Raw genomic sequence first — 70,899 nt, forward strand, 5'->3', positions numbered from 1 at the left:
ATAGGGGATATTCAACACTTCAGCTGTTTGCAAGATGATTTGGAGTCCAGAAGATTTTAGTTGTTGTTTGGGCAGTAGAGGAACATGTGTATGAGCTGAGAAACATTACACATTTAAACAGTACCTAGGTAATAAAATCAGGGCCAGACTGGTATTGTGGTAAAGGGATACATTATAACATTTTCTTCTTTAACCCTACTTACAGTATAGTGACAAAGTACTACCAGCATGTCCTGGCTTTGGCCTTTGCCATAAAAGAGGTCAATGAAAATATAAAGATCTTGCCCAACATCACTCTTGGGTCCCACATCTATGACAGCTACTATAACATGAGGATGACCTATCGTACCACTCTGGACCTGCTCTTCAAAGCACAAAGATTTGTTCCTAACTACAAATGTGACACCCAGAGAGACTTCATAGCTGTCATCGGGGGACTTGGCTCTGAGACTTCCTTCCATATGGCAGAAATCTTAGGTCTCTACAAAATTCCACAGGTAGGTCATGTGAGTGAGGAATTTGAGGATTTTCACAAATTATACCTTTCTGTTGTTATTCCAGGAGTTATTTCATGGTACAAATGGTTCAAAAGATAGGACTGACCAAATGCTTGCAAAAACTGGATTCTGAAAGTACTAAAATTAGAGCACGTAGAGTCTGCTCACCTCTATACCTGGGTCTAAACTTGCCACAATCCCTCCCAATGTATTTTGATTTTCTGATAATCCCGTGATACAGACACCTATTTACATTGGTTAGACTGAATGCCATTCTATCAGGGGAATTAATAGGTCGTTTAAATAGGATACCGTACTGCGAGAAAGTATGTCAATGTGGTTCTGGCCAAATAGACACTCTTCACCATGCTTTGTTTAGCTGTGACTTGCTCAGCGAGGCTAGAGACAGATGGATAAAGCCTTTTATCTAGGAATCTGTCTCCAAATTGGAAAGTTTGAGGGTTATTTTAGAAGGGGTGGATTTTATTGGCAGTTGCCCAATTTCTTTCCCAGACAATTAAGATTAAATATATATATATTAATTTCTTTATGGGTTAGATAGTTACTTTCCCCCCCTTATTTTGATACCAGTGTGACATTGTTCAGGGCCATATGAACAATATCGTTAAAGTAAGATAGGAGTGACCAAAAATGCAAATTATTGCTCCATGTTTGCACAACCTGAGAAATTTTACCTAGGAGATTAATTGATTCTAACATTACCTGAAATGAGCCACGGGGAGGGACCATGGCTCAGTGGCAGAGCATCTGCTTGGCACGCAGAAGGTCCCGGGTTCAATCCCTGACATCATCTCCAATTAAAAGGACCAAGCACTAGGTGATGGGAAGGACCTCTGCCTGAGACACTGGAGAGCCACTGCCAGTCAAAGTAGACAATACTCACCTTGATGGAACAGAGGTCTGATAAGGCAGCTTCATGTGGATTCCTTCATTGCATAAACAGACACAATAATGTACAGACACTCTACTCAACCAGTTTCTAAAATATCTGTCTGTTTCCTCATAGCTCACTTATGGCTCCTTTGCCCTAGAGGAGAGTGATGAGAAACATCTTTCTTTCTTTTATCGCATGGTTCCCAATGAAGCTCATCAGTACGTGGGGATTATCCAGTTACTACAGCATTTCAAATGGACCTGGGTCGGGATTTTTGCTGTGGATGATGAAAGTGGAGAGCATTTCTTGAAGACCCTAGAGCCACTACTTTCCAGTAAGGGAATCTGTTTGGCTTTTGCTCAAAGCATCCAAAGCAACATAAATTGGAATAATTTAGTAGATTTGAATCATTTAATCTCAAAAGTATACCTTCCTTTCACAGTGAGGAAAACCAATGCCTTTATCCTCTATGGAGAAACTGGGATCCTTGTAAGGATGATTACTCTGTTGTTTTTGGGAAATCCAGGATATAGGGAAGATGCATCAATTAGTAAAGTGTGGATCACAACTGCCCAGATTGATTTTGCTTTATTAGGTGTACAAAGGACAGCGGACTTATACTTGTTCCAAGGTGCCATTTCCTTTGCAATACACTCAAAAGCGATTCAAGAGTTTTGGACATTTCTTCATATGGTAAAACCTCACTGGACACAAAGAGATGGCTTTCTTAAGGACTTCTGGGAGCAAGCATTTGACTGCTCATTGCTAAATCCCCAGGAGCCGATGACCGATGGAGCATGTAATGGGGAGGAGAAGTTGGAGAACCTTCCTGCGACTCTTTTTGAAATGCACATGACTGGGCATAGCTACAGCATTTATAATGCTGTCTATGCTGTGGCACATGCTTTGCATGCCATGTACACATCCAGATCCAATCATAGAACAAAGTTGATTGGTCAAACAGCTGAATATCAAACTCTCTGGCCTTGGCAGGTAATGTATACAAAATAAAATAGCATACTGTCATGGATCAAAATAATACAAGCTGTTATAATATCCAGCTTTCTCTTCCATGAAAAATGGGTGAAAAACTGGTGTATGCTTTATTCACTGAGAAATTGCTATAGTACTCATTTCTTCTTTGAGCTATAAAAAGCCTCAAATTGAATTCTTTTACCATTGCAGGAGAGCAGCTTTTCCAGGGTAGTTATGTATGAAACAGCATGAAAGCATTTTAACAATGAAAATTGTATTAAACTTTCCACATAAAGTCTCCAGCATGCAGTTAGCACCTCATTCCTTTTTTTTCCAACTAGCTCCACTCATTTCTTCAAGGCATTTCATTTAACAACTCAGCCGGAGAAACAGTGTCCTTCAATGAAGATAGGGAAATGGCAGCCGCGTTTGATATAACAAACTTAGTGACATTTCCAAACAAGTCTTTCCAAAGGGTAAACATTGGAAGGATAGATCCTAATGCAGCTGAAGGGAACAGATTTATCATTCACGAGGATATGATTGTGTGGCATCAAACGTTTAACCAGGTATGGATTCTAAGGTTTTCTCAGGCTCATAGAACTGGTTCTATCAAAAATGTCATTAAAGTCCTACAGTCCAAGAGCTGGAAGGAGCTACATAGGTTATACTGTCCAAACCACTTCCCAGGGGAGGAAATCCAAAGCTAGAACATTACTGACAGATGACCGTCCATCCTCTGCTTGGAATCTTCCATTGAGGAAGAACCCCCTGATCAATTCCATCTACTGCATACAACAATAAATTTTGAAAAGAGATGTAATTTTACCTATCCATACATTTATTTCAAGATTCAGTGTGGTGTATTGGTTAAGGTGTAAGACTAGGATGTGGGAAACCCAGGTTCAAATCCCCACTCGAGCCATAGAAGCTTGCTGACTGACCTTGGGTCAGTTACACACTTTCAGCCCTGACCCTGGCTAATGTTTCAGTGGGAGAAATAGCAGATTGTTACTCATTTAATATTTGGCTTTTTCTCCCTGTTTAATTCATATGTATATATATTTAATACACATACACATACCCACATATACATGCACACACCCACACCATAAAATATAATTTCATTCTCTCTTCCTAAACTCCATTCATGTTTCCGGGTAGGTGCTGCCCCTTTCACTTTGCAATGACTACTGCCAGCCTGGTTATCAGAAGGAAAAGAAGGAAGGGGAGCAATTTTGCTGCTATGATTGTGTTCCATGCTCAGAAGGAAAAATTGCAAACCAGAAAGGTTGGTAATGTGCAGTTCAATCAGAAGCAGTCATCCATACGAGTCAATTGATTTAGAAGGGTACACACAGGGGACCCACAAGGACCTACATTGGCATTTAATTCCCCCCTCCCCCACGATTTTCTCTTTCTTCTACCTGAAATGTAAGGAAATGTAAAAGATAATCTTTCCAATGTATAGTGAGAATTTAGAAAACAGTCTAAAATCCCACAGGGAAGACCTTCATAAGCCTCAGCCCTAAGGCTGCCAACCTCCAGGTTCTAGCTGGAGATCTCCTGCTATTACAACTGATCTCCAGCTGAAAGAGATCAGTTCCCCTGGAGAAAATGGCTGCTTTGGCACTTGGACTCTATGGCATTGAAGTCCCTCCCCTCCTAACCCCACCCTTCACAGGTTCCGCCCCAAAAGACTCCCACTAGTGGTGAAGAGGGACCTGGCAACCCTACTTTTAGCCCCAAGTTACATATGAATTGGCACTGAGATGGACCCTCTCACTTTTTTTACCCACAGATATGGATGACTGCATCAACTGCCCAGAAGATCAATATCCAAGCAAGGACCAGGATCACTGTATTCCCAAGACGATAAGCTTTCTGTCTTATGAAGAACCTCTGGGGATCAGTTTAGCCTTTGCTACTGCTTGTTGTTCTCTGACCACAGTCTTGGTGCTTGGGACTTTCATTACACACAAAGATACCCCCATCGTCAAAGCCAACAACCGAGATCTCACCTACCTTCTCCTCATCTCCCTCCTGCTCTGCTTTCTCTGCTCTTTCCTGTTTCTCGGAAAACCCCGGAAAGAGACCTGCTTTCTCCGCCAGTCTGCTTTTGGTGTCATCTTTTCCTTAGCTGTTTCTTGTATGTTGTCCAAAACCATCACTGTCATTGTAGCTTTCATGGCCACCAACCCTGGGTCCAACATGAGGAAGTGGGTGGGGAAAAGACTGACCAACTCTGTTGTTATTTCCTGTGCCTTTATGCAAGTAGGGATTTGTATGGTGTGGCTCAGAACCTCTCCCCCTTTCCCAGATTTTGACATGAAAACACTGAGAAGAGAGATTGTGGCAGAATGTAATGAAGGGTCTGTCATCATGTTCTATATTGTCCTCAGCTACATGGGACTTCTGTCCATCATCAGCTTGACGGTGGCTTTTCTAGCCAGGAAGTTGCCAGACAGTTTCAACGAAGCCAAGTTCATCACCTTCAGCATGTTGATCTTCTGCAGTGTTTGGGTGTTGTTTGTTCCCACCTACCTGAGCACCAAAGGGAAATACATGGTAGCTGTGGAGATCTTCTCTATCTTAGTTTCCAGTGCTGGGTTACTGATTTGCATCTTTTGTCCAAAATGCTATGTTATTCTGTTTAGGCCTGAGCTGAACAAGAGAGAGCAGCTTATAAATAGAAAGCATTAACTGTCCTACCATACGTTTCTTTAGGTTTGTCTATGAAATTGATACTCCATAGATGTAATGCTGGTTGGGGCAAGTCTTGGATTTCACAGATCCCAGTGACTCCTATGTCCTATAATGCCCTTACTATCTATTGGTAATAGAAAACCTTGAGCTTGTATGATGTGTAGGGGTGCCATGTTCCTCTTCGCAATCGGCGGGAAGTTTTTGGGGTGGAGCCTGAGAAGGATGGAGCTTGACTGGGGGAGGGACTTCAGTGCCATTGAGTCCAATTGCCAACAATCAAGATATCACCAACACTCCTCGTTGCCCTCCTGTTCTGCTTCCTCTGTTCCTTGTTGTTTCTTGGGAAACCTAAGAAGGTGACCTGTTTCCTCCACCAATCTGCTTTCAGCATAATTTTCTCAGTGGCTGTTTCTTGTGTCTTGGCCAAAACAGTCACTGAAGTTGTAGCTTTCATGGCCACCAACCCAGGGTCCAGCATGAGGAAGTGGGTGGGGAAAAGACTGACCGCCTCCACTGCCCTTTCCTGTTCCCTCACTCAAGCAACCATTTGTATGGTATGGCTAGGAACCCTTCCCCCTTTCCCAGATTTTGACACACATTCCCTGATGACAGAGATCATTGCAGAATGTAATGAAGGGTCACATTGTTCTGGGCTACATGGGACTTCTGTCTCTCATAAGATTGACTGTGGCTTTCTTTGCCAGGTAGTTGCCAGACAGTTTTAATGAAGCCAAGTTCATCACTTTCAGTATGCTGATCTTTTGCAGCGTTTGGTTGTCTTTTGTTCCAACCTATTTAAGTACCAAAGGGAAATACATGATGGCTGTGGAGATCTTCTCTATCTTGGCCTCCAGTGCTGTGTTGCAGGGTTGTATCTTTTCACCCAAATGTTACATTATTATTCTGAAGCCGGAGTTGAACAAGAAGGAACAACTAATTAGGAGAAAGAGTTAAGGACTTCTGTTGTCTTAGACCAGGGGTGGGAAACCTTTTTTCGGCCAAGGGCCATTTGGATATTTATAACATTATTTGCGGGCCATAAAAAATGATCAACTTAAAAATTAGCTGACCAAGCCCCAAACAGACAGCTGCCCCAGATGACCCCCCCCCCCTGCACGGGCAAGCAGGCAGGCATCCAACCAGTGGCACACTCACCCAATTGGGGCCAAACAGCCGCACACCAGAGTTGCTCCTGTTTCGCATTGTCGGGGCTAGATTCTACAGCCAGCTCCTGTTACTTCCACCTAAGAACTTGCTTCCCCCCCCCACACGCATTCTGGCCCTGCTTCCTTTAACCCCTCTATCGTTGCCACTTCCACACCCAGCCCTCTTGTACTACAGAGGGAATATGTTTCTCCATGGCCCCAGTGGGAAATGGTTAACACAGTTTCTTGGGCAGTCCTATCAGCTCCATAGCTAATGAATCTTCTTCAAGGGGGAAAAAGGTTCCTTTTCTCAGCAAAACAAACTCACATCGGCCTTGAATAGAGGCTATTCCTGTCCGTGGGAGGGGGCAGATCACCAGTCTTAGATCCTTCTGACCTAGAGATCTGCCAGGACCCACGAAGCGCCAGACCAAATGATTTTGCGGACCTTAAATGGCCCCCGGGCCTGACTTTCCCCATCCTTGTTTTAGACTGTGCATTTCTTGTGTGGTGTTTGCAGGATGAGGAGAGAGGACCTATTTTAGTAGTATTTTTGGCCATATATAAAATGTATTTCACTCTTATGTCCAATGCAAGTGGAATAAATATATAACAATCATGTAAATGAAGATTGCTGTGTAAAACTTATGATTGTTCACTCCTTAGCAATTTTTTTAGTCCCAGTGACAAATTTGAAAAATTCAGTCAACTCTGTGTTACCTGCTTCATCTCTGTTCCTATTAAGGGATGGAGTTTTGAACTCTTTCTATTTGTGTGTCTTTCTTCTATTAATTTGGGAGATGAACATGGGGTGGTTGGCTGGGATGAGATCAAAATCTGCTTTCCGTTTATTTCTTGATCCAGAACAAGTCCTTACTTCCTTAGACTATTCTGAGTTGAACTCCATTCCTATCGTCTTCCAAAAACAAGCCCAATCAAGATGATGTCTGAGATGACCAAGGCACTGAAACCCACCTCTAGTTGTCTGGACTGGATTGGTCTCCCATAGTCTAAAGTCTTCTCAGACAATGGGCTAAGAGGGGATGGGAGGGGTAGAACAGTCCCTCTCTCCTCCTAGGGTTAATCTCTGTCTAAGGTTGTCAAGCTCCTTGGATGAGGGCGGGAGAAAAATGAGAAAGGAGACCTCTGGACTGAGTCCCCAGGAATAAACGCTCAAACCCTAAATGAAAGTTAACTGTAGGAGTTCTCTCATACCTTGTACTTTGCCCCTTGAAGGAAGACTTGGGGTTTGGGCAACACTGCTTGTAGTTGTCAGAAAACACCAATTCCCAGAAGATATCAGGCAACCCATTCTTCAGTTCCTTCCCTCACAAATGACAGAAAGTGCTACCTGAAAGGCATCACAGTACATTGACAATGTATCACATTTTACAGTTGACCAAGGAAAGTAGCATGTGTTTACCATTATGAGTTCAAATGCCTTGGTAGTAGAATCAGAGCTATTACCCCTTTTGCCATGATGGAACCATCCAACACATTGGAGTACAACATCACTGTCAAAAACCATCAAAATGCTTTCCAGTTTTTTTGCCCTTTGGCCAGAGGGATATGGCCTTTATTCTGCTATATAGGGTTTATTGGGGATTTAGGTTTGCCTGTTGTTCCAGTATCAGGCACAACTTCTGTGCCTGTCATATGGGTCACATGGACACCACTGTGCTTCATCCATGAAGCTTGAGCCAGGATGGGTTTGACTAGTCCCTGGCACTCGAGAAAGCTACCCTTAAATATGAAATCTAGACTGAAAAGAAGAATGAGGATTGCCTTGTTGCAAATCAACAATAAGGAAGAAAGTTGATTAATTTGACAGGAAGAAAGTTGATTAATTTGACAGGAAGAAAGTTGATTAATTTGAAATGTGGTATTGGAGGAGAGTTTTACAGATACCATGGGCTACCAAAAAAAGAAATAAGTGGGTTCTAGATCTGATACAGCCTGAATCTAAATCAAGCTCTAGAACCAAACATGATCAAACTTTGCTTTGGTCATACCACGAGAAGATACAACTTACTAGAACAGACAATAATGCTAAGAAAAGTTGTAGGCAGGAGGAAAAGAGGAAGACCCAACATGAAATGGATTAAATCAAGGAAGCCACGACCCTCAGCTTGCAATATCTGGACAAGGCTGTTAGTGATAGGACATTTAGGAGGTCATTCGTTCACGGGGTCAACTTAAGTTGAGAGTGACTCGATGGCACTTATCACACACACAGGCTGAACCATCATGCCTTCATTCTGGGGTGTGGGTATGGGTGTAGGGCAATAGCAGGATCAGAATGTTGTAAAAAAAAAATACTGTGGTGATCCTGGGCACGTTTAACAAGAAGTCAATCCCATTGCAAGGCACCTTATCCCCAGTCAAGCTCATGGCTTCACACTGGGCACCCCCATTCCTTTTGTTATGTGCTCTCCCATCGAACCCATCTTTGTTGACTCCCCTAAGAAACAGGACATTTGTGGACATTCTGGGAGGGAGGGGAAGGAAACTATCCTAAGCCAGCATGGTGTAGTGGTTAAGAGGGGTGTATAAGGAATGTAATGTATTGCCTTATGTGTAATGTAGAGTGTACGTTGTCTTTTTTATTTTGTATGTATTGTGTTTGCAAGTTAGAAATAAAAAAAACTTAAAACAGAAGAGCGGTGGACTCTAATCTGGAGAACCGGGTTCGTTTCCCCACTAGGGCTGTTGATTCGGTTCGTCCTGAACCAAAAAACAGCCAAATTTTCCCCGATTCGGCTGTTTTTCAGTTCGGACGAACCAAACTCAAAAAAGACGGGAAACAGGGGAGCCGAATTTGCCAACGTCAGGGGTTCGGTGAATAAATTCGGCAGATTCGGGGTCCCCCCCACTTTCATGAGGCTTCCATGAAGGCACGCGGAAGGCCCTTTAAACAGATCTGTGCCTCCGGGCTGGGAGGCGCACATCTGTTCCACGCCCCCCCCCCCGCACCCCTTCAGGGAGATCCCCTGAAGGCGCACTGGGATGCCCTTTAAACAGATTTGTGCCTCCTAGCCAGGAGGCACATATCTGTTCCATGCCCCACCCGCGTGCCTTCAGGGGGCTCCCCTGAAGGCGCACGGGGGGGGGCTTTAAACAGATCTGCGCCTCCCGGCCGGGACGCCCAAATCTGTTCCACCCCCCCGAGCCTTCAGAGAAGACCCTGAAGGCACGCAGAAGGGCTGAATTTTCTCCCGAACTCCAGATCTCGCCCGAATTTCGGGGATCCGAAGTGAAGGAGTTCGGACTTTGGCACGGCCCGAATCAAAACGAGCCGAATTTTGCCGGATCTGAATTTTACCGAATGTTTTTTTCAACAGCCCTATTCCCCACTCCCCCACATGAAGCCAGCTGGGTGACCTTGAGCTAGTCACAGTTCTCTTCGAGCTCTCTCTGCCTCACCTACCTCATAAAAGGTGTCTGTTGTGGGGAGGGGAAGATTAGTACTGTATGCCAGTGCGATTCTCCTTAAAAGGTAGAGAAAATCGGCAGATAAAAACCAACTCTTCTTCTTCTTGTCATTATAGTGTTGCCGCTTGGGAACACAATCTCTGCGGACAATCAATTATTTTCCCCTGGAAGTGTTCAGATTACTGTAATTGTTTCTTTGGGCCAAAGCTCCCATGGCTTTTCAGAAAGTGCTAGCAAACAATCTGAGATTTGTGATAAAAAAGCCCTTGTGCCAGCGAGAGCTCGGGAAGGGGGAGGTAGAGCTTGTCCGTTCAGTCTTTGACATTGCTTACATGAAACAAACCTGAGATTAGAGTCTGTGTAATCTCAGCTAGCATTCGAGCACGCATTTGTAACAGGCAGTTTATAAGGCACGAACAAGCTCCAGTTGAGGTATCTGATGGACTGTAGATGAGCACAGAGGATCAGCATCTAGGGAGAAGTTCTGCTGCCAATATGGTGAGGCTGACATTGCTGCTTCTATTGCCTCATGTGGCGTGTAAAGTGCGTACTGCAAAGTGCTCTGTGAGCGATCCCCTCCCTGTTCCCCATGAATGGCACCAGTCAGGGGACCTCCTTATTGGTGGGATTACTTCTCAGATCCTTTACACATTTCATGAATTTTCTTTTAAGAACACTCCTTTGCAGGACATGTTGGGGATACCAGAGTAAGGATTTTTATTCTCCTCCCCACATCATGACTGCCTGATACCCATAACTGTCGGTACTCAAAGTGAAAGGAGATACAAAGAAAGAATATGCCAGTGAGGTTATTTTCATGACAATGGCTAGTGATAAAAAAGATGTAGGGCTGAATCTAGCCAACCACTTTTGCTCAATCTTTGGAGCCCCAATTCATCTCTGCAGCTCATCCCCACAAGACTTTTTAACATGCAGTTCCCATCACCCCCAACAGCCATTTTGGGGTAGCTGGAGCCCACTTAGATGGATAATTGTCCAAAGTAAATGACAATAAAGTCCTTCACAGCACATGTTTAGTGTGCTTAATTAAGTGTAGAAGTCTATATACTCCAAAGAGACAAAGAAATAGCTGGGTTTCCTTAACAGAAATAAACTGTAAAGGGCAAACAATGAAATAAATAACAGCATTTGTGTGTCCACACCCAAAAAGCTATTTGTACTTCATTCCAAGATATTATTAGCTCGGAATCCTTTCATCCATAATCAATGAAAGGCTTTGTAAACAGAACAACAGATATAGTGGGACATATCAGAGTGAGAATGGACAGGTTTTATGAAGATACGGCCATGCAGTGTGAAGTTCTCCTATAAAACATTTTTTTTAAAATCTTTGTCTGCAGCATGATGACAAAGTTCTACCAGCATAGCCTTGCCTTGGCTTTTGCTGTTGATGAGATCAACAAGAATCCCAAGATTTTGCCTAATCTCACTCTCGGGTTCCACATCTCGGACAGCTACTACGATGCAAGGATGACTTATTATACCACTCTGGACCTGTTTTTCAGATCACAGAGATTTGTCCCCAATTACACATGTGACACCCAGAAAAAAATAATAGCAATCATCGGGGGACTCAGCTCCGAGATATCCTACCGTGTGGCAGAAATTTTAAGTCTCTACAAAGTTCCACAGGTATGATCAGTACGTGGGGAGTGAAGTTTGCCTTGAGTGATAATGCTGTCATTCTGGGAGTGATTTCAAATTCAAAGGGCATGAATTAGAATAAATAAATACTTGCTGTTTAGAAAAAACGTAGTGAATTGAACTGATTTCAAAAATATTGAAGGAAGGGTCCAGAATGATCCTTCAAGCTGTTCTTTCCAATGAGCTTTTCTCAAGAACGGAATAATATCTAAATAGTATTCTCAGAATTTTGGGTAATCTAGCTAGAACTCTACTTGACTTTCATTACTTTCATCCATTTTTCATTGCATAAAGAGTATACAACACATTAACACTCTTTGTTATCTCCTCTCCTTAACATGTATAAATTTCCTTCTAGCTCCCATATGGCTCATTCTCCCCAGAGGAGAAGGGTGCAACACACTCCCCTTCCTTTTACCGCATGGCCCCAAATGAAGCCCACCAGTATACAGGGATTATTCAGTTGCTTCTCCATTTTGAGTGGACATGGGTTGGGCTCTTAGCTGTGGATGATGACAGTGGAGAACATTTCTTGAAGACCCTGGAGCCATTGCTCTCCAAGAATGGAATCTGCTTGGCCCTCATGGGAAGAATTCCTAACCGATCAGATTGGAATACCTTGGGAGACTTCAATGATTTGCTGTCAAAGATATATCCACCATTCATGGATAGCAAAGCCAGGACATTGATTCTCTATGGAGAATCCAGGACTCTTGTAAGGTTGAGCCTTCTGATGTACCTAGGAGACCCTGGGTATAAAGAAAATGCATCATACAGAAAAGTGTGGATTATTACTGCCCAGGTTGATTTCACATTAACAGGTGTTCAAAGACATTGTGATTTCCAGTTCTTCCATGGTGCCATTTCCATTACAATTCATGCAAATGAGCTTCAAGGGTTCCAGACATTTCTTCAGATTTTAAAACCTTGTTATGCACAAGAAGATACTTTTTTCAAGGAATTCTGGGAGCAAGCTTTTGATTGTTCCTGTCCAAATCCTACAGCATCAGTGGACATCAATGAAGCATGCACTGGGGAAGAGAAGCTAGAGAGCCTCCCAGAGCCTTTTTTTGAAATGCATATCACTGGCCACAGCTATAGCATTTACAATGCCATCTATGCTGTGGCACATGCTTTGCATGCGATGCACCCATCGAGATCCAATCTCCGAGCAACGGGGGATGGTAAACGTTTCAAATGTCAAGATCTCCAGCCTTGGCAGGTAAAGTCTCCTCAATGAAATGTACCTTCGACTACAAACAGATTAGAACATTCAACATGCTCCCCTTCTAAGAGTGACTATGATTTATTTTCTCTGTTATTCATTGAAATGTTCTGTGGGTTGATGTTTACTTCTATACTTGGCCCATAAGAGAAAGTAATATTTATTTATTTATTTGTTTGTTTGTTTGTTTATCTGTTAATTCATTTATAGCCCTCCTTTCTCCCCAATGGGGACCCAAAATGGCTTACATCATTCTTCTGTCCTCCATTTTATCCTCACAACAGCCCTGCAAGATAGGTTAGGCTGACAGAATGTGACTGGCTCAAGGGATTTAAACCAGGTCTCCCAAATACTAGTCTGACATGCTTAACCACCACAACATACTGGCTCTCGATGTGTAATACGTAAATATTTAATGTACCATCCTTGCCAATTCCTGCTTTTTATGCCTTTGACAAAAAGAAAGTAGATGAACCAAGTGTCTTTGGGCAGAACAAGACTTTTTTCTTCCCACTCTTCTACCAAGGAGCAAACCTGTGGGGTAACGTATGCTGAGAGTGAGTGGCCTCAGTTCTCCTAGTGAAGTCAATCTCTGAGTGGTGATTTGAATCTGGGACTCAAAAGTCCTAATCCAACACAGAATTAAACTTTAATTCATTTATTTCGAAGGTGTTTGTGCTGCCTTTCCACATAGTTCAGGATGCCTAAGGAAGCAAACAGGTCAAAACATTAGAGGAAGTTTTAAAATCCATATGTATAAAACAATAAAAACAGTTAAACAAAACGCAAACATATGGACCCACATGCTTAGACATGCACAGGAATGAGGATCAAGTAAGGCCAATGAGAGAACAAATCAGAAAAGTCTTCACCCAGTGGATGAAGAATAATGATAGAGACGGGAAGGAATTCTATAATGTTGGTGCTACAACAGAAAGGGGCTATTCTCCCCCCCATCTATCACAGAAGATGGCAGCTACTAAAGCAGGGCCATCAGCAGTAACAGTAGTGGTTAGATTGGTTCATGGGGAAGAAGGAACACTTGGGCAGTTAAATTTCAATATGTTATCCTTTTCTCCCCTTTAAATTAGCTCCACCCATTTCTTCGAGGCATTTCGTTTAATAATTCAGCTGGAGAACATGTATCTTTTAATGATAACAGGGAAATGGAATCCAGGTTTGATATAATGAACTTGGTCACATTCCCAAACAAATCTTTTCTTCGAGTGAAAGTTGGAAGTTTAGATCCCCATTCTTTGGAAGGAAACAAATTAAATATTCATGAGGATCTCATTGTGTGGCAAAGTCATTTTAACCAGGTATGGGTTATTTGATAATCTCAGAGGCCATGTGGTAACGTTCCAGCAGTTGGGTTTATGAAAAAAAAAAAGCTTTACTGTGTATTGATCCGGCTTTAATCCAAATATGAACTTTAAAGGGCAAAAACATAAAGCAAGGTATGAAATTAAAGTGGACGAGAATGTAGACAACAGTGCCCCGGTAGACATTACATACTTGGGCTTTCAAAATGCTTTGCTGTCCTGAGATGAGGACGGGTTCGATTGTGGGTTAAAAATTGGTTAAGTGACCAGAAGCAAAGAGTAGGAATAAGTGGACAGTTCTCACAAAGGAAGGGAGGAAGCAGTGGGGTCTCACAAGGATTGGTATTGGGGCTGGTACTATTTAATTTGTTCATAAATGATCTGTGATTAGGGGTGAGTAGCATAGGGGCCAAGTCTGCAGATGACACAAAATAATCCTTCTTTCGCTACAAATAACCAATCTCCACTGGCTTCTTTCCTGTGTGGACAGGTGGTACCTGTTTCTGTGTGCAATGACCCCTGCCACCCTGGATATCTGAAGAAAAAGAAGGAAGGGGAGAAATTTTGCTGCTACAATTGTACTCCCTGCCCAGAAGGGAAAATTTCAAACCCAAAAGGTAGGTGATTTACAGCCCATTCCTGAGGTGCGCCGGCAGGTGCGCCCAAAGCCCTTAGGAGGCCGACTATGACCTCCGCCGGTGCAGGGGCCCCAGTGCCGGCGTGCAGGCCCAGACATAGTCCCTGGCCACCACCACATCAGCACTGGGCCCGGCCACCACGACAGCCTCCTGCCGGCCTCCGGGCCCAACACAGGCTGCAACGGCGAGCCAGGAGGTGTTCCGGCGCCCCTGGGTGGGGAGACGTTCCCGGGGCATTCCAGCGCCGGCTGCGGGGTGGGGCCGATGTTAGTCAGCCTCCCGAGCACTTTCGACTCTGGAACGGCCCTTTTTATTTTTGTTAAGATACCTATGAGGGCTGCACAGGTTTTTGGTGCCAGGCAGAGGTTTCAACACTGCCAAAACCTCTTTAGGAGGCAACGCCACTGGTTTCCTCCTAAGCCTGGCGCGGGCATTCCGCTCAGGATTGCGCTGTCAGGATATGATTCTATGCTCACGTGTCTGGCAACTAGCACTACTGAACATAGTAGAACTTACTTAGACAGCTGTCCCAGAGCCTCCAATAGATTCCCCATTGAACATAATGGCTTTGCAGACATAACCAACACAAAACCTTAAAAAGCACACTGATGTAATGAGAGTCAAAATAATTAATGAAGAAATGTCAGTCGCGGGACGGGGGGAATGAAATTCCTTTTCAGGTGACCACTTCTACATATGGAACCAGCAATATGAAGCCAACTTGGAGAAAGTTCTCACTGCTCTGACTTCAAATATGGTCATGGAAATTGGCTCAAAGTCACATGTAACCTGCCACTGTCTTTGTTGTGTTTTCAGGCATGGAAGGCTGTTTGAAATGCCCAGAAGATCAATATCCAAGCAAGGGTCAAGATAGATGTATTCCCAAAAGGACAAGCTTCCTGTCTTATGGAGAACCTCTAGGGATCAGTTTAGCCTTGGTAGCAGTTGATTTCTCTATTGTCACAGCTTTTATACTAGGAACATTTATTAAGCACAAAGATACTCCAGTAGTCAAAGCCAACAACAGGGATATTACCTACAATCTGCTTATCTCCCTTCTCCTCTGCTTTCTCTCCTGCTTCCTATTTCTGGGACAACCAAGGAAGGTGACCTGCTTCCTTCGTCAACCTGCCTTTGGCATTATATTTTCAGTTGCTCTTTCTTGTGTCTTGGCCAAAACCATCACTGTGGTTGTGGCCTTCAAGGCCACCAAACCAGGGTCCAGCATGAGGAAGTGGGTGGGGAAAAGACTGACCAACTTCATTGTCCTGTCCTGCTCACTCATTCAAGCAAGCATTTGTACAGGATGGCTAGGAATCTCTCCCCCATTCCCTCAGTTGAACACACAGTCACTGAAGGAAGAGATCATCAGAGAATGTAATGAAGGATCTGTTACCATGTTTTATATTGTTCTGGGTTTCATGGGCCTTCTGTCCCTCATAAGCTTGACTGTGGCTTTCTTTGCCAGGAAGTTGTCCGACAGTTTTAATGAAGCCAAGTTCATCACCTTCAGCATGCTGGTGTTTTGCAGTGTCTGGTTATCATTTATTCCAGCGTATTTGAGCAGCAAAGGGAAATACATGGTAGCTGTGGAGATCTTCTCTATCTTAGCCTCCAGTGCTGGGTTGCTGGCTTGTATTTTTGGCCCCAAATGCTACATTATTCTTTTGAAGCCTGAGCTCAACACAAAAGAGCAATTATTTGGGAGAAAGAATTAAACGCTTCAGTTGTCCTAAGATACACATTTCTTTGATAGTGTTTACAGGAGGAAGAAAGTGGGCATATTTTAATTTTCAGGTTTTGGCTGCCATATATAGCAATAAAATCAGTAACTGTTATGTCCAAAACATGTACCACAATAAATAGCAATCAAATAAGTATGAACTACGATAAATAAAGCCTAAGACTGTGTTATTGCTCACTCCTCAGTAATGTGTTTTTTTAATTTAACTGACAAACTTAATTTTTCAGAATTCAAGCAATTCTGCCCACGTTGTTTGCATTCTTCCTGGATAATCATTTTCTTCTAAAAAAATGAGTTTTTGATAACTTTTGGTTTGTGTCTTTTCTATTACCATTGAGAGGCTGCCCATGGGGTTGGTGATATGGATGAGTGAAAAAAATGTTCTTCAGTCTTATTTCTCAATCCAAATATTGTCCCCACTCCCTTGGCCTGCTCATTGTATAGAAGAATAAGAATAAGAAAAGTTGGTTTTTATATGCCGATCTTCTCTACCACTTAAGGGAGACTCAAACCAGCTTACAATCACCTTCCCTTCCACTCCCCACAGCAGACACTCTGTGAGGTGAGTGATGCTGAGAGTGTGTGACTTGCCCAAGGTCACCCAGCTGGCTTCATGTGTAGGAGCAGGGAAACAAATCCAGTTCACCAAATTAGCCTCCGCCGCTCATGTGGAGGAGTGGCGAATCACACCCGGTTCTCCACTGCTCCAAACCACTGCTCTTAACCACTACACCATGCTGGCTCCATTCTGAGAGACTTCCAAAGACAAATCTGTCCAAGCTGGATTCTGAGATGACCCTGGCGCTGAGGCCAAACTGTAATTGTCTGAAATTGATTTATTTCTTCCACTCCCCATTAGTATTTGCTTAATTTTATTAAAATACATATAAATGTTATTCAAGGCATCTTAAAATTCCAAGAATTAAAAACATGGATCCAGCAGTGTGTAAGTGGAAACTTCTTTCTGTGTTGCTTACCAACGACTATGTGGGGCACCTGACTGTTCACTAGGGTTTCCAGGTGCCTCTTTACCACCGGAGGGAGGTTTTAGGGACAGAGCCTGAGGAGGATGGGGTTTGGGGAGGGGAGGGACTTCAATGCCATAGAGCCCAATTGCCGAAGTGGCCATTTTCTCCAGGTGAATTGATCTATATCAGCAGGAGATCTCCAGCTAGTACCTGGAGGTTGGCAACCCTAGTGTCTGCAGGCCCTACACTGCAAAATGAGCGCCAATCTGCTTTCTTCTTTTGTTGTCTAATGTTCATGGGGTGGTTAAATTGTCAAATCATTGACCTGTACATTGTTTTATTTTTAAGATTTCATGTAATTTTATAGTATTTATTATATTGATCATTATGTTGTTAGCTACCCTGAGCCCGGTCTTGGCCACGGAGTGAGAGTGAGACAGAAAAACAAAACAAACAAACAAACGGTCTTTGTGCAGTTCTGCTGTTGTAAGTTCTTGTGCAACACTAGAACTTTCCTCCCTATATATTGCAGAAAATAGGAGTTGGTTGGTTGCACAAGATTTCATTCACGTGGGGATATAGTGATTTTCACTTAGCGTAAATGGCTACACCTGTCTTTTTTGGGGGTACTGCTTGTGCAAAAGCTTTAGTGCATGCAGACATTTTGCAACTGATGCACCCCATACAAGTTGTAACAAAATCCTATTAAACCCCCATATCCCCAAGACAATGGCTACAGATTAAATCCTACCAAAAACTGAGGCAAATAAAATGGATTTACAGCATCTCCTAAAGGCAGTGCACATAAGAACACAGCACAGTACCCCATCAGACAGTCCTTCAGTATTCACAGACACTGGGAGGAAATGGCAAAAAAGGGGGAGGGAGACCTCCAAAGTAACTGGTTGGCCCCTGTGTAAGACAGGAAGCTGGACTAGATGGACCACTGGTCTGATCCAGCAGGGGTCTTCTTATGTTCTTACTGGAATATTCCCTTTCTGTGTTCTGTTTCAGTACTTGAAAAGACGGGGATGGGGGTGTTGCCTGGTAGAGTGAGCCCAGTTGCCTGGTAGCCCTAGAGTGAGCCCAGTCAGGATCTGGCCCTCATGGTAATTTTTAAACAGCTAAATTTTCCTCTAAAAGGACATTGCCAGCAAAACATACACACTCACTCAAAGCCATCATCTCACCTCCAAACTCTCGTGGTCACAGATCATGGGAGATTTTTTTTGGGAGGATCATTGATGTAGGATATAATACATCTCCCTTATGACTACTTGGTTGGTCCTGAATGACCAACAACATTCTGGTAATCTATGAATAAGGCTTTATCCTAATACTTATTTTAATAAGGTGAGACATTGCACATTTTAAAAAAGAGGTTCTCATTTTGGGATTTGTCCGTGCTGGTAAAATATTGTCTGTATCATCTCTTGTGATTCCTAATATAAGATCCCTCATTTTCAGATTTTGGCTTTGAACTTTGTTAATGAGTACTAAAAGACAACAATAACAAAATCTTCCTTATCTTCAAGTCACAGCATCTATTTATATGTTATTCTAGCCTTTAAAATGGTGAATTAGTCTTGCTACCTCAAAATCATGATGCTAGAAAACTGAGGACATGGGAGATTACTGGCAAGAAGAAGAGTTGGTTTTTATAAACCAACTTTCTCTACCACTTAAGGGAGACTCAAACCGGCTTGCAATCACCTTCCCTTCCTCTCCCCACAACAGACACCCTGTGAGGTAGGTGAGGCTGAGAGAGAGTGACTAGCCCAAGGTCACCCAGCTGGTTTCATGTGGATGAGTGGGGAAACAAATCCAGTTCACCAGATTAGCCTCCGCCACTCATGTAGAGGAGTGAGGAATCAAACCCGGTTCTCCAGATCAGAACCCACCACTCCAAACCACCGCTCTTAACCACTACACCATACTGGCTCTCTCATTCATTCATTCCTTTATTTCCTTATCAAATATTTTGCATTAATTTTTGAATTAGTGTTCATGTGGTCATTCCTGTGTATCATAAACTAGTCCTTTAGTGCTAAAAGGGCAGGGAACTGTTCAGTGTACAGCACAGATTTTTGAAATCTGGATTTTTGCCTACAGAGAGTCACCAGGGACTAAATCCAATTGAACCCAACTGGATCTATTTCTGATCCAACACACTTGAGATTCAGCTTCATGTAAGCAATATTCTGCATCTTGGACCCATCATCTAACAGAACAATTTGGGCCATAATGTCTCTGTTGGTGCAGTCTTGCCGGTGGAAATTTGGAATCCCCTTGTGGCCATACTAAGGAGCAGCAGAGATTGGTGGTCAAAATTGCAAAGGGGGCGGGGGGGAAGTTGCAATATCAATGGTTCTACTCAGACCTCAAAAGTAATTATCTCCCCCTGTAATTATGTACATTACTGTTATTTGTACTCCTTCAGAAGTGACCAGAAGGTACTTGAAGTCTGTGAGTTAGAGAGTCTGAATGTGGTATTATTATTTTTTTTCCATTGATAATCCCTGGAGGATTTGCAGTCTCAGTCAGTATATGTTTAATATTGTAGCGATGGTAGGAATTACATTTGTACATTGCTCTTTAAGAAGTCACTCAGGCAATTGCCATCAAAGGCAATTCGTTACACCATAAATTGGAACAGAAGAAACTACATCTCAAGAGAAGCTTTGCGGCCAGGATGCCAAGACTAGTGGTGTTGCTGCTTCTGCTGTCCCCTATGGAATTCCAAGTAGATGCTATGAAGTGCCCTGTGAGCGATCCCCTCCCAGTTCCACATATATTGTATCAGTCAGGGGACCTCCTTGTCGGCGGGATCACATCTCATATCCGTTACACTTTTCATGGATTATTTTTTGAGCAAAACCCTTTGGATATTTTTTTAGATGTTCCAAAGTAAGGAATGCACTTCCTTCTTCATATCATGAGCTTAGCCAGATCACAAACTGTCTTTATGCAGGAAATAGACACAGAGAAAGAACATGAGGGCTTGATCCACCCTAATGTTCCCACTTTCAGTTCCTCCCTGAGTCTTATGCATTCAAATTTTGGCATTCAGTCTAGGATTTCTTCTCGCTATAAGAAAGCTTTCTATTTTGGCTGATGGACAGAGGGTGACAAAAGAGATTGCAACACTATTCTTAATCAATCAATATTTATTACAATCAAAAGATCACTCAACGGCTTAACAGCACATTACATACAAATATAAAATTAATATAAAAGATTAAAATACATAACCTTATTGTAATGCCATTAATCATACATGAAAGTTAGTAAAATGTTTGCAATATCTGTTTTCTTAGGGACAACGAATTTGGCCACTTTAGAGGTGGTCTCATTGAAGTGGTCTGCAAAGAGGAAATATCTCCAGATCTTCCTAGGAACTTAGATCGAGTAGGGGTGAGATATGTGGAATGAATGTCCTTATAAAATGGACATTATAATAACACATCTTCCACTGTTTTGACTGCATCCAATTGGCAGGTACACAAATGTTGAGAATATGGGATTTAAGAGGTGCTGAGGGGAGGCAGTTATGCAACACTTCAGCTGTTTGCAAAATGATTTCGAGTCCTGAAGATTTTAGTTGTTTTTTGGGCAGTGGAGGAACATGTTTATTAGCTGAGAAACATTACACATTTAAACAGTACCTAGGTAATAAAATCAAAGCCAGAACAGAATGGTATTGTGGTCAAAGAATACATAATAACATTTTCTTCTTTAAACCTGCGTACAGTATAGTGACAAAGTACTACCAGCATGTCCTGGCTTTGGTCTTTGCCATAAAAGAGATCAATGAAAATATCAAGATCCTGCCCAATGTCACTCTTGGGTCCCACATCTATGACAGCTACTATAACATGAGGATGACCTATCGTACCACTCTGGACCTGCTCTTTAAAGCACAGAGATTTGTTCCCAACTACAAATGTGAAACCCAGAAAGACCTCATAGCTGTCATCGGGGGACTTGGCTCTGAAACTTCCTTCCGTATGGCAGAAATCTTAGGTCTCTACAAAATTCCACAGGTAGGTCACATGAGTGAGGATCTGAGGATTTTCACAAATTATACCTTTCTACTGTCATTACAGGAGTTATTTTGTGGTCCAAATGGATCGAAAGATAGGACTGACCAAAAATGCAAAATTATTGCTCCATGTTTGCACAACCTGAGAAACTTTACCCAGGGGATTAATTGAGTCTAACATTCACTAAAATGAGCCACGGGGAGGGGCCACAGCTCAATGGCAAAGCATCTGCTTGGCACACAGAAGGTTCCGGGCTCAATGCATGACATAATCTCCAATTAAAAGGACCAAGCAGTAGGTGATGGGAAAGACCTTTGCCTGAGACACAGGAGAGCTGCTGCCAGTCAAAGTAGACAATCCTCACCTTGATGGACCAGAGGTCTAATTCAGTATAAGGCAGCTTCATGTGGATCCCTTCATTGCATAAAGAGACACAATAATGTGCAGACACTCTGCCCAACCAATTTCTAAAATATCTGTCTATTTCCTCATAGCTCACTTATGGCTCCTTTGCCCTAAAGGAGAGTGATAAGAAACATCTTTCTTTCTTTTATCGCATGGTTCCCAATGAAGCTCATCAGTACGTGGGGATTATCCAGTTACTACAGCATTTCAAATGGACCTGGGTCGGGATTTTTGCTGTGGATGATGAAAGTGGAGAGCATTTCTTGAAGACCCTAGAGCCACTACTTTCCAGGAAGGGAATCTGTTTGGCTTTTGCTCAAAGCATCCAAAGCAACATAAATTGGAATAATTTAGTTGACTTGAATAATTTAATCTCAAATGTATACCTTCCTTTCACAGTGAGGAAAACCAATGCTTTTATCCTCTATGGAGAAACTGGGATCTTTATAAGGATGATTATTACTCTTTTGTTTTTGGGAAATCCCGGATATGGGGAAGATGCATCAATTAGTAAAGTGTGGATCACAACTGCCCAGATTGATTTTGTTTTATTGGGTGTACAAAGGACAGTGGACTTATACTTGTTCCAAGGTGCCATTTCCTTTGCAATACACTCAAAAGCGATTCAAGAGTTTTGGACATTTCTTCATATGGTAAAACCTCACTGGACACAAAGAGATGGCTTTCTTAGGGACTTCTGGGAGCAAGCATTTGACTGCACATTTCCAAATCCCCAGGAGCTTATGACAGATGGAGCATGTACTGGGGAGGAGAGGTTGGAGAGCCTTACTGCGACTCTTTTTGAAATGCACATGATGGGGCATAGCTACAGCATCTATAATGCTGTCTATGCTGTGGCACATGCTTTGAATGCCATGTACGCATCCAGATCGAGTCATGGAACAAAGACAATTGGTCAAATGGCTGAATATCAAACTCTCTGGCCTTGGCAGGTAACGTATACACAATAAAATAACATACTGCCATGGATCAAAATAAAGCAAGGTGATATAATATCCAGCTTTCTCTTCCACGAATAATGGGTGAAAAACTGATGTATGCTTTATTCACTGAGAAATTGCTATAGTACTCATTTCTTCTTTGAGCTATAAAAAACCCTCAAATTTAATTCTTCTACCATTGCAGGAGAGCAGCTTTTCCAGGGTAGTTATATATGAAACAGCACGAAAGCATTTTAACAATGAAAATTGTATGAAACTTTCCACATAAAGTCTCCGGCATGTTGTTAGCACCTCATTCCTTTTTTCCCCCCCAACTAGCTCCACTCATTTCTTCAAGGCATTTCATTTAACAACTCAGCCGGAGAAACAGTGTCCTTCAATGAAAATAGGGAAATGGCAGCCGCGTTTGATATAACAAACTTAGTGACATTTCCAAACAAGTCTTTCCAAAGGGTAAACATTGGAAGGATAGATCCTAATGCGGCTGAAGGGAACAGATTTATCATTCACGAGGATATGATTGTGTGGCACCAAACATTTAACCAGGTATGGATTCTAAGGTTTTCTCAGGGTCATAGAACTGGTTCTATCAAAAATGTAATTAAAGTCCTACAGTCCAAGAGCTGGAAGGAGCTATATAGGTTATACTGTCCAAACCACTTCCCAGGGGAGGAAATCCAAAGCTAGAACATTACTGACAGATGACCATCCATCCTCTGCTTGGAATCTTCCATTGAGGAAGAACCCCCTGATCAATTCCATCTACTGCATACAACAATACATTTTGAAAAGAGATGTAATTTTACCTATCTATACATTTATTTCAAGATTCAGTGTAGTATAGTGGTTAAGGTGTAAGACTAGGACCTGGCAAACTCAGGTTCAAATCCCCACTCACACCATAGAAGCTTGCTGACTGACCCTGGGTCAGTTACACACTTTCAGTCCTGACCCTGGCTAATGTTTCAGTGGGAGAAATAGCAGATTGTTGCTCATTTAATATTTGGCTTTTTCTCCCTGTTTAATTTATATGTATATATTTTTATTCACATACATATACCCACATATACATGCACACACCCACACCATAAAATATCATTTCATTCTCTCTTCCTAAACTCCATTCATGTTTCCGGGTAGGTGCTGCCCCTTTCACTTTGCAATGACTACTGCCAGCCTGGTTATCAGAAGAAAAAGAAGGAAGGGGAACAATTTTGCTGCTATAATTGCGTTCCATGCTCAGAAGGAAAAATTGCAAACCAGAAAGGTTGGTAATGTGCAGTGAAATCAGAAGTGGTCATCCATACGAGTCAATTGATTTAGAAGGGTACACATAGGGGACCCACAAGGACTTCCAAGGGCATTTCTTTCACCCCTCCCCCACTATTATCTTTCTTCTCCCTGAAATGTAAAGGATAATCTTTCCAATGTATAGTAAGAATTCAGAAAACAGTCTAAAATCCCACTGAGAAGGCCTTCATAAGCCTTAGCCCTAAGGTTGCCAACCTCCAGGTACTAGCTGGAGATATCCTGCTATTACAACTCATCTCCAGCTGAAAGAGATCAGTTCCCCTGGAGAAAATGGCTGCTTTGGCACTTGGACTCTATGGCATTGAAGTCTTTCCCCATAACCCCGCCCTCCACAGGTTCCACCCCAAAAAACTCCCACTTGTGGTCAAGAGGGACCTGCCAACCCTACTTAGCCCCAATTTACATATGAACTGGCACCGTGATGGATCCTCTCACTTTTTTTACCCACAGACATGGATGACTGCATCAACTGCCCAGAAGATCAATACCCAAGCAAGGACCAGAATCACTGTATTCCCAAGACGATAACCTTTCTGTCTTATGAAGAACCTCTGGGGATCAGTTTAGCCTTTGCTGCTGCTTGTTGTTCCCTGACCACAGTCTTGGTGCTTGGGACTTTCATTAAACACAGAGATACCCCCATCGTCAAAGCCAACAACCGAGATCTCACCTACCTTCTCCTCATCTCCCTCCTGCTCTGCTTTCTCTGCTCTTTCCTGTTTCTCGGAAAACCCCGGAAAGAGACCTGCTTCCTCCGCCAGTCTGCTTTTGGTGTCATCTTTTCCTTAGCTATTTCTTGTATGTTGTCCAAAACCATCACTGTCATTGTAGCTTTCATGGCCACCAACCCTGGGTCCAACATGAGGAAGTGGGTGGGGAAAAGACTGACCAACTCTGTTGTTATTTCCTGTGCCTTTATGCAAGTAGGGGTTTGTATGGTGTGGCTCAGAACCTCTCCCCCTTTCCCAGATTTTGACATGAAAACACTGAGTAGAGAGATTGTGGCAGAATGTAATGAAGGGTCTGTCATCATGTTCTATATTGTCCTGAGCTACATGGGACTTCTGTCCATCATCAGCTTGACGGTGGCTTTTCTAGCCAGGAAGTTGCCAGACAGTTTCAATGAAGCCAAGTTCATCACCTTCAGCATGTTGATCTTCTGCAGCGTTTGGGTGTTGTTTGTTCCCACCTACCTGAGCACCAAAGGGAAATACATGGTAGCCGTGGAGATCTTCTCTATCTTAGTTTCCAGTGCTGGGTTACTGATTTGCATCTTTTGTCCAAAATGCTATGTTATTCTGTTTAGGCCTGAGCTGAACAAGAGAGAGCAGCTTATAAATAGAAAGCATTAACTGTCCTACCATAAGTTTCTTTAGGTTTGTCTATGAAATTGATACTCCATAGATGTAATGCTGGTTGGGGCAAGTCTTGGATTTCACAGATTCCAGTGACTCCTATGTCCTATAATGCCCTTGCTATCTATTGGTAATAGAAAACTTTGAGCTAGTTTGATGTGTAGGGTTGCCATGTCCCTCTTTGCCATCAACGAGAGTTTTTTGGGGTGGAGCCTGAGAAGTGCGGGGTTTGACCGGGGGGGGGGGGGACTTCAATGCCATTGAGTCCAATTGCCAAAGTGGTCATTTTCTCCAGGTGATCTGATCTCTATCGGCTGGAGATCAATTGTAATAGCAGGAGAATTTCTGCCGCTACCTGGAAGTTTGCAACCCTAATGATGTGTCATCCAGGATCCTTTAAACTCCATTATGACTCTGGTTGAGGAAGACAACTTGGTCCTTAACACTGCCTTCCTGTTTACTCAGGTTATCTATTCAGATTCTCCCATGTAATTCCTCCAGACTACCTCAATGGCATCTTCACCAAAGACATCCTTCCATCAAACTACTTCTTCTGTCACAGTCAAAGTGTCTGACACTCTATGTAGACCTCTACCTGAAACCCTGGAGAGCCACTGTCAGTCTGAGTAGACAATATTGACCTTGATGAACCAATTGTCTGGTTCAGTATAAGGGAGCTTCGAGTGTATGTTTTCATTTGTAGACTTTCTTCTTGGTGACTAAAGTGTCCCTCCTACATCCAGTGACAGTGAATCTCTGAATGCCGGCTGTAGGAGTTAATATCAGGGGAAGACCACTATGCCCTGTTTGTTGACAGTTGAGGACAAATCACCTCTCAACATATCTTCCCTTGAAAACCCAAAATGTCACCATAAGTCAGCTGTGACTTGATGGCAATATTTATCTGTTTGTCTTTAAAGTTCTCCTTGTCAAAGAGCTCCAACCAGTCTCCCTCAGTTGGAGGCTGCTTTGGTTTGGTCAAAGGTTTCCCAAAACATTAAACTCCAGGCTTTCACCCCAAGTTTAACGGTAGCTGCCACCAACTCTGGAACAAAAGTAAGCCTCCAGGCAAAGGGTCCAGAGTAACCCCTGACAAGCTTCAAAAGTTAAGTGTAGCGCTTACCCTGCAAGGTAGAAGCCTGCCAGGGAAAGATTACACTCCAAAAAATGTCTTAGGTTTTTGGTAGGTGGTTTTTACACTCAAACAAGACACTTAGAATTAGGCTTGGAATCCCAAAATCACACACACAAGCCATTTAAAGGCTAACAATTAATTTATAAGATTCAAGCTGGTTTACAGGAAAGAAAAAGTCATGAAGTGTTAAGCAAGAAAATAATAAACTATTTAGCTTAGCTAATTAATACATTCAAAAGCCTTTTTAATTCAAAAGGATTGGCAAAGGTTTCTTGCATCAGGTTTATAGTTACCAAGTTCCAAAGATGCTTCCAGCATTCAAAAGTTTCAAAAGGTTGTCCAAAAGGTTTCTCCAAGCAGGTCAGGTTGACCAGAGTTTCCCCGTAGGGCCAAAATCAAATGGGTTGTGATGCAGCCAGCACAGCCTTCCTGCTGTGCACCCCAAAGCATGCATAGTTTGTTTAGGGTTGGTCTGTCCTTATATTCGTTTTCTCAAAAGGATGAGCTCATAGAAACCAATTGAGAAAACGAAAGCACTTAGCTGGTAATTAATCGCTTGGTCAGAAATGCTGACTCCTTAAGTGATGTGTTCAGGTGAGGAAGCTTACAGAACTACCTGCATCTGGACATTGTCATGATGGCTGATCAATTAACTACTAGGGCAAGGCACGGCCTTGCATTCCAGATAGGGGAGAGAAGGCTTTAACAAGCACCAGCTGGGGCCCATCTTGTTCCCTCCACCAAAAGCAGTTTTCAAAGTATAACTATTTTACTGCTCCAAAATCCTAATAACACAAAACTCATAGGCCTCCAAGACCTGAACCAAAGAAATAACACACTCCAAGAAATTGAGAGGCCTAAACTTCTTGCACTCCCAAGCTTAGTTTCATAACTATAAGAAATTACTTTCTGCATCACACCAATAAACTGTTAGCCCCACAGCATCCTAGTTGCCTTATTGTCTTCTAAGTTGCTCCATTAGCGAGGCGTGAAGACAACAGCACTCCTCTTTTTTCTGTTCATCATCTGCAGCTGGGAGGCATACTGCCTCTGAACATGGAGGTTACATTTAGTAACCTTGCTTAATAGCCACTAGGGTTCTCATTTGCCGACTTATGGGGGGAGACCTCTAGTTAATTATGTCCCTTGCCTGTGGGTGCTCACCTGATAGGCCAGCGGAAACTGAGTCTAAAGGAGGAAGTACATGCATCCTAGGGAGAAAAAGTAAAAAGAAAAATAAGATTTCATAGGTTCTTGTAGCCTTTGACAATAAAATAAGATTTGTCTACTTACCAGAAGTTCTGGCCATAGAGTTCCTGGCAATTCCTAGAGGTACAGAAGTGATGAAAGATATCTCTAGGAATTGCCAGAAACTCTGTGGTCAGAACTTCCTGTAAGTAGAAGAGGGTTTATTTTTCTTTTTAGTTTTTCTCCTGGAGTGCTGCTCCACTCATAACTAGGGTTGCAATCTCCAGGTTGGAAAATACCTGGAGGTTTTTGGGTTGGAGTCAGAGGAGAGTGATTTGGGGAGGGGAGGGAATATGGTGTGGTATAATACCACTTCCAAAAGGCCATTTTCTCCAGGTGAACTGATCTGTGTTGCCTGGAGATCCATTGCAATAGCAAGAGATCACCAGCAACCATTTGGAGGTTGGTAACCCTACCCATAACCCTCCTCTGTCAGGCATCGACTGGCAACGTGGATAGCCAGTAATGCTCCCATTTTCCATGAATTTATCTAACCCATTAAAATTGCATTGGCCTGGAGTGGCATTAACAGGGTTTTTCTCTGCATGAGTGAGGGTGTTGTCAGGTAAGTAGTCTGATAAGGGTTATCCTAGCACTAATTCCATCCCCCCTTTAGAGTTGGCAAGGTCTTTTTTCTTTACCAATCCTGACTTTGTTCCAAACAGAATGGAAGAATGGGCAGTTGATGGGTTGCAGCAGTTGATGGGTTGCTTCCATCATTAACAGCTCTAAAGTGCAAGAATCTGATTTCTCATATCAAGTCATTTTGAACATTTGCTCCCTTGACGAAACTGAGCGGGACAAGGATCTTGCTTTCTCTGTTGCCATCATGACCTGCCTTATGCAGGAGTAGAAAGATAGCATTATGCATTGGAAAATGTACCGTGTCAGCAATGAAGTCAATGGTTTCCTTGCATGGCCTGGTTTCCCTGTTGGTGATTAATCCTTGTGGGAAACTGGGCCGCACCTCTTGCTACCCGGGCTTCTAAGGAGCAGAGGAAACTCATACACAGATCTGGGGGGGGGGGAAAGCATGTACTACCAAAGTTGCCACTATTGGCCTCCCACCATGTAATTACTGCCCTCTGCAATTAGCCACATGACTGTAATTTCTTCACCCTAGACCAAGGCTCAGAGAATTTACAGAAGGTTCTAGCAGATATTCAATAAGTAAGGCTGACAGGGATGATTTTTTAAAAAATCCACCAACACACTGAGCGCTGGCGGAGCTCTGCCGGTGTGCTCTTTTGCATCCGGCTTGGAGATGGGAACCCACGCCATCAGATTTCGATTTCAAGGGAGGGATTTGAAACCGTATGGATGCTAGAGATCAGGCAGAGACATTTTTTTCTTTTGGAAAGCTGTTGTCACCAGCAGCTGCTGTCTGAGGTACCCTGTGACAATGCGGATGGGCACAAGACAGGCAACCTCTGGAGGCGAGCACCGCTGCCAGGATGCTGAGGCTGGTGGCGCTGATCATTCTCCTTCCTCCAATGGGCTGGATCGCATATGCTATGAAGTGCTCCAAACCTGATCCCCTCCCTATCCCACATGAGCAGTACCAGCCCAGGGATCTCCTCCTGGGTGGGATGACTTCTCTGATTGTATACAGTCTTCACCCCTTGACGTTCAAGGAACATCCTTCAGAGCTACAGTATGAGGCTCCAGTGTAAGCCGTTGTATCTTATCTTCCACAGTATCGACTTGGCCACATATAATCCCTCACACAAATGTTTCGGCTGTCTGTGTTGCAAGCCATTTGGAAGGTAGAAGGAGCAGGGAGACCTGTGTTTTCAAAGGACCAAGTGGTGCTGGGTACCAATCTTCCTTATGTCAGAAAACTCACTAGATGGCTTTGGGACAATCCATCTTTTCCAATCTAACCTTATATATAGGATTAACTGTGGGAAGGAGAGGGTGTCTGTTGTGGGGAGTGGAAGGGAAGGTGACCATAAGCCAGTTTGATTCTTCCTCAAATAGTAGAGAAAGTTGGCATATAAAAGCTAACTTTTCTTCTTCTAAATTTAATGGGCAACAATAGAAGTGATAGGATGCTCACCTCATCTCTAGGCTTTGTTCACCCCAGCGTTCTTCCTTTCCAGTTACTTACTGAATCCAGTGCATGAGGCTCTCTTATCCCATAAAGACAACTGCTTATGCCTGGACAAGTGTGAGGAGATAGAGCTTGAGGGTTTATCCCATAATATCTGGAGGGAATTGTGACCCTTGGAAGCTTATACCCCCAAAATCTTGTTGGTCTCTAAACTGCTACTGGACTTGAATCTAGCTATCCCACAATAGGTTACCATAAGCTCAGGATACATCTCCAGAGAAGCTGTGCTTCGCAGGAAGACCTATCATGATGGTATAGTTGTACTCAGGGGCAGTAGTGGCAAGATAAACCTATTCCCACCATTAGGAGAGCTTTTTTTTTTTGAGACCCTGAGGAGAAACTGAACCCGGAAAGATGACAGCTCTGTTACCTCATAGTAGCCATTAAAAAAAAAAAATGTATCACCACACTGTAAACCATGGACCTTGATTCACCAGAGCAAGATACTATCACATAGGGATTGTACAAAAATAGACACTGTCAGAGCACGTTTGGTACTGTAGTTAATCTGTTTAATATTCTATGAATACCACAAGTATTGGTCTTCCAATGTCTCATTGATGTTACTGGACATTATGTTTATTATATACGAGTCAATAATAATAGAGTTTGTGGCTTCCTAGAGGCACCTGGTTGGCCACTGTGTGAACAGATTGCTGGACTTGATGAGCTTGGTCTGATCCATCAGGGCCTTTCTTATGTAGAGCATCCTTGATATGTCCACCAAGTACAAATAAATCATTTCCTTATAGATAGGCAAGGAAAACAGAGTCAAAACTGGGCAGAATTATAACTCAATGCTTTGGTGATGGTTGAATTAGTCTGATAAAGAGCATTTAAAATCTGCTTACAGAATGGTGACCAAGTTCTACCAGCACATCCTTGCACTGGGGTTTGCCATCAATGAGATCAACGAGAATCCCAAGATCCTGCCCAATGTCACTCTTGGGTCCCACATCTATGACAGCTACTATAACGTGAGGATGACCTATCGCACCACTCTGGATCTGCTCTTCAAATCACAGAGATTTGTCCCCAACTACCAATGTGACCACCACAAAAACCTCATAGCCATCATTGGGGGACTTGGCTCCGAGACCTCCTTTCGCATGGCAGACACCTTAAGCCTTTACAAGATTCCACAGGTAGAATGTGTACATTAGGCTAATTTCCCCCATTTTCCTAACTACAATCACAACCTGTGAGTGGTTCTGCATTTTTAAAGGAAGGTGATAACATGGTAGACTGACAATATAGTATTCTCTAATTTTTGGGGGGTGGGGGAAGTCCACTTTTTTGGGTCACAGGCATATTTATGAATTGATTTAAAACATTTTAATGTGGCCTTCCACCTGATCAGGATTTACCGGTAGGGTATCATATGTATTGGGAGGATTATAAGCACATAGGAATTTGGCAGCGGATGTCCCAAATCAACCCCCTAAAACTGCATCATATTCCCTTGATGTGAGTAAATCCATCAAGCGTTGTTCTTGACTCCCATTCTTGTGAAACCTTCACATTTCCTAGGCACATATTAATTACATAAACAGCACTCTCAGATGTGTTATAAGAACACACAACTAAGACCCATCTACCTCTCTACTTGACTTATTTAGAGGTGGAAGAGAAGAATGGAAAGGGTGTGCTTTTAGATATGGGGCTTATTTAAGTTTTATGGTTTTATTGTTCAAAATCAGGGGGTTTGAACCAGGGGGCAATGGATCACCAGAGTTTCAGGCAGAGGAAAAAGTCATCCCAAGGATGACGTGGTAGCCTTTAAGTGAAGATGCCAGGGATGAAGTTTGGGATCATGAGTGCTCCACCAGTGACCAATGGCCCCACATCTCTTTCTATTTCTCCTCTAAAACATCTATCCTTTTTTTAGCTCACTTATGGATCATTTGCCCCTGAGGATATGGATGCTAGAAAGTTTCCTTCATTTTACCGCATGGTTCCAAACGAAGACCATCAGTATATGGGGATTGTCCGGTTGCTTCTCCATTTCGGATGGACATGGGTCGGGCTTTTTGCTGTGGTTGACGAAAGCGGTGAACATTTTCTGGAGTCCATGGAACCGTTGCTATCCCAGAATGAAATCTGTGTGGCCTTCATAGAACGAATCCAGAAAAGATTCTTTTGGGATAACTTGGATGACATCAATGAATTTGCGTCAAATAGTTATCAATATTTTCCTGACAGCAATGCCAGTGCTCTTATCTTCTATGGAGAATCCATGGCAATTGTAGCTTTCAGCAGTTTGATGTTTCTAGGAGACCCTAGATGTAAGGAAAGTGCTGCATTCAAAAAAGTGTGGATTACAACAGCCGAAATTGATTTCGTATTAGGAGGTCACCAAAAGGGCTGGGATTTGCAATATTTCCAAGGTGCCATTTCCTTCACAGTCCATTCAAAGGAGGTTCTGGGATTCCAGACATTGCTTCAGCACATAAAGCCTGACCAGACACAAGGAGAGGGTTTTCTCCAGGTCTTCTGGGAGCAAGCATTTGACTGCATACTTCCGAATCCATTGGAGATGTTGAAGGACGATGAAGCATGTACTGGAGATGAGAAGATAGAGAGCCTTCCAGATCCATTTTTTGATATGCGCATGACTGGTCACAGCTATAGCATTTACAATGCAGTCTACGCCATAGCACATGCTTTGCATGCCTTTTACTCATCAAGTTTCAACCACAGAGCAATGCCAGGTGATAAAAGATCTGAATTTCAAGATGTCCAACCTTGGCAGGTAATGGCCATGCAGTGAAACTGCTCTGTTGACATGAACATGTTGATATAAGGCAAGAGAGCATGAATAACTGTTGTACTGATACCGAACACATTTTTATTGGCATAAGTTTGTGGGTTCTCATCTCCCCTTATATTTGAAGCACCCCCCCCCCACACACACACACACACTTTATCTCCTACTAAAAATATTTGTACTATCTTTCTGGGACTATGTATGTACATAAGTGCTCTTAAATTGCAACTGATTTATGGCAACTCCAGCAGCTGGCTTTCTAAGCAAGTGAGATGCAGAGAGGGTTCGCCATTGCCTCCTTCTGTAGAGCTTTCCTTGGTGGTCTCTCATCCAAGTACCGACCCTGCTTAGCTTCCATGATCTGATGAGACTGAGCTATGCCACACTACCTTCCCTCCCATGGCTGGGAATACATGAGATTAAATAAAAGTTTATTCTCAAGGAAATATAACTTCAAATCTCAGCACTGACACTCAGATATGTTGGTTATTTCCCTTCTTTCAATTAGATGCACCGATTTCTTCATGGCCTTTCCTTTAACAACTCAGCTGGAGAAAGGGTGACTTTTAATAATAATGGGGAGTTGGATGCTGGGTTTGAAATAATGAATTTGATCATCTTCCCAAACAAGTCGTTTCTCAGTGTGAAGGTCGGAAGAGTGGATCCCAATGCTGGAAAAGGAAAAGAGTTCTCCATCAATGAAGAGATCATTGTATGGCAAGCAAGTTTTAACCAGGTTTGTATTCCAGTGTGGTGTTGTGATCAAGAGCGAAGGAGTCTAATCTGGAGAACTGGGTTTGATTCCCCACTCTTACACATGTGAGCGGCAAACTCTAACCTGATGAACTGGGTTGGTTTCCCCACTCCTCCACATGAATCCTGCTGGGTGACCTTGGGGTAGTCACAGTTCTCTCCAAACTCTCTCAGCCTCACCTACCTCACAAGGTGTCTGTTGGGGAAGGTGATTGTAAGCCAGTTTGAGACTCCTTAAAGGTAGAGAAAAGCATAGTATAAAAACCAACTTTTCTTTTCTTCTTTGGGGTCATTCCACTCTCTGGATGGTTGGCTCAGATATTTTTTTTCCTTGGTGGAATATTTTGATCCTTTTGCATTTGATCAGTCTGGTTAATAAAGGCAGGGCCCCTTTGCTCATTCAAATGCCAAAGAGAGATTTAACATTTAAGTGCCATATATAACTATTTCTATCTGAAAACAATTGTATGGAGTATATGACTCCATGTGAAATACCTTGCATGCCTTCATTAGAAATCTAGTAGGGTTTTGAGGGAACCATGTAAAATATCTTCCTTGGGATGAAGTACTGGTCTGAGTAGTTAGTATGTTCCAAAACGTTTTCAGCAAAAAAATTACTGCCCCCCCCCCTCAAAAGGCAACTTGGAAAACATGTACAGTGTTTTCTGTTACTTTATTTTAAATTCACACTTATTTGTTTCATTATGTCAGGTAACAAACAATAGAAAAATGTCCCCATTTTCCAATCCTGAACCTCTTTAATCTGTGGACAGGAGTTTCCTGTATCTCTGTGCAACGATTACTGTTCTCCTGGTTATCGGAAGAAAAAGAAGGAAGGGGAGAAATTTTGCTGCTATGATTGTTCTCCGTGCCCAGAAGGGAAGATTTCAAATCAGAAGGGTAGGTGATGCCCAAATCCTGATAGATACGTGTAACTTTATATGCACAAGGCTTAGCAAATAAGTCACAATAACCTTTTGAGTTTTCTCAGTTTGCTTCTTCATGGAGCAGATCAAGGAGCTATGCAATGAAGACAATGAAGAAGCACTCGTCTTTTGCTAGTCATGGGGAAGGACATTCTCCCCCCCAACCCTAAAATTGACTCTTTTAAATATAGCAATTGATTTCTCTTTACCCCCTTTTGAAAGAGGAATTTCTCTTTCATTTCCTTTAGATTGTGACGAGAAAGCAACACACCTTTTCGTAACATCATCCCTTAAGGATGGTGTATGTTACTTGCTACAGGGCTCTAGCAGGAGGACAGGAAAGTTTGCAAAGACATTTCCTGCCTCTCAGCATCTGCAGAGTGAAATTCTGAAGTTCTGCAGAACCTCCCTTCCTACCCCTCCTCCTTTTAAATTTATCTTTGACCAAATTAGAACTGATTGGAAACTGTCTCCAGATTCTTAAGAAGAGGAATGTTTATTTGTTTGTTTCAGACATGGAAGATTGCATCAAATGCCCAGAAGATCAATATCCATGCGAGGACCAAGATGGCTGTGACCCCAAAGTTATAACCTTCCTATCTTTTCAAGAACCTTTGGGAATCAGTTTGGCTTCAGTGGCTGTCTCTTTTTCCCTGATCACAGTTTTGGTGCTAGGAACTTTCATTAAGCACAGAAATACTCCCATAGTCAAAGCCAACAACAGAAGCATCACCTACCTTCTCCTCATCTCCCTCCTGCTCTGCTTTCTATGCACCTTTCTCTTTCTTGGACACCCTAGAAAGGTGACCTGCATCCTCCGCCAATCTGCTTTTGCCATCATCTTCTCAGTGGCTGTTTCTTGTGTCTTGGCCAAAACCATCACGGTGGTTATAGCTTTCATGGCCACCAAACCTGGGTCTAATATGAAGAAATGGGTGGGGAAAAGACTGACCACCTCCACTGTCCTTTTCTGTTCTCTTCTTCAAACAGGCATGTGTATGATGTGGCTAGGAACCTCACCCCCCTTCCCAGATTTTGACATGCAATCACTGAGTAGAGAGATAGTGGCAGAATGTAATGAAGGTTCAGTCACCATGTTTTATATTGTCTTGGGCTACATGGGATTTCTGTCCTTCATCAGCCTGATTGTGGCTTTCCTAGCTAGGAAGCTGCCCGACAGTTTTAACGAAGCCAAGTTTATCACTTTCAGTATGCTCATGTTTTGTAGCGTTTGGTTATCTTTTGTTCCAACCTATCTGAGCACCAAGGGGAAATACATGGTCGCCGTGGAGATCTTCTCTATCTTGGCTTCCAGTGCTGGGTTGCTGGTTTGTATCTTTTTTCCTAAATACTATATTATTGTCCTGAGGCCTGAGCTGAACACAAAAGAGAGCATTATTAGGAGAAAGAATTAAAGGAGTTTAGATGCCTATGATACGTATTTCTGACCATGTTGTCTCAAGGGAGAAATACAAACTCAATATGAAAGTAAGAACATAAGAAGAGCCCTGCTGGATCAAACCAGTGGTCCACCTAATCCAGCATCCTGACTCACACAGTGGCCAACCAGGTCCTCTGGAGCTCCAACAAGAAGCCATTGTGGTCCCTTGATGTTGCCCCCTGGGGCTATGATTCAGAGGTTTACTGTCTCTAAATATGGGGTTTCTCTTTGGTCATTATTGTTAATAGCCACTGATAGACCTATCCTCCATGAATCTGTCTAATCCCCTTTTAATGCCTGTGGCCATCACGGCATCCTCTGGCTGTGAATTCCACATTTTAATCTACTGCCCATCAGGTTCATTGGAAGCTCTTGAGTTCTAGTATTTGGGGCAAGGGAGAAAACAGTTATCTTTGTCAACACCCTGTGCATAACTTTATAAACCTCTATCAGGCCCCTCCCAAATATGGATACAGTATGGGGCCCCAAATATGGATCTGAGAAATTTAGATTGTATGACCTCCAGAGAATGGAATTTTTTATATAAATAAAGCTGTAACCCACACATAATTTGGGGAATGACCATGCTCTGGAAGACTTTGCTCACATAAGGAAAATGAGAGCCCTCTGTCATGAAAAAAATGTACGGGTGGCTGATATGACTCATTGGGCAGTCTCATTAGTATTGGCCACATGAGCTTTCTATGAACCAGCTGACTGAAAAGCTGTGCCTAAATATTTGAAAAACTTCACCTGCTCACCATCATGGTCATCAATCTGCCATCTATGATTAACAGAGTTTTTTGTAAATACAAGGATTTGGGGCCATTTATTCATGGAAGGTTTTGCATTGGATTTGCCACTCTTTAGATGCACTTTCCCCCTATCTAGATTCTCAAAACTCAACAATAAGCCGCCATGCAGAGTTTTGAGAATTCAGATGGGGAAAATGCAAAACCTTCCATGAATAAATATGCTGGGTCTTTTGGAACTGTTCCTCCTTACAATGTACTGTGAGAGCCTGATGGGCTCTTCTAAGGCCTACTTCAGCGTAAGAAGAAGAAGAGTTGGTTTTTATACCCCAATTTTCTCTATCTTTTAAGGAGACTCAAACTGGCTTACTATTGCCTTCCCTTCTTCTCCTCACAACAGACACATTGAGAGGTAGGTAGGCTGAGAGAGTTCGGAGAGAACTGTGACTATGCCAAAGTCGCCTAGCAGGTTTCATGTGCAGGAGTGGGAAACCAACCCAGTTCACCAGATTAGAGTCTGCTGCTCATGAGGAGTGGGGAATCAAACTCGGTTCTCCAGATTAGAGTCCACCACTGTTAACCAGAACACCATGCTGATAATATGATTGTGTTCTCCACATATAGTAGAATGGGAAACGGCCTATTTGATAATCTAGGAGGGTAGAAATCTGAGCTAGTGAAGACTTGCGCTTTTGAAGAATATAAAATCTCAGTAACAAAGGAGCAAAAAACCACACCCCTCCTAACAGGGATCTCATGAGTCAAATGGTCCTATGGGTTGTATGGGTTGTATCTTACTGACAGGTGAGGTTACCAACCTCCAGGTACTAGCTGGAGATCTGCTGATACAACTGGATCTCCAGCCGATAAGAAGTCAGTTCCCCTGGAGAAAATGGCAGCTTTGGCAATTGGAGCCTATGGCATTGATGTCCCTCTCCTCCCCAAACCCTGCCCTTCTCAGGCTCCACCCCAAAAACCTCCCACCAGTGGCGAAGAGGGACCTGGCAATCCTACTGACAGGAAGTTTTTTTCAGGTCAAGTGCAAATAAACGCAAGCAATCTATGATCAAATGAGGATGCCTATAATTTGGCCTATAATCTGTCCCAGAATATACTGTCATGTGACATTTTTTTCATCCACAAAGGCTGCGTGAAATGCTCCATGGGTCCTGGTGCTATAGTTCTGGTATAAGAACAAACATTGGTCTAAATTTGAGTGGCCAGTCCTGAAGCCTGCTTCCTCACAGTAATCAAATTGATGGCCTGGTTTTCCTGTTGGCAATTCATAATTCTGGAAAACTGAGCAGCTGACTGAACGTCTAAGGAGCAGAGAAAAGTCCTACTGAGATTTAGAGAAAAATACCAGCATTCAGCACCAAAGGTGCCACTAATGGTCTAAGCTCACATCATGTAATTATCTATCCCTCCAATTAGCTGCATCACTAATTTGCTCATCCTCAATGTCTTTTCTGAAGGTTCTAGCAAACATTCAAGAAGGCTAGCTAACGAATATTGGGTTAGATATTCTAGCTAGGATAGTTTAGCTAGGATAGGTCTATCTAACCCAATAAGAAGGTTAGATAGTGATTATTGGGTGGTGGGAAACCTTCCAATACACTGAATGCTGAGAGTAGGGATGGAAGAGTTCTGCCCACCAGTCTGATCTCTTGCATCTTGTTTTGAGATTGGAGTCCACACGATTGGAGCTAGAAATCAAGGCATGCATTTGTTAACTGTATGAATGTTAGAAATAAGGCAGGCATATATTCCTTTTGGAAGGATTTTGTCACCGGCAGCCACTCACCACGGTAACCTGTGACCCTGTGGATGGGCACAAGACAGGCAGCATCTGCAGGAAGCATTGCTGCCAGGATGCTGAGGCTCATGGTACTGATTATTGTGATTCCTCCCATGGACCGGAGAGTACATACTGTGAAGTGCTCAAAGCCTGATCCTCTCCCTATTCCACATGAGCAGTACCAGCCCGGGGACCTCCTCTTGGGTGGGATCTCTTCTCTGATCACATACTGCCTCCACTCCTTGTCTTTTGAAGAGCATCCTTCAAAGAAACTGTTTGAGGTTCCAGAGTAAGCTATTTTATTTCATTTCCCAACATATCAACGTGACCAGAAAGGATCTCTAACACAACCATTTAATCTCTGTCTTTTGGGAGCCATTTGGGTGTATTAGGATCAGGAGACATTGGTTGGAATAGGACCAGGGGAGGGTGGGGTGGGGGCTTTGGGCTTAATTCTTGCCTTTGTCAGAAAGCTCAAGTCAATCAGAATTAAAATGAGTTAGAATGACAGTACATTCACTTGGTTGTTGTAGAATTCCCCGATTAAAGAATATTTCAACCTGTTTACAGAATTGTGACAAAATTCTACCAACACATCCTTGCTTTGGTCTTTGCCATCAATGAGATCAATGAGAATCCCGAGATCCTGCCTAATGTCACTCTTGGGTCCCACATCTATGACAGCTATTATGATGTGAAGATGACCTATCGTATCACTCTGGACCTGCTGTTCAAATCACAGAGGTTTGTCCCCAACTACAAATGTGGCACAAGGAAAAACCTCATAGCTGTCATTGGGGGACTTGGGTCTGAGACTTCCTTCCGTATTGCAGACATCATAAGTCTTTACAAGATTCCACAGGTAGGATGTGTGCATTAGAGTGATTTTACACATTTGTACAGGGTACATTTTTTATCTATCTGGAAGTGATTGTGGGGCTTTATAGGAGGGTGATATATAATGGACTAAAAATAAAGTCTCATGTTCTGAAAAGGCATAGCCGTATTGTTCATTCACAGGTATGTGTTAATGGGTACAGCAATGGAATGCAGCAGCAGATTTCTGTCCCATTATCTAACCCCTAAAATTGCCTCATACTTCCTTGTTGTGAGAAATTGTTGACTTCAATTCTTCCCAAAACGTTAAAATTCCTCAGCAAATGGTAATTGCATAAACTGGCAGTCTCAGAAGTCCTTATAAGAATACATGACTTACTCAGGCCATTGAGTCATCCACCTGTTTATGTGACTGGTAACAGACCTCCAGAGTCTCTATGCTGCAGATGGTGGAAAGTGCCATCAAGTTGCAGCTGGCTTCTGGTGACCTAGTAGGATTTTCAAGGCAAGAAACAGAGGTGGTTTTCCATTGCCAGCCTCTATGTTGTGATCCTGGTATTCTTTGGTGGTCTCCCATCCAAATGTTAACCAGGGCCAACCCTGCTTAGCTTCAGAGATCTGATGAGATCAAGATAGCCTGGGCCATCCAGGAAAGGACCTCTAAGCTGCTACTGGACCCAAATCCATCTCAGACATTTAAAAAATTCCTTCCCAGAATCTGCTATTTGGTATCCTTTATCTAAAGATGCCAGGGATTGAACCAGGGACCACGAGTGCTCTACCAGTGAGTGATGGCCCTTCTCTTTCCATCTCTCCTCTAATACATCTGTCTTTTTTCAAGCTCACTTATGGATCATTTGCCCCTGAAGAGATGGATGCAAGAAAACTTCCTTCCTTTTACCGCATGGTTCCAAATGAAGACCATCAGTGTATGGGGATTGTCCAGTTGCTTCTCCACTTCAGATGGACGTGGGTTGGGCTTCTTGCTGTGGATGATGAAAGCGGTGAACATTTTGTGGAGGTCATGGAGACCTTGCTATCCCAGAACGAAATCTGCTTGGCTTTCATAGAAAGAGTTGACAAGCAATTCTTTTGGAACACTTTGGATGATGTTAACGTTTTTGCCTCCAGTGCTTATAAAGCATTTGCAGATTGCAACAGCAAGATTCTTATCTTCTATGGAGAATCCATGGCCCTCATAACATTCATCACATATTTGTTTTTAGGAGATACTGGACATAGGGAAAATGCAGCCTTTAGAAGGGTGTGGATCATGACTGCACAGATTGATTTTGTATTATCAGGCCATCAAAAGCCCTGGGATTTGCAATTCTTCCAAGGTGCCATTTCTTTCACAATTGACACGAACGAGGTTCAAGGCTTCTCTAATTTTCTTCAGCAGATGAAACCTGATTGGAAAAAAGGAGATGGTTTTCTTTGGGACTTTTGGGACCAAGCATTTGACTGTACAGTTCCAAATCCACTGGATCCATTGAAGGATGATGAAGCATGCACTGGGGAGGAAAAGCTAGAGAGCCTTCCGGAGCCTTTCTTTGAAATGCACATGAGTGGCCACAGCTATAGCATTTACAATGCCGTTTATGCCATAGCTCATGCTCTGCATGCTTTTCACTCACCTAGGTTCAGTCACAGAGCAATGGCAGGTGGTAAAAGTTTTGAATGTCAAGATGTCCAGCCTTGGCAGGTAGTAAAATGTTTTTTCTTGCCCTGAACACATTAATTCAAGGCCATACGATGTTAACAATTGGTGCAATGACGTTGAACTTATACTCTTTAGCATAATTTTGTGTGTTCTCATCTCCCCTTTTGTATGAAGCCTGAAAAAGTTTATCTCCTGCTGAAAGATACTGGAATTATGAGGTGGTTTCTGGTGGTGGAAAGTTGCTTAGGGCGACTCCGTATGGTTTTCAGGGTAAGAGACGTTCAGAGGTGGTTTGCCATTGCCTTCCTCTGTGAGGGCTGAGAGAGTTTGGAGAGAACAGTGACAGGCCAAAAGTCACCCAGCAGGCTTTATGTGGAGGAGTGGGGAATACAACCTGGTTCTCCAGATTAGAGTCTGCTGCACTTAACCACTACCATGATGCTGGCTCTATACAGTAACTTAAATTCATTGTGTTGTTAAATATTTATATATACATTTTAAATCTTATTTTAATGTTTTAAGAGCAGTGTTAATGCCTTCATGTCCACCATCTTGGGCACTCTGGGTGGAAAGGTGATCTATGTTTTAAATGAATGAATGAATTAATGAAGTTTATCTACAAGGAAAGATATATTTATATCTCAGCATTAACACTCAGATATGATGGTTCCCCCCCCCCTTTCAATTAGATCTACCCATTTCTTCAAGGTATTTCTTTCAACAACTCAGCTGGAGAAACAGTGTTTTTTAATGACAAGATGGAAGCGGTAGCTGGATTTGATATAATGAACCTAGTCACATTTCCAAACAAGTCCTTACATAGTGTGAGAATTGGAAGGGTGGATCCAAATGGTGGTAAAGGAAAAGAATTCACCATCAATGAAGATATGATTGTTTGGCAAACCACTTTTAACCAGGTTTGTATTTTAGGGTCTTCTTAAGGAGTCACTCCCCTATCTGAATGGCTGATTCAGAGACAGGATTTTTCCTTGGTGGGATATTTTGATCATTTTGGACCCCTTTTTCTAATTAAAACACTGAAGGCAGATGTAACACTGAAGTGTCAAATATCACCATTTCTACATGAAAATGATTGTATGCTTTCCATGTCTGTGAACCCATGTGAAATATCTTGCATACCTTCCTTAGAATTTAGTAGGGTTTTAAGGGAGCCTTGTAAACATTCTTCCCTAGGATAAAGTATCAATCTGAGTACGGTAGTTGGATTGTCCCAAACTTTATCAGATAGGGAGTGCATAGTAATAGTAATACAGTAGTAATAGTATGTTTCCTATCTGGTAAAGTGCTGCAGTTAATCTATCCACAGTATTTACTATTAATCTATTTTAAATTTTCACTGCTTTGATTTCTATGTCAGGTAATGAACAATAAAATGTTTTCCCCATGTCTCCCATCCCAAATCTCTTTAATTTCTTGGTAGGCGCTCCCCTTGTCTGTGTGCAATGATTTCTGCCCTCAGGGATATCGGAAGAAAAAGAAGGAAGGGGAGAAATTTTGCTGCTATGAATGTGCTCCCTGCCCAGAGGGGAAGATTTCAAACCGGAAAGGTAGGTGATGTACAAATCCTGATAATTATGTGTGACTTTAGATGTGAAATGCTTAGCAAGTAAGTCATGACAAACTTTCAGTTTTGTGTCCTCTGAGTTGATCTCTTCATGGAGAAGACAAAGAAGATTTGCATTGTCTGAAGGTAGACAATGTGGAGGTGCTCATCCATCCCTACCACTACAACACATAAGGGGCTCAAGCCTGTTTTTGATCCCATTCATCATAACTTTTTCTCCTTTTTTGAGCTAAGCATCTGCCCACTATCTTCATCACTCCTAGTTCCTTAGTAAGCCAAGGAGCAGAATGGGCCCTGCAAGAGAAAAGAGTGCCTGGTAAAATCAGTGACAAGTGCATGCACTTACCTTTGAATTAGGAGGACAAAAAGGGAACAAAGTAGGACCGCTTCTCTTGCTCAGTATCTATGTTGGGCTAGAACAATCAGGCTGTAAAGATCACCTGGGATGGGAGGCAAAGTTATGAGACTCATGAATTCACATTCTGGTCTTGGCCAGTGGGAACTTCAGGGGCATAATGTTGTCCATTTTCCAAGCTGTTCCAATAAATCCTGGTATAACTTTATACCTACAAATAAAGCTTGTAGAAAGAATAATAATAATAATAAAAAGTAGCAAAAGAAATGTTAGGTATTAGCCTTCCTTTTTGAATATCTGCACACTGTGAAGGCCTGGGAATGAAAATAAGCATTATGGAAAGCGATAGAATTGTCTCCCCCGCCCCTCGCTTGTAGTGGAAAAATGGGGAGATTATGAGTGGCCACTGTGATAGCCCCTTTTTTTCTTTTTTTCAGACATGGATGATTGCATCAAATGCCCAGAAGATCACTATCCAACCAAGAACCAAGATGGATGTGTCTCCAAAGTTTTAGTTTTCCTGTCATTAGAAGAACCTTTAGGGATAAGTTTGGCCTCAGTGGCTCTTTTATTTTCCCTGGCCACAGTTTTGATGCTACAAATTTTCATTAAACACAGACATACCCCCTTAGTCAAAGCCAACAATCGGGATATCACCTATGCTCTCCTCTTCTCCATTCTGCTCTGTTTCCTCAGTTCATTGCTGTTCCTTGGACAACCTAGGAAGGAGACCTGCTTTCTCCGCCAATCTACTTTTGGAATCGTCTTCTCTGTGGCTGTTTCTTGTGTTTTGGCCAAAACAATCACTGTGGTTGTAGCTTTCATGGCCACCAAACCAGGGTCCAGTATGAGGAAGTGGGTGGGGAAAAGACTGGCCAACTCAATTGTCAGTTCCTGCTCCCTCATTCAAGCAGCTATCTGTACAGTTTGGCTAGGAATCTGTCCTCCCTTCCCAGATGTTGACAAGCATTCACTAACTACAGAAATTGTGGCAGAATGTAATGAAGGGTCTGCCACCATGTTTTATATTGCCTTAGGCTACTTGGGATTTCTGTCCCTCATCAGCCTGATTGTGGCTTTCCTTGCCAGGAAGTTGCCAGACAGTTTCAACGAGGCCAAGTTCATCACCTTCAGCATGCTGATCTTTTGCAGTGTTTGGTTGTCTTTTGTTCCAACCTACCTGAGCACCAAAGGCAAATACATGGTCGCCGTGGAGATCTTTTCCATCTTGGCCTCCAGTGTTGGGTTGCTGGTTTGTATCTTTTTCCCAAAATGCTACATTATTGTCCTGAGGCCTGGACTGAACACAAAAGAAGAGATAATCAGGAGAAAGAATTAAAAAATTTAATATTCTGACAGTGTTGTTTCTGATCGAGCTTCCTGCAGTGAGCTAACTAGCCAAGAGTGACATACAAAGTCAGTATGTAAACTTGGTGACTATATCCAATTTCTCATAAATTTCTTTTCAAAAATGTTGGCTATCAAGAATGTTTCTTTGATCAAAGCTTGGGAATAAAGGGCGCGTGAATAAAGCAAGTGAGATAAAGCTACAAAAAAGTTCCAAAATTAAAGTTAATATAGTAAGAAAATGAATAGAAATATGGAAGACAGTGTTGAGTGTCCTGCAGTTTCACACCAGAGACTGACCTGCATTCCTATCTTTGAGGGGAGGGGTGCCTTGTGATAGTGGAGTCAAATTAAATTGCTGCTGTTGTTCATTTGCTAGTTCCAGGAGTTCAAGAGATTTATTTCCTTTGCCAATAGTTGTTTGGGGCAAAGTTGTGTGACCAGAGATTTTGCTGATATCCAGATTAACTGGAAAACAGCAACTGAATCTTGGTTTGGGACTCGGGAGGTATGTCTTTGCCCGTAGAATTGGCAAATTTACAGAGAGTATGTGATGTGTCACAGTTGCAAAGAATTTGGAGGCATTTCTTGAAGGAATATAATGTTTATGCTTATGCAAAAATTATCTTGGGCTAGTCACAGCTCTCTCAGGCCCATCTACTTCATAGGGTGTCTGTTGTGGGGAGGGGGAGGGAAGGTGATTGTAAGCCGGTTTGAGTCTTCCTTAAGTGGTAGAGAAAGCTGGCATATTAAAAACAATTCCTCCTCCTCCTCCTCCTCCTCCTCCTCCTCTTCTTCTTCTTCTTCTTCTTCTTTCATTGTGGATTTGAAGCATAATTGGTGCACACTATTCATCTCTCCCTAAACCAACCAGCCATGTTTGTTGTGCCATGGAATGAAACGTTATTGAGTGGTGGTGTTCCCAAATTAGATCACATGGGGTGGGGTGGGGGGGTGATTCCAAGTTGGTCACCCAAATAGAGATAACCCATTTATAATAAACACTTTTGTTCATGTGTGAATGCGGATGCGTTTCTCTGAAGTTAAGAGTATATGACAAATGGTGACTGCAATATCCCTTCTGCTGTGGAGGTTTAATCATCCTAACCTTGTTCTCAAACACTGACCATAATATTCTAAATTATGAATGGGACTTTCTATCTGTCTTCAGAGTCCGTTTCCTGTTTTTGTACACATCCTCCAGTAACTTTGCCTCACTGTGCATCTCGGACACAGAAATATACAGCAGAGTCAGCAACTGTCAGGGAGTTCAACTGGAGGAAGAAAGTGTTCTTTGAGTTGTCTGAAGAAATGGAGGTCCGACTTTGCAGAGAAGAGGCAAACCACTGATTCCCACCATATGGGTAAATTCTTGCAAACCATTCTAGACTTTTCCCAGGAGGTTGGCGGAACCAGTTCCATGCACAATTTGAATTAGCGATGGAGATGCCTGTCACTTTACAGTCCAGGTTTAGATTCTCTCCAGGTTTCACCATTCCTGGCCCAGTGGATACAAGTTGGATGTTTGAGAAGGCCCCTGAGGAAGAGAGAACATTATCAGGGATATGGTACATCAGATTATCAGTATGTTATTAAAGCAGATTCCTTTCCAGAAAAAAAGGCTTACCCCTTGGAGCAACCACCAAGGAAAAGAAATAAAATAACATTAATTTCATAGTGTTCAAGGAGAAATGATCTAGCTTGGTAAGAAAAAAGAATCCTGTGGAGAAAATGAGAACGCTACATGAGGGGACTTCTTTTGAAAAGGGATGCTTCTCCTAGGGTTTTGCAATGATTTGCATGGTTCCTCCCTCCAGGAACATACAAGGAAGCTGGTAGAAATAGCTGGTGAGAGGTTGGCTGCTTCCTGGCATTTTGACTGATTTTCTTCATTGACGAGACTCCTTTCAGTAGAGAAAAGTGGGGTGTAAAAACCAACTCTTCTTCTTCTACTAAGCAGGGCAGACCTTGCTTAGCTTCTGAGATCTGATGAGATCAGACTAGCCTGGGCCATCCAGGTTAGGACTCTTGCATGCCTACAGATGATATAAGGATCTGGGACAGGGAAGGGAGAGGCAGCTTACCACCTTAGCCTGCAGATTGCCAACCTATAGTATTTTTCTTGCATTTTTTTTTTTTTGGTTAACAAGAATGTGAGTATATTTTAACGTATTAAAATTGCTTTTGATTTGCATCCGAATTGGTATGTTGGGATGGATTAGAATTTTAAGTGACTGTATTCTTCTTAGATTTCTGTGCCTTTAATGTTTGTAAGCTGCTACTAGTCTGTGTTCCAGGAAAAAAAGTGGCATATCAATCTGCTAAATAAAATAAAACCAGTAAATGAAGAAAAGCTGGTTTTTATACCCCACTTTTCTCTACCTTTAAGGAGTCTCAAAGCGGTTTACAATCCCCTTTCCCTCCCCACAACAGACGCCCTGTGACATAGGTGAGGCTGAGAGAGTTTGGAGAGAACTGTGACTAGCCCAAGGTCACCCAGTTGGCTTCACGTGTACGAGTGGGGAAACCAACCCGGTTCAAAAGATTAGAGTCCAGTCCGCCGCTCATGTGGAGGAGTAGGGAATCAAACTTGGTTCTCCAGATTAGAGTCCACCGCTCTTAACCAGTACACCACACTGGCATAGGGGAAAACCTGGTACTGTCCATGGAAGTCAGCGAAGCATTCTATGCAAAATGATGACAAAGAGGCCTGAAGATCATAACCTGAGCAAACCCACAGCAGGCTGCAGTGAGGCTAAAGAACAGCTGTTGTTTATCAGCATGATTTCTTTCCTTGCGGGAGGGTCCTGCCTTCTGATTTTTTTGCTTGTGGTTTCCTGGTGCCCCCTTCTGTTGATTTATAATGCAGGGAAGGATTTGTGCTGGAGTTTTGCTAGGATCTCTGTCACTGTGAATCTTGCACAGTAATACACGGCCATGCCCTCAGCTTTCAGGTTGTTCACTTGCAGGAAGAAGTTGGAGCTGTCCTTGGAGGCTGTGAATCGTCCTTGGACTGCAGGGGAATAAACGCGGGGGCTAGAGGTGTAATAGCGAACAAGCCATTCCAACCCTTTTCCGGGCTTCTTCCAGATCCAGTTCACCCAGTGGCTGTTAGGGCTAAACCCAGCGACCACACAGGTCAGTTTATGGGATTCTCCTCGCATTTTGGCCACAGGAGCTGACTGGGTCAGATCCACCTGCGAGAGGGCACCTGCCAGGGAAATAAAAATAACACATTCTCAAGATGAGCCGTGGTGACCCTATGGAATCTAAACGGAGTAGGGGAAGGAATTAAATGTCATGGGTCAGCCAGTCAGGACATTAAACATTAAAGGCCAACATACATGAAGAAGCAGCCAACCAAATGAGTATTGGTAATATGCAAAGCATGGTGGATGGAGAGGTCTCAGATGTCCTGAGCCAGGAGGTCTGTGTAAGGTGAGAGGCTTTGATGCTTCAAGTAGGAAGTGAAAAATGGGCTTGGTTTTGCATAAAATAGGTCATATTGGTTAGAAGAATATTAATATGGGATGACCTTTGATACTGGTGGGCAGGGCTTCTGATTTTGACTTGAGCTTGGTGTTGACTTGAGCTTGGAAAGCCAGCATGGTGGTGGTTAAGAGCCATAGTTAGGAGCGGTGGACTCTAATTTGGAGAACCAGGTTTGACTCCCCACTCCTCCACATGAGCGGCAGACTTCAATCTGGTGTACCGGGCTGGTTTCCCCACTCCTCCACCTGAAGCCAGCTGGGTGACCTTGGGCTATTCACAGTTCTCTTAGAGCTCTCTCAGTCCCACCTACCTTACAGGGTGTCACTGTGGGGAAGGGAAGGGAAAATGATTGTTAGCCAGTTAGATTCTTCCTTAAGTGGTAGAGAAAGTCGGCATAAAAAAACCAATCCTCCTCCTCCTCCTCCTTCTTTTTCTTCTTCCTCCTCCTCCTCCTCCTGACAGAAGGCAACAGCAAACCCTAGTTTTCATTACAGAATATACATTCAAGAGCAAGTGTATTATTGTGTCAATGTGTTTCAGGGTTAGGTTTGCCAGGTCCCTCTTAGCCACCGGCAGGAGGTTTTTGGGGCGAAGCCTAAGGAGGGCGGGGTTTGGGCAGGGGAGGGATTTGAATGCCATAGAGTCCAATTGCCAAAGTGGCCATTTTCTCCAGGTGAACTGATCTCTGTTGGCTGGAGATCAGGTTTAATAGCAGGAGATCTCCAGCTAGTACCTGGAGGTTGGCAACCCTACTTATGGTGTGCAAAGAAACATTTGTCCACCCTTGTCCACATGCTACATTTCCAGTGATCAAGGCCAGTGTCAGCAGCACACCCTCAGGTGAGGCAGCAACCAGGGTCTAGGAATTCTAACAGGGGCCACTGGGGCTGGCAGTCTCAGCTCGGTCAATACGCACCAGAGTCAGCAGCTGTCAGGGAGTTCCTCTGCAAGAGGCAAGGGAGGGTTTTTGCCTGACGTCAGATTCCCTTCCTCCCACTGTGCGTCTCTTGCACAGTAATACACAGCCGTGTCCTCGGCTTTCAGGCTGTTCATCTGCAGATACAGCGTGTTGGAAGGGTTGTTCCTGGAGAGGGTGAAGCGTCCTGCCACAGAACCAGGCTGGTATTGCTCGCTCGAAGTAGGGTTTATCTGTCCGACCCATTCCAGCCCCTTCCCGGGAGCTTCCCTCACCCAGCTCATCCAGTAGTGGCTGAACTCAAACCCAGACGCTTGACAGGAGAGGCGGAGGGATTCTCTAGGCTTTCTTACATCCCCTCCATGCTCCAGCAGCTGGATCTCCGATCGTATACCTAGGAAGAAATTGATCTAATGAAGCCGCCAGCACCTGAATCCCTAGAACAATGCTGCCTTCTCCTGATTCAATTTTATCCAGAAGCAGAACATTTACCTGTAAGCGTTGCAAAAACGAACACATATCGAAGTGAAAATATCATTTCCCCCCCACCCTCAAGCTGATGCTTTGAGAGGAGTCGGAAGAAAGGTTGTCAGATGCTGAGGTTGTGTCTCTGGGTATGGCTCGGACAGGAAGTACAGAGGCCTGACACTTAAGCAGGAAGCCACCCCTATATTTACATATAGCTCGGGATAAAAGTGTTTGGAGATAGCATTTTGGTAAAGGAGGAGACCACTGAACACACGAACACAAGAAGCTGCCTTATAATGAATCAGACCCTTGGTCCATCAAACTCAGTATTGTCTACTCAAACTGGCAGCGGCTCTCCAGGGACTCAGGCAGAGGTCTTTCACATCACCTGCTTGCCTAGTCCCTTTAACTGGAGATACTGGGGATTGAACCTGGGACCTTCTGCATGCCAAGCAGAGGATCTACCACTGAGCCATGACCCCTCCCCATTTGGATAGATGATCCTGTTCTATTGCTTATGAAAGCATTGTCAAGTCATAACCAGCTTATGGTGACCCCAGCAAAGGGGCTTTCAAGCCAAGAGAGAAGCAGGGGTGGTTTGCGATTGCCTTCCTCTACAGAGCCTTCCTTGGTGGCCTCCCATCCAAGTACTGACACTGCTTCGTTTCCGAGATCTGATGAGATCCAGCTGTACCATGCTGCCTCTGTACTATACTATTAGTACTCCTCATTTCTCACCGCCTTCAAGGACAAGGAAGCTTCCCTGTAGACATCTTTGAAGCAGAAAGGACAACAGGGAAGAAGGGCTCAGTCACCATAACTAGTACCAGAAGTAATGGAACTAGTTTATTCTAGATGTCCCCAAGTGGTGGAACTGGGGAGGTATGGTTGCCATTCTCCAGGAGGGGGCTGGAGTTCTGCCAAAATGACAACTGATCTCCAGGCTACAGAGACCAGTTCACCTGGAGAAAATGGCTGCTGTGGAGGGTGGATTATCTTGCATAATATTCCACTGAAGTCCATTCCCTCTCCAAACTCTGCTTTCCTCTAGCCCTGTCCAAAAATCTCCAGGAATTTCCCAAGCTGGAGTTCGAAAGCCTGGGCCGGGGGGGGGGGGGGAATTATGAGATGTCTCTTTGCACATGGCCTTTTCCATAGATGACATATAACGAGGTTGCATTTGCACAACCTTGATCCAGTCCCTATTTTCTGAATTCTGGGACTGATCCAGCACATATTCTCTCCTTTCACTGTAATATTGTACCTTAGCTAGGGTTGCCAGGTCCCTCTTCACCACCAGTGGGAGGTTTTGGAGGCAGAGTTTGAGGAGGGCAGGGTTTGAGGAGGGGAGGGACTTCAATGCCATGGAGTCCAATTGCCAAAGCAGCCATTTTCTCTAGGTGATCTCCAGCGACTGGAGATCAGTTGTAATAGCAGGAGATCTCGAGCTAGTCCCTGGATGTTGGCAACCCTAACCTTAACAGACTGTTTCAGTAATCACCCAGGCTGGTTCACATGCTTTATTCACACACTGGTTATCCAAGGGCTACAAGAGATCACACATAAACCAGTTGAATTCAATGACTGAGCTCATTCTTACACCATAGTTTATAGCCTCACCTGATAACTGAATATGTGATGTGGGGCTGGTTCATCACTCGATTTCTCTGCGCTTGAATACTACAGACTTGTTGGCAACCCCATGACAAATTAGTTGACTCAGTCGTGAAGACGGCTTTTGAAATTATGTGCTGAGTTCTGTATAAGAGCCCCAGTGGCTCGTTCTCAATGAAAATGCTCATGTCTGCATGCAGTGATACACATCCATGTCTAGGGTTCCCATATTTTGGTTGGTAAATTTCTGGAGATTTAGGGGTGGAATCTGGGGAACCCTAAGTATAGCTGCACCAGGTCGATGGCTGATCTAGTAGAGGAGGCTTCAGCCTATGATAACTGCTCTTCCAGTAAATATATTTTAGATGGGACTCAAGTTTTCTTTGGCATATATTATCAAGCAGGTGGTTTTAGTTGTACAAGCGATGGGCATTCATCAGGCTATTAATGCTTCCATTTATTGCCGGCAAATAGCCAGAGGCAAAGGGCTTCCTCTTTTTGTACAGCTCCTTCTTTCCTTTGCCTCACTGTGCCTTCGGGCACAGTAATATGTGGCCGTGTCTGCAGCTGTCAGGGAGCTCAGCTGGAGATAATACGTGTTGCTGGAGGAATCTGCAGAGAGGGTGATTCGGACTTGGAGGGATGGGGCATAGTATGTACGCCAGCTGGAGCCAGTCCAATCTATCTGCCCCAGCCATTCCAGGCCTTTCCCGGGAGCCTGTCGAATCCATTCCCAGAATACCTTCTGAACGGAGTCGCCAGTGACAGTACAGGCTAGTCTGAGGGATTCTCCCGACTTCACAGTTCCTGGTCCAGACTCCACGAGTTGAACACTGGAGAGGACATCTAAAGTCAACAACAACAAATTTATCAATAAAAGGTTTGCTTAATTCTATTCCATTCATTCCATGTGCCTGGCGGATACTTACACAAGGGGGAGGCTAATAAGGAAAGTAAGACAAAGTGGAGCTTCATGGTGTGCAGTTAGAGAATCTCCTCCCTGGTGTCTGGTTTGAGTCTGCAGAAATCCTAAAGCCTGGTGCTTTGATTATTGGAGGATGTGGCTGTATAAAAAGCAAGTGACCCAGACAAGAGATTTGCATCAGATTTCCATCCAGTTGTGGACAGATATTAAAAGAGACTTCCAAGCACCTCAGCAAAACCTTGCTACACGCATGTTAAAATCTCTGCAATGTTTGAGATTGAGTTGAGCAACCATGCAAATGTTTTTATATATTTTTTCTTCACTTCTCTAATCATTTTAGGATTTTTGAAAGCGAGGTGTTTTTTCTGTATTTTTTGTGGTTCTGTGGGAGGGGTATGTGTTGCAATATAAGGATTTTGCTGCCCCCTGGGGGAAGAAAGTGGGCATAAGTGCCCCTTTTCCAGACTTTGCCATCCAGATCGAGTGTTCTTTGCATGGCCTGCAGGTTATAAGGGCCATCCCATACATCTCAGTTTTTTTAAAGCTACAAGGAGGGAGAGAGGCAGGGAGAATAGGGGAGTGGTTTGCCCATCATATTGTTTGTTGGTGTATGGGAAAATGTATAGAGTCATTCCAAACTCTAACTCCATGACTAAAGAGTTAGAAAGGCAAAAGTGTTTACGATCAATATAAATCAAAGGATCTGTTCATCCATCTGTCCATCTGTCCATTAGTGGCCCGCATAACTCCACAAAAAAGGAAGATAGGAGTCTCAGAATTAGCCATCAGGCTCAAGGTGATGATGGGAATTTCTGTCCCAAACATGCAGGGGATCGGAACAGCGGCTTGTGCAATCACTAGAAAACACACCTTGCATTTTGCAGTTTGAAGTTTTTGTTGTCTGCGAAAGACGCAACTTATCCAAACATAAAGATAGGCATATGCAATTTGGACACACAGTTGGGTATGATAATAGTGGATGCTGGGCTCAAAATCATGAGAATCAATAACTCTCTGCCTTCTGGCTAGTTAGCTCCTTTTTTATACCTTTAAGATCAGTGTTTATCAGATCATAAGTCACTTCCAGTGCACCTGCACTTCTGGAATTGTTACCAAGGGTAGCAGCATTGCTGCTCTAACCGTATTTAGAGTTACTTCCTTCAGCAGGTTTTTGCTGATCATGGCCATGTGTGTTAAACAGTCATCCCATGGCTCTGTTATATTTCTTATCACATAACATTTTCCAGCATTTTCTCATTGTTAAGGATACAGTTAATTTGACTGTGTTTATACCTCTGAAAGACCTCCTTTACTTTGAAAAGGCCTGAAACTTCATTTACAAACACATTACGTCATAGCTCTCAGTCAGCACCTTTACAGAGCAACTGTACAACTCTATACAGCTGTAGCCTTATCTAGTGACCTTCTTGTTAGTGGCAGAGCTGCAAAACGTGTCTATCTCATAGGAATACAGGAGGACCTTGGAAATTATTTTTCAATTCAGTCTTCGATTTGAGAGTCAGGCTTCTGTAAACCCTGTTCTTTCTTTACATATGAGGTCTATATGGGTTTCAAATGGGCAAATTCTCTCCATTTTTACCATTTCCTGCGACAATTTGTTTGATGGGCAAGGAGTGGGGAGCAGTCTCATCTGTGGTTGCATCCAAAGGGCAGAAGGTTGCCTTGAAGAGAAGCAGAATGTGCTGTCAAGTCACAACCAAGGCTTGACCCCCATAGGGAGTTCCAGGCGAGAGATGAGCAGAGGTGGTTTGCCGTGGCTTGCTTCTGGTAGCAACTCCGGACTTCCTAGGTGGTGTCCCATCCGAGTGCAAACTGTGGAGGACCTTGCTTAGCTTCCAGCTTCTGAGAAGCTTGTGCTCAGCTGGGCAATTCAGGGTGCTTGTTGATTTGAGATATATTTAAGATATTTTGTTCTCATGGTCTCTACCTTTTTCTGTATGTGTTCTTGGGAAATAGTAGCTCTCTGACACCCCCATTCTGGCACAGCTGTCAGGATGAGTGGTTCTCTGGTTTTGTTCTCTGCTCTGAAGGTTTTTGTACCAGCAGGAAGCCAAAAACAGTCACTGTGTATCTTGCACAGTAGTACATTGCTGTGTCTTCAGGCTTCAGGCTGCTCATTTGCAGATAGGCAGAGCTCTGGGAATTGTCTCTGGAGATGGTGAATCTGCCCTGCACCTTGGAGTTATACCACTGGCTGCTGCCTGAAGGACTGCTAACTCCAGCCACCCACTCCAGTCCTTTTCCTGCAGCCTGCCGGACCCAGTGGATATCATAGCTAGTAAAGCTGAATCCTGAAGCCTTGCAGGAGAGACGGAGGGAGCCTCCGGGCAGGACAACTCCCCCTCCAGTTTCCACCAGCTGAACCTCTGACTTGCAGCCTGCAAATGAAAGACAAGATAAGAATTAGGGAAACCTCTCTCTCACACACGTCTAATTGTCCCAGGTTTTGATAGGAAAGAAGAAAAATACCCCCAAGAGCTGCAAAGCAAAGAAGAAGTTTCAGCCAGAAGATCATGTCTGCTGTTAATCTGGAGGATGCTGAAAGTGGATGAACTCCTCGGTGGGCCCAGTCTTAGAGGCCTTTCGGTGTTGGGAGTCTGAAGGATTAGGTTGACAATTGTGGGCTTTAAGGAGGCGACATGGTGCAGCTGATTTGCATGGCCTGCAGGTTATAAGGGCTGCTAAATCCTCTCCACTGTGCCATCCCATTCACCTCAGGTTTTTAAAGCTACAAGGAGGGAGGGAGAATAGGGGAGTGGCTTGCCTATCATATTGTCTGTTGGGCCTGGGGAAAGCATATAGAGTCATACCAATTTCTAACTCCAAGACTAAGGGGTTAGAAAGACTTTAAGATCTATATAAATCAAAGAATCTGTCCATTCATCCATCCATCCATCCATCCATCCAGCTGTCCATTTGTGGCATGCCTAACTCCTTGAAAAATGGAGCTAGCCATCTCAGAATTAGCCACCAGTCTCAGGAAGTTGATGGGAGTCACAGTCCCAAACATCAAGGGGATGGGAACAGCGGCTTGTGCAATCGCTAGAACACACACCTTTCTTTCTGTGGTTGGAATTTATTGTTGTCTGCGAAAGGCATGATTCATCCGAACGTAAAGCTAGGCATATGCAGTTTGGACACACAGTTGAGTCTGTTAATGGCAGCTGCTAGGCCCAAAATCATGGGAATCAGAACACCGTGGCCCAGAAAATGGGATGAGGGAGATGGAGCGAAACATGGGTTGGGGGAACAGGGGCAAGTAGAGAGAGCCCGCAGAGGAGAATGTCCCTTCTCCGGGGAGTTAACTCAGGTCTATTGCTTGTACTCATTACAACTTTCGTTCATCCCCCCTCCATTAGCTACATCCTAAGGAATAGGTCATCTCCCCCTCTAAATACCACCTTTGCTTCTAAATGCCCCTTTCCAAAAAACCCCAGGAAGGAGATACTGCTCTGAGCATGGATGGGCGGCTGATAGAGCAAAGAGGTGAAGGGAGGAACTTTTCTGTGTGCCAAAGCATAGGTGAAAGGAAAGGATCTAGCAGGGCATTAGATCCTATCCATTGTGGGTTTGGTGAGGGATGGATGGATGGAGATGCCCTTTCTGTCTAACTTTGTTTTTGAATGCTCTCCTAAGGAGCCTTTTGGTTCCTTCCGTTTTCATGGCTGCTGCACCTTTTTATTTTATTTAAAAATAATAATAATTGCCACCCCTTTGCTGTGGCTGTTCCTTTCTCATTTGGGTGCTTTTAAAACTTTATAGAAAATTGGCACAAGCTAGAATCATAGAATCATAGAGTTGGAAGGGACCACCAGGGTCATCTAGTCCAACCCCCTGCACAATGCAGGAAATTCACAACTACCTCCTCCACATGCCCCCAGTGACCCCTACTCACATGGGACCCTTCCCACATGGGAAATCTAAAATGGGGAAAAACTGGCCTGAGGTAGCAGCAAAAAGTCCCCCTCCCCCCAAGAGGCTTGCTCATGGGAAATGCAAAATAAATCATGGAAATCTTTAGATTCAACCAGCAGGCACAATATATTTCATGGCATTACCCTGTTTAATATATTTCCCTGGTGATTTGTTTGATGGGAAAGGATGGGGGAGCAGCCCAATATGTGGTTACATCCAAAGGGCAGAAGATTGACTTGAAGAGAAGAATGTGCTTTCAAATCACAATTGACTCATGAAATCCACAGGGTGTTCCAGGCAAGAGGTGAGCAGAGGTGGTTTGCTGTCACCTGCCTCTGTGTAGCAACCCCGGACTTCCTTGGTGGTATCCCATCCGAGTGCAAACTGTGGAGGACCTTGCTTAGCTTCCGAATTCTGACAAGCTTGGCCTCAGCTGGGCTATTCAGGCTACTTTGCTCCCATGGTCTCTGCCTTTTTCTGTATATGTTCTTGGCAAATAGTAGCTCTCTGGCACCCCCATTCTGGCACAGCTGCCAGGACGAGTGGTTCTCTGGTTTTGTTCTCTGCTCTGAAGGATTTTGTACCAGCAGGAAGCCAAAAACGGTCACTGTGTGTCTTGCACAGTAGTACACTGCCGTGTCTTCAGGCTTCAGGCTGTTCATTTGCAGATAGGCAGAGGTCTGGGAGTTGTCTCGGGAGATGGTGAATCTGCCCTGCACCTTGGAGTTATACCACTGGTTGCTGCCTGAAGGCCTGCTAACTCCAGCCACCCACTCCAGTCCTTTTCCTGCAGCCTGCCGGACCCAGTGAATCTCATAGCCAGTAAAGTTGAATCCTGAAGCCTTGCAGGAGAGAAGGAGGGAGCCTCCCGGCAGGACAACTCCCCCTCCAGTTTCCACTAGCTGAACCTCTGACTTGCAGCCTGCAAATGAAAGACAAGATAAGCATTAGGGAAACCTGCACTCTCTCACACACAAATCTAATAGTCGACTCCCATGTGTTGATAGGAAAGAATAAAAATACCCCCAATAGCTGCAAAGCAAAGAAGAAGTTTCAGCCAGACGAGCATGTCTGCTGTTATGTTGGAGGATGCTGAAAGAGGATTGATGCCTTGACTGGCACAGCCTTAGACGGCTTTGGGTGTTGGGAGTCTGAAGGAGTCTGACTTGGGTTGACAATTGTGGGCTTTAAGGAGGTGGAAATGGTGCAGCTGATTTGCATGGCCTTCAGATTATAAAGTTGGCTAAATCCCCTCTACCGGGCCATCCGATTCATCTGTTTTTTTAAGCTAAAGGGAGGGTAGGGAAAAAAGGGGGCATGGTTTGCCTATCATATTGTCTGTTGGGCCTGCGGAAAATGTATAGAGTCATTCCAATTTCTGACTCAAAGATTAAATAGTTAGAAAGGCAAAAGTGTTTAAGATCTAAATAAATCAAAGGATCTGTCCATCCTTCCGTCCAGCTGTCTTTCCAATTTCCTTAAAGGCTTTCTCCCAAATTCCTGTTCCTGCACTCACAAATGAAGAAAAGAACAGCAAGCATATGGTTCAAACTAAGTGTGTGTGTGTGTGTGTGTGTGTGTATAATGATGGCTGTTCTACAATTCTGAGGAACATTATGAAAGAGGGGAGTTTATTGGGCAGTTTAAAAATGGACACACATTTAGAGAACCCCTTTGAAATGCTTTCATGCCAGTTCAGATTCTCTTGTGTTGGTAGCACTTTATATTTGGGGTACAATTACTCATCCCAACTCCATTCTTTACAGCACAAAGGTATAGAAACAAATACCTTGTCTACTCATGCCCCTTCACCCCCCCCCAAAAAAAGCCATTAGGTGATGTTTTTCAAAACATGGAGACAGTAAATTCCCATCTGCTACTAAATTGTGGAACTCCCTGCCCCAGGATGTGGTGATGGTTGCCAGATTGGAAGGCTTTAAAGAGGGGAGTGGACATGTTCACGGAGGAGAGGGCTATCCATAGTCAAAATGAACACTAGTCATGATGCACACCTATTCTCTCCAGGGTCAGAGGAGCATGCCTGTTATCTTAGGTGCTTTGGAACACAGGCAGGATAATGTTGCTGCAGTGGTCTTGTTTGTGGGCTTCCTAGAGGCACCTGGTTGGCCACTGTGTGAACAGACTGCTGGACTTGATGGGCCTTGGTCTGATCCAGCATGGCTTTTCTTATGTTCTTATCCTGTGGCACCATCTACCTGGTTGGCCACTGTGTGAACAGACTACTAGACTGGATGGACCTTTGACTGATCCAACATGGCTTTTCTTATGTTCTTATGTTACTATTGCTTTGTGTGTGTGTGTGTGTGTGTGTGTGTGTGTGTGTGTGTGTGTGTAAAGGTACAGGAGCTAGAACAAGGAAGTCATTTGGCAACTTGACCTACAAGCCCATGTTCCTGATATCAGCTGTGGCTGTAGGGTGTTTAAGAGTTTTGTATGGATGACGTGGTGGCTTTGTGCATTGACACTGAAGAACTGATTGCAAAAACAATGTCTGGGTCAATTATGCATTTATTTTGGCTGTACATTTCTTTAGAAAAGAGCAAGAGTCCAGTAGCACCTTAAAGACTAACAAATCATCTGGTGGGGTGTGAGCTTTCATGAGTCACGGCTCACTTCTTCAGGTACAGCTAGAATGTGAGTATATCCTTAAGTAGAGAAGAGTGAATTCGCACACCCAATGGCAATAGCATGCACATGTCAACACCAGGTAAATAACATTAGCAGTCATGATTGGACTAGGTATGCTATGCAGAGGGGTAGTGGGCATGGAGAAATCAGCATTGGTAATTAGACAGGAATCCCAGGTCCCTACTCAATCCCAGAGAATGCATTGTCTTGAGCTTCGTGTTTCTGAACTTTTTTCATAGAATCATAGAGTTGGAAGTACCCACCAGGGTCATATAGTCCAACCCCCTGCACAATGCAGGAATTTCACAACTACCTCACCCCACACCCCCAGTGATCCCTACTCCATGCCCAGAAGATGGCCAAAATGCCCTCCCTCTCATCATCTGCCTGAGGTCATAGAATCAGCATCGCTGGCAGCTGGCCATTTAACCTCTTCTTAAAAACCTCCAGGGAAGGAGAGCTAACCACTTCCCGAGGAAGCCTGTTCCACTGAGGAAACTGCTCTGACTGTTAGAAAATTCTTCCTAATGTGGAGAAGGGCACTAAATGAAACGAGAAATGTACGTTCCTCTTTTTGACTCAGCCTCAGTGGATTTTGCCTCACTGTGCTGCCTGCCGGGCACAGAAATACACTCCGGAGTCGGCAGCTGTCATGGAGTCCATCTGGAGGGAGAACTGGTTCCTGGAGACATCTGCAGAAATGGTTGCACGGCTTTGGAAAGAGGAGGTATAATCCTTGGTCCCAAGATAAACGTACACTCTTCCAATCCATTTCAGACCCCTCTCAGGAGGCTGTCGGATCCAGTGCCAAGCATAATAACATGTAGTGATGGAGAATCCGGTCACTTTACAGACCAGATTGAGACTCTCTCCAGGTCTTGACATTTCTGGCCCAGACGAAGTCAGCTGAATCTCCGAAAAGACCCCTAGGGAAGAACAAGCATTGCAACCGATTCAGTGCCTCTTAGGTTAACCGCCCAATATATCTTTATTCTTCATGGGAGATTTACTAACCTCTTGGAACAGTCACCAAGGAAATCAGGAACAATAGCAATGCTTTCATGGTGTGAACAACAAAAGCACTCACGTGGCAGGTAGGATTTTGTTTGGTAACTGGAGAGAAAGTCAGGTTCCTAAATGTGGGGGATTCCCTTTTGAAGAGGACCTTTCCCTACCCCGAAACCTTCAGAAGGGATTTGCATAAGTCCCTCCTCCAGCATCATACGAACTATAAAGAGTCTGTTGGCAGCATGGATGAAGGCAGGGACTCCCGCTGGCTCCCTTATCAGTTGTGTCTATCAAAAGGACAGAGGTTGTGTGTTGTGAGTGTGTAAGAGTGGGCAGATGGAGAACACTTCTGAGGCCAGCTCTGGAAAACTGCTGGCATTGTTCATCCCTTGGTAAAGCCATTGTGACCCATCAAGGGAAATGGAAGCCCAACCCATTGGCACCCCACCTGGGACTTCATCAGCCTCCTTTTTCTGCTGCCTTCTGGGCCTCCAGAAGGAGCTCCAAGAACACTAGAAACTATGGTGGGTAAGCTGTGACCATCTTGGTGTGTCACTAATCGGTAGGGTTGCCAACTGCCAGGTAGTAGCAGGAGATCTCCTGTTAATTCAACTTATCTCCAGCCGATAGAGATCAGATCACCTGGAGAAAAATGGCCGCTTTGGTAATTAAACTCTGTGGCATTGAAGTCCCTCCCCTCCCCAAACCCCGCCCTCCTCAGTCTCTGCCCCCAAAATCTCCCGCCGGTGGCAAAGAGGGACCTGACAACCTTACAAATCGGGTTTGTGTTCCTTCTTGGATTCAAACTCTCTCCCCCACTCCCATTTTTCATATTCCCAATTTTTGTGAGTGGGACAGAGGTATGTTTGGGCACATTTTATCCTTCTCTCATAATACCAGAATGTGGTGTCATCTGCTGAAGCTGGAGGGTGAGAGATTCAAAGCAAACAAAACGAAGTATTTCTTCACACAACACATAGTTAAAATGTGGAACTCCCTGTCCCAGGATGTGATGGCTGCCAACTTGGAAGGCTTTAAGAGGGGAGTGGACATGTTAATGGAGGATAGGGCTACCCATGGCTACTAGTCAAAATGTACACTAGTCATTACACATACGTATTCACTCCAGGATCATAGGAGCATGCCGAATAAATTAGGTGCTGTGGAACACAGGCAGGATAATGCTTCTGCAGTCATCTTGTCTGTGGGCTTCCTAGAGGCATCTGGTTGGTCACTCTGTGATCACTGCTGGACTTGATGGGCCTTGGTCTGATCCAGCAGGGCTTTCCTTATGTTCTTATTATGAATTGCATATGAGGACATCAGAAGACTCTCTTATGCAAAGTAAATTAAAATCCAAATTTAGTGCTTCCTGGGAAGATCCCACCCCTAGTGTGTTTGTGTGCAAGGCAGTCAACCAGGAGAGCTGCCAAGTACAGAAGAGGGTTTTTGCCAGGCTTTAGATTAACTTCCTATCACTGTGTCTCTGACACAATAATAAACGGCGGTGTCTTCAAGTTTCAGGCTGTTCATTTGCAGGTACAGCATGTTGGAAGGGTTGTTTCTGGTGATGGTGAAGCGCCCTTGTACTGAACTGGCATAATATTGCTTGCTCCCATCGTAATATATCAGTGCGATCCATTCCAGACCCTTGCCAGGAGCCTGCCTCACCCAGTGCATGCCATAGCTAGCAAAGTTGAACCCAGAGGCTCGACAGGAGAGGCGGAGGGACTCTCCAGGCCTTTTGACATCCCCACCAGACTCCACCAGCTGGACCTCAGAGAGGACACCTGGAAAGAAAGGCCTTTTAATGAAACCTGCTTCACATTTACATCTCAATGGAATGATCTTTTCAGTATGAACAAACCAAAGTTACCCCTGAGTGTTGCTGAAAAGAAAAGAATTTGAAGCCACCATATCATTTTCCTCTCCTTTCTTTGACTAAAAAGAAATAGACTCTGCGGTGATCAGGAGCAGAAGACTGTGCCTCTGGGTGTCTCTGGGACTGAAAAAGGCCTATTTTAAACCTGAAACAGTCCCTGCATTTACATATGACCCAGCATAAAAGAGCAACAGCACAGCCTATTGGCAATGACGATCTCCTTGCGCATGCTCCATACACATGGTCTGGAAGAACCATTGCTCACCATACCATTGTAAATACAGGTTGAATATCCCTTTTCCAGATGTCTAATGTCTGGACTGACCTGAAAACCAGACTTTTTTGAGCTGGAACGCAGGCATTACTCACAGGCCCTCAGTAGCACACCAATTTACTTTCTGATGGTTCAATGTACCCAAAATGGTTAAAAATATTGTTCAAAATTACATTGGGGGCCTATGTGTATAAAGTATATATAGAACATGAATGGATTTCATGTTTCCACTTGGGTCCCATCCCCAAGATCTCATTATGTATATGCAAATATTCCAAAATACAGAAGGATCCGAAATGCGGACCACCTCTGGTCCCAAGCAGTCTGGATAAGGGATACTCAACCTGTAGAAGGACAGGGACAATGTATTCAAAGAATGGGAAGGAAGATTAAAATGGTAAATGACCTAACCATCAAATGCAGCACCAAACACTGAACAAATGGTTGAAGAACATCAGCCTAGCCTGGCTGGATAAGTGCAATGGTCCATCTAGTCCAGCATCCTGTCTCACACAGTGGCCCACAAGAGGGCTCAAAACAGGACACAGAGGCTGATTCCTTCCCCTAATGTTGCCTCCTGGCACTGGTATTGAGAGGTTTAGTGTCTCTGATCATGGAGGTTCCATTTAGTCACCATGGATAGTAGCTCCAGATAGACCTATCCTCCATGAATCTGTCTAATCTGTTTTAAAGCCACATATGCTTGAGGCCATCACTACATTCTTTGGCAGTACATTCTATATTTTAATCATATTTTAATCACTTATTAAGTAAACATATGTTGAGTAATAGTAAACATACATTTTTCTATGCTGAACTGATTGTCCATCATCTTCATTGGCAGCCCTCAAGGTCTGGTATTTTGGGAAACTGAGAAAATGTTCTCCCTATCTACTCTCTCTGATCCATGCATAATTTTATAAATGTCTGCCATGTCATTCCTCCATTTCTGAACTGAAAAGTCCCAGACTCTTCATCCTTTCCACACAGGAAAAGGTTTGCTAAGCTCTTAATCATCTTGGTCACCATCTTCTATACTTTTTCCAGCTCTGTAATGTCCTTTTTGGTATTCAGTGACCAGAATTGTACACAGTATTCCAAATGAGGCTGCACCATAAATGTCTATATGGGAATGTCCCCAATTGAGGTTTTCAAAAACAGATGGACACCTGAAAGACAGCGTGGTGTAGTGGTTAAGAGGGGTAGTTAGGAGCAGTGGACTCTGAGCTGGAGAACCGGGTTTGATTCCCTACTCTTCCACATGAGCGGCGGAGGCTAATCTGGTGAACTGGATTGGCTTCCCCACTCCTACACATGAAGCCAGCTGGGTGACCTTGGGCCAGTCACACTCTCTCATCCCCACCTACCTCACAGGGTGTCTGTTGTGGGCAGGGGAAGGGAAGGTCATTGTAAGCTGGTTTGATTCTGCCTTAAGTGGTAGAGAAAGTCAGCATATAAAAACCAAACCTTTTTTTCTTCTTGTGTGTGTGTGCGTGTGTGTGTGTGTAAAGTGCCGTCTTATCAGTAGTATAATTATTCTGCCATTATTCAGTGTTTTGGGGACACTTTATCAACCTTCTGTTTTTTATGTCTGCCCTTCAGAAAAGTGTTTACTTACTTACCTCATTGATAATCAGCCATTCTCATGGAGACTCCAAACTGCTCATGGAATGTGTGAATCAATAGGTATGAAAAACTTTAAGCCAGGGGCTAGAAGTCAATACAGATGTGTCCAAAGCTGGCCCATAAGGGCCTATTTACACATGGCTTTCAATGCAAGAGGCGTATTAACTATTACATGTTCAGAGGCCCTCAACTGGCTTCCCAGCTTCCGAACTTCAGGATTTCTCAATGTGCACTGCCTCTTCTTTGGGTCCTGCCCCCCTATAAACTTGTGTGTTTTGAATGATCCTGTCAAGTTTGCTTCTGTTTTTCTGAGGTCTATCCATAAGGCTACCCAGAGGATGGCAACTGGAGAAATAAGCCAATTTGCTTTGACAGGTCCTTTTGTATTCATTCTTGATTGGCTTTTTTGCAAAAGAATTGTGGGAAAGTCTCTTGGGGGGACAAATTCTCAAGAGACAAGCCAAGTGCTACTGCTGAAGCAAACTCATGAGGAAACAATCTGGCTTACAGTTGAAACCACAAACTGACATGCTTGAACATCCATTTAATTTCCCTCCTGGCCAATTATATTTTGTATTTTTTATAGCACTCCTGCCCCCTGGCGACATACATAAGGAAGTTGAGATGACTGGTAAATGTAAAGAAATCTTTGGTTATGATGTACGACTCCGGGTAGGCAGAGACGTTCCATAAAACTGATTTCTGGAACTCCAGTATCTCACTACATGAGAACTTGTCAGGTTGTTTAATGCCTGCCATAATGTTTGTATTGATTTGCTTGTTTTGGTAACCAGATCAATAGGGTTGCTAGGAATACAAGTCAAGTCAAGTTATCAAACCCTGTTCTCCAGATCAGACTCCACTGCTCTAAACCACCGCTCTTAACAACTACACCACGCTGGCTCTCTATAAACTATTTCTTATCCATACAAGAATAGTTTTTGGTCTGTCTCTGGTATGTGTCTTGTCTCTGTGTTTCTCACACAGAGCTGTGTCTCAGTTTGTAGACCATCTGCTTGGCATGCAGAAGGTCCCAGGTTCAATCCCCGGCATCTCCAATTAAAGGGACTAGGCTGGTGGGTGTTTGTGTGTAAAGTGCCTTCAAGTCGCAGCTGACTTATGGCGACCACTTTTTGGGTTTTTTTTTTCATTGCAAGAGACTAACAGAGGTGGTTTGCCAGTGCCTTCCTCTGCACAGCAACCCTGGTATTCCTTGGTGGTCTCCCATCCAAATACTAACCAGGGCTGACCCTGCTTAGCTTCTGAGATCTGACAATATCAGGCTAGCCTGCACCATCCAGGTCAGGGCAGTAGGCTGGTAGGCAATGTGAAAGACCTCTACCTGAGACCATGGAGAGCTGCTGCTGGTCTGAGTAGACAATACTGACTTTGATGGGCCAGGGGTCTGATTCATGTGTTCATAAGCAGTCCTGAAGTTTTCAAGTTTTGGGGAGGGGTCTTGGCTCTGTGGTAGAGCATCTGCTTGGCATGCAGAAGCTGCCAGGTCCAATCCCGGGCATCTCCAGTTAAGGGACTAGGCAAGTAGATGATGTGAAAGACCTCTGCCTGAGACCCTGGAGAGCTGCTGCCGGTCTGAGCTAAAACAGAGAGACCCTCTTGGGATCTTCTCTCCTGAAAGAGTATCTGCAGGTGTTTCATGTGTATTGCTTCAATGTAGGCAAAAGAAATGTTTTAAAGACACCAGGAGTTTCCAGGTCTCTCTTATCTACAGGCAAGTAGATCCAAGAGTAAAGCTTCCTGTGAGCAGCTGAGGGAAGTGGTGTGTGTAGTGGTTTCTGGGTAACCCACTTTTCTGTCAGCAAAGTGAAGAGAATCCAAATGAACGCCAAGGGTGTATGTGGTTTGATTCTCCTCATTCAATCTGCAGCAGCTCAGTCAACACTGGAGAACTGCCACGTACGGAAGAGGGTTTTTGTCTGGCTTCAGATTCATTTCCTCACACTGTGCGCCGTACACAGTAATACAGAGCCGTGTCCTCAGGCTTCAGGCTGTTCATCTGCAGATAGGCCATGTTGGAGGGGTTGTTCCTGGAGATGGTGAAGCGCCCCTTCACCGAGTCGGCGTAGTATTGTGTGCTCCCACTCTCATATATCCTCGCAATCCATTCCAGACCCTTCCCAGGAGCCTGTCTCACCCAATGTATTTCATAGTCGCTGAAGGTGAACCCGGAGGCCCGACAGGAGAGGCGGAGGGATTCTCCAGGCCTTTTGACCTCTCCTCCAGACTCCACCAGTTGGACCTCTGAGAGGACGCCTGGAAAGAAAGACAGTTCAAAGAGACCTGATTCAGGTTTATCCCTTGAATGTAATGATGTACTCTTTTTTTGAATGAGCAAAAGATTACCTCTGAATATTGCTGAAAAGAAAAGGAACTGAATCCACGGTATCATTTCCCTTTTATTATTTGAGGAAGATGATGGACTAGAAGTTCTCTGGTGCACACGGGTGTGTCTTTTGGTGGCAGTGGTAAAGACAGAGGGTTGATTTAAAGAGGAGGTTCTGCCCAGATTTACATATGCCTCAGCTTAAAAGAGCAACAACATGGCCATTTGGCAATGCCGTAAACTCTTTCTGCATCGACAGAGCACATAACCTGGAAGAATCCCTAGCTGAGGTTTCACCCAGGCGGGTTTATTTCTTTTCTTTTTTAAAGTCGAGCACTATGCCACACAGAGGATGGTCTCAATCCATCCAAGGAGGTCAGTTAATCTGTCTATTCACCCTGCCATGTCAGGAACAAAACCCTCAGGCCTGTTTTTGGCAGTCATTTAAACCATTTGGTATCTTTTCACTGAATTACTGTGGAATTGGGTAGGGAAGAAGCATTTACACGGTTGAGGCACCTTAAGAACATTTGGTTGCATTTTTTTTTTTAAATCTGATTTGCCATGTTTGATCTTAGACTGTGCAAGTAGAATACTTCTGGCAAAGGTTTTTGCTGTTTTTATATTAAAATATATAAAAATTAAAGGAACCAGTAGTTCTGAATGCTCCACAGAATGTTAGCTTACATTTTGGAATGGTGACCAAGAAACATGAGAAGCACAGAATTAATTTCATGATATTATTATTATTATTTGTGTTGCTTTTTAAAGGGCATGTTTATACATTTATACGCACAGGCCTGCTTCAGACATTTGGGTCTATGGGTGCGATGATGGCAGAGTATCTTAATTGTCCTACTTTTTGAGAATCCCTGCAAATATAAGGTTTCCCCTCTCTATGTATGTGTGTGTTTCCCCATAAGCATAAATGACTTTGCCAACATGCGAATGTTGCTATTGAATGAATTTGCCGTCCCCTGCTGGAAGAGAAGTGAAATAATTCCTGGTGCCCGGGTTTTTTCCCATGTCTGTATGGCTGGATTTGGGCTGAGGGAAGTGGTATGTGTAGTGGTGGATGGGTAACACAAGTCTCTGTCTTTTTACGTCGAAGTGAAGAGAATTCAAATGAATGCCAAGGGTGTATGCGGTTTGAATCTCCTCACTTGATCTGCGGCAGCTCAGTCAACACTGGAGCTCTGCCGCGTATGGAAGAGGGTTTTTGCCTGGCTTCAGATACACTTCCTCTCACTGTGACTCTCTCCCGTACAGTAATACACAGCCGTGTCCTCAGGCTTCAGGCTGTCCATTTGCAGATACAGCATGTTGGCAGGGTCGTTCCTGGAGATGGTGAAGCGTCCTCTCACCGAATTGGCATAGTGTTGCGGGCTCCCCCCATCATTTATCCATGCAATCCATTCCAGACCCTGGAGCCTGCCTCACCCAGGTCATGTCATAGTTGCGGAAGGTGAACCCGGAGGCTCGACAGGAGAGGCGGAGGGATTCTCCAGGCCTTTTGACCTCTCCTCCAGACACCACCAGTTGGGCCTCTGAGAGGACGCCTGGAAAAAAAGACATTCAAAGAGACCTGAGTCAGGTTTATGTCTTGAAGGTAACTATATACTCTTTTTAAATGAACAAAAGATTACCTCTGAATATTGCTGAAAAGAAAAGGAACTGAATCCACGGTATCATTTCCGTTTTATTATTTTTGGAAGATGATGGACCAGAAGTTATCCCGTGCATGTGGTTGTGTCTTTGGTAGCCCCAGTAATGACATGAGGGCTGATTTAAAGGGGAAGGTCTGCCCACATTTACATACGCCTCAGCATAAAAAGAGCAACAACACAGCCATTTTGCAATGCTGTAAACTTTTTCGGCATTCACAGAGCACATACCGGTAATCGGGAAGATTCCTTGCTTAATGGACTCTGACAATCAACGGGACAGGAATTAGGGATACAAAGAACATGACAGGAAGGCACATTTAAAGAATAAATGGTTTAAAAATAAAATATGGGTAGGAATGATTTATGGAATGTCCTGCCATGGAGAGTTTCAGCAAGTGAGTAAATGGGTACCCATCAGAGAGACCCCCAGAAGCAAAATTTTCTACAGGATACTGTGCTTAGGTGATGAGGGGAGAGCTGTCTCCTGAAAGAGTATCTGTACATGGTTCTTGTAGGTTATCCGGGCTGTGTAACCGTGGTCTTGGAATTTTCTTTCCTGACGTTTCGCCAGCAGCTGTGGCAGGCATCTTCAGAGGAGTAACACTGAAGGACAGTGTCTCTCAGTGTCAAGGGTGTAGGAAGAGTAATATATAGTCAGAAAGGGGTTGGGTTTGAGCTGAGTATTGTCCTGCAAAAGTAATGTGCTAATCATTGTCCTGTAAGTATCAAGATAATGTGCTAATGAGGGTATGGTATGTTAATATGGAACCATTGTATCCTGAAGTGATCTGTTAATGTGTGTAATCCAAAGATAATCTGAATGGCTATTGTTGAATGTTGTCTTTGTTAGTCTGGAGGTTTTTTAGAACAGGAAGCCAAGCCTTATTCATTCTTAAACTCTCCTCTTTTCTGTTAAAGTTGTGCTGATGTTTATGAATTTCAATGGCTTCTCTGTGCAATCTGACAAAATAGTTGGTAGAATTGTCCAGTCTTTCAGTGTCTTGGAATAAGACCCTGTGTCCTGTTTGTGTCAGTCCATGTTCAGCCACTGCTGATTTCTCAAGTTGGCCAAGTCTGCAGTATCTTTCATGTTCTTTTATCCTTGTTTGTATGCTGCGTTTTGTGGTCCCGATGTAAACTTCTCCACAGCTGCAAGGTATACGATATACTCCTGCAGAGGTGAGGGGGTCTCTTTTGTCTTTTGCTGATCATAAAAGAGCAACACCACAGCCATTTGGCAATGCTGTAAATTCTTTCTGCATCCACAGAGCACATAATTTGGAAGGATCCCTGCTTAATGGACTGTGACAACCAGGACTAGAATTTGGAATATAAAGAATGTGTCAGGAAGGCAGATTTAAAGAATAAATGATTTAAGTGGTAGGAATGGTTTATGGAATGTGCTGTCATGGAGGATTTCAGCAAATAAATAAATGGGTACTCATCAGAGAGACCCTCAGAAGCAAAATTTTCAACAGGATACAGTGCTGTGGTGGTGAAGGGAGAGCAGATAGAATTCCTTCTCCCTCCTCTGTTGGCTGATGCAAGCTTCAGATTGAAAAGAGACAAGTCATTTGCCCCTGATATCTTTTTATTGCCTGCAGTGTCTCACCCCATGGCCTTTTTTGCTAGTGAAGATATCCCATTATTCCAAAAACAGTTTTAGGACAAACTACAAGCCGCTTGGGGAAGAGGAGAGCGGAGAAAGATCCCCATTGCCAGCTTCTTCTGTGAGACCTTTGCTGTCTCCAGCCCAATCTTTCACATCTATGTTGGGGAAGGAGAGAGAAGTTGCCCCAAAAGCTTCATCACCATCGCTATGAAGTTGCTTGGTGGGGAATTTATTTATGGGGAGGGTCACATCTTTTGAGGGGCTGGGGGACTGTGGCTCCTCCAGTGAGATACACAGCGACGATCCCTCTAAAGAGTCTGAATACAGCCACTTCACTATTTTCTATGGAGGAGGAGGGGTGTGACCCCTTCCAGGCATCATAAAATCGGACCTCCTGACCCAATCTTCACCAAACTTGGGGGTTCTTGTATGGAGAGTCCCTTGCAACTACACTGCAAATTTGGGGGGCTCTACCTGCAAAAATCCCCCCAGGAGCCGCAGAAAGCCGAAAAAGGCAAATTCGGCTTTGCCTTTCTCCCCAGGCTTTGCCATTCGGTAAACCCGAACCAGAAATTTACTGAAGTGGCTTTTTCCTGGAATTTTTTTCAGTTCAGGTTTATTGATATGCACACCCCTACTTAACACACACACACATTCCTGTGTACATTCTCAGGATACTTGATTTGGCAGGTGGTGCATTAACAAGTCTGAGACGTCTGAAAAGCAAGAGGAGATGGAGTTAGGGAGATCAGGTCTCCCCATCTTGGCCCACTCCGCATGCCACAGCTCAGCGGGGCAGCAGGGAAAAAAATATCTGGGAATATTTGTGTTTGGCCAATGGTGCAATGTTACATCTGGCAAATAAATGAAAGGGACATCACAGGGCCAGTATGATGCTCTAGGATTCACCAGTGGGGTAATGCTGCTTCCAACTGTTCACTGAAAGTGATGTCACACTTTCAGAATCATGCCTTAGGGAGGGTGAATAACTATTGGAGGCTTATATGATGGCGAGAACTTGTGGAAGATTCGCTCATTTGACTTTATTTTAGGATGAGGTTTGCAGGTAGAAATCTAAAAGTGTGCATTTCCATTACTAAATTTCTCTGGCCTTGGTCACAACACTCTTGTTGACCACAACACAGCAAATTAGTACACTTTGCTGATACACCCGTGTTTGAAATTACATGCCGAGTTCTGCGTTAGAACCCCATGTGCCCCATTCCCAGTTCACGTGTTCGTTTGCTCATCCAGTGATAAACATGCATATTTGAACTCAGTCCAAGCATGATCTTAGTAGAAGAGGCTCTAGCCTAGGAGAACTCCTACTGAAATAAATTTATTTTAGGTGATGCATGTGTTTCTTTAGAATACAAATATATACTATGCTGCAGACAGCATAGTGGGTTTTTTATTGCACATGTTTCTTTGTCATATATTGTCGAGTAGATTATTTTAGTTTTACAAATGGTGGGGATTCATCAGGCTGTTGAGGCTTCCATTTCTTGCCAGCAAAGAGCCAGAAGCAAAGGGCTTCCTCTTTTTGTACAGCTCCTTCTTTCCTTTGCCTCATTGTGCTTTTGGGCACAGTAATATGTGGCCGTGTCTGCAGCTGTCAGGGAGCTCAGCTGGAGAGAATACGTGTTGCTGGAGGAATCGGCAGAGAGGGTGATTCGGCCTTGGAGAGAAGAGGCATAGTATGTACGCCAGCTGGAGCCAGTCCAATCTATCTGCCCCAGCCATTCCAGGCCTTTCCCAGGAGCCTGTCGGATCCATTCCCAGTATGAACTCTGAATGGAGTAGCCAGTGACAGTACAGGCTAGTCTGAGGGATTCTCCCAGCTTCACAGTTCCTGGTCCAGACTCCACGAGTTGAACACGTGAGAGGACATCTAGAGTCAACAGCAAAGCAATTATGAATAAGTTTTGCTTAATTCCATTCCATTCATTCCATGTATCTGGCGGATACTTACGCAAGGGGGAGGCTAATAAGGACAATAAGACAAAGAGGAGCTTCATAGTGTGCAGTTAGAGAATTCTCCTTCCTCTGTCTAAGTGTCTGGTTTGAGTCCCCAGAAATCCTGAAACCTGGTGGTTTATTAGAGGATATGGCTGTATTAAAAGCAAATCACCTGGGCAAGGGATTTGCATAGAATTTCCATCCAGCTATAGATACATATTAAAAGAGACATCCAGGGAATGAACTAAAGGAGAAAATAGAAAATCTTTGATTGGATCTGAACACATGAACACATGAAGCCGCCTTATACTGAATCAGACCCTTGGTCCATCAAAGTCTGTTTTGTCTACTCAGACTGGCAGTGGCTCTCCAGGATCTCAAGGTAGAGGTCTTTCACATCATCTACTCGCCTAGTCTCTTTAAATGGAGATACCAGGGATTGAACCTGGGACCTTCTGCATGCCAAGCAAATGCTCCACAGGTGGATTTGATCTTTTTTACCCTTCTCCCTTGCATCTT

At 43.7% G+C, this 70,899-nt stretch overlaps 4 protein-coding genes and 1 pseudogene across 4 annotated transcripts; 4 read left to right on the forward strand and 1 right to left on the reverse strand.

Annotated features, from left to right (window-relative positions):
* The first annotated feature begins 1,587 nt into the window (after positions 1-1,587).
* LOC130489655 (vomeronasal type-2 receptor 26-like) lies at positions 1,588-5,070 on the forward strand. The gene is made up of 4 exons (XM_056863426.1): positions 1,588-2,385; positions 2,709-2,936; positions 3,532-3,658; positions 4,169-5,070. The coding sequence occupies exons 1-4, from the start codon at positions 1,588-1,590 to the stop codon at positions 5,068-5,070; spliced, it is 2,055 nt and encodes a 684-aa protein (XP_056719404.1).
* A 5,942-nt stretch (positions 5,071-11,012) lies between these two features.
* On the forward strand, positions 11,013-25,285 carry LOC130489937 (vomeronasal type-2 receptor 26-like). Its single transcript, XM_056863725.1, has 4 exons — positions 11,013-11,303; positions 11,674-12,537; positions 14,353-14,479; positions 24,384-25,285. Exons 1-4 carry the CDS (start codon positions 11,013-11,015, stop codon positions 25,283-25,285), a joined length of 2,184 nt encoding a protein of 727 aa, XP_056719703.1.
* Positions 25,286-30,638: 5,353 nt separating this feature from the next.
* LOC130489938 (vomeronasal type-2 receptor 26-like) lies at positions 30,639-35,645 on the forward strand. The gene is made up of 5 exons (XM_056863726.1): positions 30,639-30,929; positions 31,673-32,536; positions 33,060-33,287; positions 34,078-34,204; positions 34,744-35,645. Exons 1-5 carry the CDS (start codon positions 30,639-30,641, stop codon positions 35,643-35,645), a joined length of 2,412 nt encoding a protein of 803 aa, XP_056719704.1.
* Positions 35,646-38,307: 2,662 nt separating this feature from the next.
* On the forward strand, positions 38,308-44,000 carry LOC130489939 (vomeronasal type-2 receptor 26-like). Its single transcript, XM_056863727.1, has 5 exons — positions 38,308-38,510; positions 38,792-39,083; positions 39,900-40,763; positions 42,163-42,289; positions 43,099-44,000. Exons 1-5 carry the CDS (start codon positions 38,308-38,310, stop codon positions 43,998-44,000), a joined length of 2,388 nt encoding a protein of 795 aa, XP_056719705.1.
* A 22,371-nt stretch (positions 44,001-66,371) lies between these two features.
* Positions 66,372-66,834, reverse strand: LOC130489940 (Ig heavy chain V region 6.96-like; annotated as a pseudogene).
* Positions 66,835-70,899: the final 4,065 nt, after the last annotated feature.

The sequence above is a fragment of the Euleptes europaea genome, chromosome 18, assembly GCF_029931775.1.
Source record: "Euleptes europaea isolate rEulEur1 chromosome 18, rEulEur1.hap1, whole genome shotgun sequence".
Taxonomy (NCBI): domain Eukaryota; kingdom Metazoa; phylum Chordata; class Lepidosauria; order Squamata; family Sphaerodactylidae; genus Euleptes; species Euleptes europaea.

Excerpts from the sequence above, each read along its gene's own strand:
- LOC130489655 (XM_056863426.1), top strand. The coding sequence starts at position 1,588 with ATGGTTCCCAATGAAGCTCATCAGTACGTGGGGATTATCCAGTTACTA. Across the intron at positions 2,937-3,531 it reads GGCATCAAACGTTTAACCAG|GTGCTGCCCCTTTCACTTTG; the intron begins GTATGGATTCTA and ends GTTTCCGGGTAG. Across the intron at positions 3,659-4,168 it reads AAAAATTGCAAACCAGAAAG|ATATGGATGACTGCATCAAC; the intron begins GTTGGTAATGTG and ends TTTTACCCACAG.
- LOC130489937 (XM_056863725.1), top strand. The coding sequence starts at position 11,013 with ATGATGACAAAGTTCTACCAGCATAGCCTTGCCTTGGCTTTTGCTGTT. Across the intron at positions 11,304-11,673 it reads GTCTCTACAAAGTTCCACAG|CTCCCATATGGCTCATTCTC; the intron begins GTATGATCAGTA and ends ATTTCCTTCTAG. Across the intron at positions 14,480-24,383 it reads GAAAATTTCAAACCCAAAAG|ACATGGATGACTGCATCAAC; the intron begins GTAGGTGATTTA and ends TTTTACCCACAG.
- LOC130489938 (XM_056863726.1), top strand. The coding sequence starts at position 30,639 with ATGGTGACCAAGTTCTACCAGCACATCCTTGCACTGGGGTTTGCCATC. Across the intron at positions 30,930-31,672 it reads GCCTTTACAAGATTCCACAG|CTCACTTATGGATCATTTGC; the intron begins GTAGAATGTGTA and ends TCCTTTTTTTAG. Across the intron at positions 34,205-34,743 it reads GAAGATTTCAAATCAGAAGG|ACATGGAAGATTGCATCAAA; the intron begins GTAGGTGATGCC and ends TGTTTGTTTCAG.
- LOC130489939 (XM_056863727.1), top strand. The coding sequence starts at position 38,308 with ATGGTACTGATTATTGTGATTCCTCCCATGGACCGGAGAGTACATACT. Across the intron at positions 38,511-38,791 it reads AAACTGTTTGAGGTTCCAGA|AATTGTGACAAAATTCTACC; the intron begins GTAAGCTATTTT and ends ACCTGTTTACAG. Across the intron at positions 40,764-42,162 it reads AAGATGTCCAGCCTTGGCAG|GCGCTCCCCTTGTCTGTGTG; the intron begins GTAGTAAAATGT and ends ATTTCTTGGTAG.